Here is a 71,092-nt window from a genome sequence, read left to right on the forward strand (position 1 = left end):
CCGAGGGCAGGGGTCGGCTGGTATGGAGAGGTCGGCGAGGCTGTGTCCGGCTGAGGGCGCCGCCTCTCGTCTGTTCCCCCTCTCGATGCCTCGCTCAATTTCTCAACCAAGAAACTCTCTCAAACCATCGTGTATCTAGCAGCAATTTTTTGTTGAGCGGCGAAACAAAAGCTGAATTTTTCGATGTGAATTGGGGGTAATTATGCCAACGAAAATTTAAACAAGGAATACTGTAGCACCCAGCTTCCCTAACTGAGGGTCACCCTCGGTTGTGTTTCCGTTGGAAAACAGTGGTTTTTGCTCGGGCCCGTGCTCAAACTCGAGCTGCTCGCCTTTTGTTGCTTTCCTATCAAACGCAGGAAAAGGCCTAGCTAAGCAAGCAATAAGGCCTTAACTAGGCTTTCAAACACAGCCTTTAAGTGTTATCTTCATTATAAATGCATGAAAAAATGGCCATTTTGAGTTTAATTGTGTTATTCATATTTCCATCTGCTATAATCAATAACAAATCTATACTATATTAAAAAGGGGGTTTTCAATTTTAAATTGATTTCAAATCAATTTCAAAATTGAGTGGCAATTTTGTAGTTAGAATAAAATTAAAAGTTTATTTATAAGTTGTACGTCTTTTTTTTCCTTTAACTTCTTAATTTTCTATTTTATTTATGTTTTAAAATTGTGAAATTCGACTAATCATAAAATATTTGATATGCATATCAAATTAAAGATCATGACAAGAGCTTTAATTGGATATATGTTATGTAAATATTGGATTTAAATTATAAAAAATTATATTAATTTAAAGATTAAAACTTAAAAAAATTCTCACTCCTCTCTCCTCTTTTTTTTGAATAAATTTATTTTTTTTCAATTATCTTTTAACTTATATTGTTTTCTTTTTTTACAATATCAATTTTTATTAATATAAATTATTCCTTATTATTTTTATATTAAACTAAATTATATTTATCTTAAATTGTACTCCCTCCGTCCCTGAAATAAGTTCATCTTTTTTCTTTTTGGGACGTCCTCCAAATAAGTTCATCTTTCTTTCTTTCCATTTTTAGACAACTACCCCACAACTAATAATACTTTATTTATTCTTACTTTTCACCACTCACAATACTAATTATAACATTTTTTGACCTTTTCACCACCCCCAATACTAATTATAACATATTTTCTCCACTATCAATACACTTTACCACTTTTCCTTAAAACTCGTGCCGTCCCCAAAGAGGAACTTATTTTGGGGACAGAGGGAGTAGTATTTTTAATTATATTTAGAATTTTTATATAATAATCAAATTAATATCAATTTTATTTATAATAAAATATAAAAATATTTTTCGTGCGTTGCACGAGTGCAAATGCTAGTGTATATAAAACACCTGTTTGGAACCAAATGATGCTTCATTAACATAGAATCAAAATAGATCAAGTGTATTGTTACATATGAGACTGGAGCAGAAAACATCAAAGTTTGGTTCCATGAATAAAATACACGTCAAAGTTACATTGCTTAAGTTCCCTTAGTTTCTCGTATTGGAGCAAATGTTGTGTTGGAAGACCCTACACTAGATGTTATGCTTTCTGTTCTCTGAGACCTTGTGTTGGGACGAGGTGTTATGAAAGTTGCTCGGACACTCCTTGTTGATATCTACATATGGGCAAATATAATCAGTTAAGACAAATGAATTAAGTATGTAGCAAATGAGAAGAGATTCTATGCATAAAGAGATCATACATTGACATATATATTCCCTCTCCCTTCACCAACTAAGGCCCCAAGTCCCCTTAACTGACCTGTCAGAGGTGTTACCAAGTGGGTCACAATGCAAGGTCATGCAAGAATGAAGCTATGGATAGGGAAGAGGCATATATGGTATTAATACCACATTATGAATGTTATATCAGTCACCACATTTTGATATCTTCTCTTATGATTATGTTATTCTTACAGAGACCAAGAGGAAGGCCAAAGAAGCATCCTCACACTTGTAGTGAGAGACCTACTACGAGTAGAAATTGTCGAACAACGAAGATCATTCCTATGTCGACAGCTAATGCCAATACAGCTCCAACTCCTACTTCCGCTGCATCCACTAGTCCAAGCTCCACCTTGCACTCAATGACTCATGAGAGAGGGGACTTGGGGCCTTTGTTGCTGAAGGGACAGGGAATATATATGTCAATGTATGACCTCTTTATGCATAGAATCTCTTCTTATTTGCTACATACTTAATTCATTTGTCTTAACTGATTATATTTGCCCATATGTAGATATCAACAAGAAGTGTTCGAGCAACTTTCATACCACCTCGTCTCAACACAAGGTCTCAGAGAACAGAAAGCATAGCATCTGGTGTAGGGTCTTCCAACACAACATTTGCTCCAACACGAGAAACTGAGGGAACTTAAGCAATGTAACTTTGATGTGTATTTTATTCATGGAACCAAACTTTGATGTTTTTTGCTCCAATCTTATATGTAACAATACACTTGACCTATTTTGATTCTATGTTAATGAAGCATCATTTGGTTCCAAACAGGTGTTTTATATACATTTGTTATTGATTATTATTAAAATGCGATTTTATTAAAAAGGAAAAGAAAAAACCTAAGAAAACCCTTGAAAGCACAAGCAAGCAAACTAAGGGCCGGGCCTCATTAAAACCTTTTCACGGAAAACCCAAAGGGAAAAACCATGGAAAGGAAAAAGAGTACCCGTCTAGAGAGCAAAAGCAACAAAGAGGGAAAGAGCGGAAGAGAGAGTTTCCGGAACTCCGGCCTAACCATCGTCCCCAAACAATCCCGGCTCTCTCCCACCAAAAACAACAGGAAAGAGGCAAAGGACCGGTTAGACGCCGTCGCCACAAAGCCACGCAGAAAGAGCTACACGGCCGGTTAGACGCCGTCGCCGTTAGCACTATCAAACCAAAGAAACGAGAGTGGGCTGCACGGCCGGTTATATGTCGTCGCCGTGAGCCCACCGCAGAACCAAACCCAAAAAGCACCCAAAAAAGATAGCAACTCGGCCGGTTATATGCCGTCGCCGAAGTTACCCCACAAACCAGAACAAACGAAATAGTTCCGGCCGGTGAAACGCCGTCGCCGGGAACTAAGCAATCGTGTAAAGCATCTCTGGAGTAAGTTGCCAAGAACATCGCGCATGCTGCCATGAAATCACAGCAAAAACCAAAGCACCCAGTCCACCAAGCGTTCCAAGAGAAACTATCGAGCACAGCAGTAACAGTGCACGATTGAGCAGCACCACCAAGAATGCCCGCCAGATGCTCGATGAAACTCCAACTTTGAACAACCATGCCCCACATCGCACTGGCAGTAGAATCATCAAAAACCGTGAGCGTCGTAGGCTGCCAGAGAGAAGGCAACTTCCCCCAATCCCTCAAAATCCTCCAACTCAACGTAACAGCCGTTAAAGCTGACCAAGACGCGAACTCGTCGTCCATCCAACTTCTATTGCGCGGCCGCACATCAGGTGTTCGAAGGAAAGCCATTATTTAACAATCCTTATATGGCTATGCGTAGCCATATCTAACGTCACCGCCTGCTTAATCTCGTCAATGGGGTGAGGCCACCAACCTTCCGTACGCCCCCCATTTGCCATAATATCCGCTGGTTTATTCCCCTCACGGAAAATATGAGAGACAATAAGATGAAACTCATCCAAAATATTAAGAACAGCTTTCCAGGAAGCCACAAATCTCCAAGGGACCTCTTTCCAGGAAAACATTTGTTATTGATTATAGCAAATGGAAATATGAATAACACAATTAAACTCAAAATGGCCATTTTTTCTGCATTTATAATGAAGATAACACTTATGATCCAACACATGATACCGAATCTATTACAAAAGTCATAGATAATGCATCAACTATCAACTATCTATCTAAGTATGAATCCAAATACTAGCACCAAAAGGACTTAAATGACCACAAGCTACACTCGAATTTGTCTCTTATTTGCCTTGTTTGCAGTCTCCAAGATCAAGAGTTCAACTCTAAGATCATGATTCTACTTCAAGAACTCCTCATTTGACTTAAAAATCTTGTAGTACTCGCCTATCCAAAAATTGAGCTTCTCCACACACTTCTTCGGGAAAATTGAATATTTAAAAATAAATTTAAATTAATAGGTTTGGGACGAGTGAGGTGTGATTTGGTTGCAAAAATACAAGAAATCAAAGTATTTTGGTCATTTTTTATAAAGAAATTCGAAAGAAAATTGATCATGACCACTCATTGATTCATCTCGTATCTAACTTATAGAATTCATTTATAAGTTAGTTTACTAGATTGAAAATTTATGACATTCAAAATGTATAAATCCAATACCACATTAAATACAAATTTATGATATATGTATAGGATGTATCCAATGCGTTGGGACGTGTCCCACTGATGTATTAGAAATGATACATCGGGATGGATGTAAAGCTAAACAAATCGCTTCTATCCTAAGGATCAAAGACTGTGTTGGTGTGAATTTGTGTGTCCAGCAGATTTTTTTAGGGCTACGGGTTTCAGATTAGATCTTCTATATCACAATTTAGTGTGTACTATCATGTTTCACTCTTTATTTATTATAAATTTTAATTAATTTTTCTTCGGTATTAATTTATTATGTTTAAATAAAATAAAAAGATAATTAACAATGAATTATTTGAATTATTATGGAGTATTTTGATTAATTATATCAAAGTTAGAATATATATAATTTTTTTGAATTTAAATTTTTAGTGATAAATATTAATTAGAAATTATTATATAATACTCCCTCCGTCCACGAAAGAATTTCTTATCTTTTTTTTTTGGGACGTCCACAAAAAAACTTCCTACCTATTTTTGGACTATACCCCACTACTTATAATTTCTTACTTTTCACTTTTCAAAACTCTCAATATTAATTATAACACATTTTCACCGCTCTCAATACACTGAACTACCTTTTATTCACTCTCAATACACTCAACAATACTTTTTTCTTAAAACCCATGTCACTTCGTCCTAGGAAGTTCTTTCCTGTACGGATGGAGTATTTTTTATTTTTATAACAAATAATTATTAAATTAAAAAATTAAAAATAAGATATGATGATACACTCTAAATTATGGAGCGAAGGATCAGTGGCTTTCGGTTACATTAAATCCGTACACTAATTAACATTGATTTGCCGAATTCTCAAATTGACCAAAATCCAATTAAATATTTCGGTAAAGTGCTTAAATAATTATTGATCGATATTTTTCCAATAATCAGCTTCACACGAGGTTATTAAAATTTTCTAATTTTTTTCTCTATTCCTTTTTCTTAGAGCACCTTATAAATACAGAGCATTATTGGCATCGATTTCATCTAACCTTGTTCCGGTTTTTTATTTTTGAAAAAACTAATAATTAAATTTAAAAAATGAAACACGATGAATTTAAACTTTATATTTATAAGCTCAGTTATTAATCACTCTATCCCTAAATTAATACACACGCAAATTTCTTGTTCTTTGTTGTTATGTTGTAATCATATTACATAAATTAGTGAGTATCTATTAGATATAGTTACTACTCTCTCCGACTTGGCATGTATTCTTTTTCAAAAAAATTCACTTAACTTAATTTATTTTTCTTTTAGATAATATCCTTACACTATATTAAATACCAGCTCACTCAGTTTACACTACAATCTTTATCTCCTAAATAACGTGACAAAAAGAAATAGGTCAAGTCGGTTGGGACAAAAGAGTATTCCCTCGGTCCCAATTATAATGGCGCAATAAAAATGAGCACGGAGATTAAGAATAAGATGTTAAGAGTGTAAAGTGGATAAGAACCACTTATTTTATACGTGAAGAGTATGTAGATATCACATAGTATTTTTAAAAAATGTCATTATAAATAACACAAATTAAAAAGGAAAATGTGACATTATAAGAGAGACGGATGGAGTATTATTTATTAGTAGCATGAGTAACAACCGTGGCAGTGAAGGAATTTTACGGATATAGCATGAGTGGACAGGACAGTCGTAGCGCTACAACGGATATGGCATAAGCTACTCTGTATCACCAAAACAAAACCATTCTTCACTTAGAAACCAGTTATGGCGACTACACCTAATCTCAACGGCGCCCTCCCCGCCGTTATAAAGCTTGGCGGCGTCGAAAAGCCACGGCCAAGCGGGAACGATCTCCGGGCAACAAGGAGAGTCGCCATTGGGCTGGCCTCGATTACACTCGTAGCAAATGCCGCCACCGGAGCCTCAGTCGCCCAAGACAACGGGTTTTGGATCGAGGGCCCCATACCAGTGCCATACGCCAACAACAGTATGCATATATTATACATATATATATATACACTTTTTTTAAAGTTTGCATGTGTTGCTGCTGCTTGAGTATTAATTCTTGGTGAAGAAATCGACAATGAAGAGACGGGGACGCGGTCGTTCCTGAAGAAAGGAATCTACATTGCCAACATAGGGACGAAGGGGAGGATGCAGAGGTTGAGACGATACGCGTTCGATCTGCTAGCAATGGCGGACTTGATAGCGCAGGAAGACGCCTGGAACTACGTCAGGCGCTATCTGCGCCTCAAGTCCACCTTCATGTACTTCGACTTCGATCGAGTCATCTCGGCCGCGCCGCTTGATGACAAGGAGCCGCTCATGGACCTTGCAAATCGCTTGTTTGACAGCTTCGAAAAGGTAAATTACTTACCATCTATTTTATTGGAAAAGAAAAGCAATGGAGTTGGGGAGTAATTGTTATTTTTGACAGCTACTAGAAGCAGTGAGAAAGCAAGATGTTCCTCAGATATACTCACGTTATCAAGCAACCACACCACTTCTGCAAGAGGTTATGGCTCGAATGGCCTAAAAATCATGCTGCTCACCTGCTCTACTTCCAAATGTTTTCATCATTGTATCCAAAAAAAAAAAAGAGAGAGTGAGGCATGTTCAGAGAGAATTTGAATTTGTAACGATTTTATCTATTATCAATACAAACATAATGTCAGCTTACACAATACATGGGCTCAAGGTATCAAATCAATCAAGTTACAAGATTGCTTAGGTTAGAAGGGCATCTTAATGTTTCAATGTAAAATACACTTTCTAAATATCAGCCAATGCTCAGACGAGAATCTGAATAAGACTTTAGGCTCGTTTGGCGCCTTGGTACACCTATTTCACAAGCATTAACCTTTCTAGCAAACCGCAGTGAACAAACTGATTCACCTACGGATGAAGGATCCGGTGACACGTTGACGAACATCAACGTCTTGGAGTCTCCACCTAAACAAGGCTGCAAGTAGAAGAAAACAAGAGGGCTTGATTTCGAGATCACTTATGTTGCAAACCCAATGAAAGCAGATGTGCAAGCAGCATGTGGTTCCAAGATAAGTTGCTTCTATTGCTAGAGAGCATTTCCCATTGAGAAGAAAGGCTAAAAAGCTGACACTTACATATATTTCTCTAAGAAATAAGAATATCACAATAAAACAAGCAAAAAAGGTCAACATTTCTCTAATGCCAGTGGAGATGCCACATGAATTCTTCATTAATCTAAATGTAAAATAAAAAAGCACAAGGGTGAATGCTCGATTTCAATCCTTTTTGGAACCTAAATATATTGATAAATGCTATCATAAATCATAAGACACATATAAGCAGTGTTTGGTTGAACAATCACCTGGAGAAGATAGGTTAATTTGGAGTTCCTATAAGGGACATGCTCCTCCTTCTTGGCCAAGGCAAATATAACATCACTTAGCGCCGACAAGCTCTTGTTGATGGCCTGAGTAAGGATTGTAAACAAGTCAAGAAATACTAGATTTGATTTAAGAAGAATACAGATTATTGTAATTCTGATACCAGAGTTTCTTTCAACCGATCTCCAGTAGCGCCACTCTTAGATAACCGCTCGCTACCAGCAAGGTCAATTAAATTAAGAACGCCTTGTACTTGTTGATCGGTACTCTAATAACACAAAATACAATATTAAGTTGTATAAATGATAAGTTTGGGATTGGTGACCAGAGTTAAATGGCAACACCTCATTAAAACCCCTAATTTGCAGGGTGAAGACAAAATGGCTCCTTGAAGATTGTTCATTCATTTGAGTCTTCCCTACGGACCTAAAATCAAAGTTTAATAAATAGAAACAACAAGCTTTTAGGCAAATTCTTAGTGGGTAAAGCAAAAGAACTACAAGAAATTGTTGTTTAAAGTGCTTGAAACACTGCAACAATTACATCCAAAAAGAGCTCATACTTAGGCAAAAGAAGAGGATTGAGGGTACATGTATATTATTACCTACTCTGCACTGCTCGGTCTAAGAGGTAAGAAACCTCCTTGCTACTACGAACGTCCACAATTGTCAGATCAGAAACATAAGTGTTTCCATTTGCATCATGTTTAATATTGTATTGCTTCCCATTTTCTGGTCGAGATGTATCAGAGCTGGATTTGTTTGGCACCAACAGATCACGAATTGTTTCATTATATATTTCAAGCATAAAAACCTGAAAAGATGATTATAGTATGGTAAATAAGTTGAAGGGGGAAAAAATATTTTAAGTAAACAAAAGATAATGCAACAGTCACCTGCATTTCATATTTCCATCCTTGGGCTTGAAGAATTTGTCTCGTCTCAAATACCTGCTCTAATGTTCTTGGAATCAAACCTCTTTGATCAGGTGACTCTGGCTTGCCCATCATAGTATATGTCTTGCCGGAACCAGTTTGCCCATAAGCAAAAATACAAACCTGACATAAACAAACTAGTAATGATATAATTTGTCAACTAACACGATAATGCAGTGTGTGTGCTCATTTTCCATTTTTCCTTTTTTATTTTTTTTCTTCTGAATCTCCTATTCTCTGTAATCACAAGAAACAACTTGTTACTGTTTTATGAAAATATGAACTATTCATCAAATCTCAAAGAAAATAGGTCATCACTAAAAAAAGTTTTTATAAAAATCTTTCTTTGTGAACGAGCCAGAAAATCAATAAGATCTCTATAGACAATTTATCACCTTATAACCATCCAGTGCACTCTGTACTAGCTGTGCTATTTCCACAAAAACTTCTTCTTGGGACGCATCGGGCATAAATGCTTTGTCAAAAGTGAAAGAATGCTTTTGCCCTGAGAAACATCATTAATTAGGGTCAAAAAATGGAACAAGTGAACATAAATCCACAGAACATGTGAATTTCTAACTCCATCAAGTAAGCTCACCATTTTGATTAATATCAATGCCTCGACCCATTGATTCTGTGGATGTTGGGAAAGAGATTACTTTTGTGTCGGTTCCAATCCCGTCATCAGACAAAAAGGGCCTCACTCTACAAAAGACACGTATATTGCCTTTCAACTCCTGTATTGACAAACAGATCTCAATAACAATTTTAATAGAAAAACTCTAGTACATAAATTAAGATAGACAATAATCTATTATGAAAAATTTCTAGAAAACTGATAAAATGTAGATACTATTAGTACCAAGATAGTGTTGTGCAGTTTTTTACGAAGCGTTTCTCCTTCTGTAATTTTCAATTCTGCATCAGTCAGTTTTTCTTGTAACTCACGAATAATTGTCTTTTGTTCCTCAAATTCAGATTTTGTCTCTGTTGCTGACATGTCTGACAACTGACATAATGGTAAACAAAGATAAGAATAAAAGTTGTGAGTCCAGACTAATAAAACACATTCCAAACAAACAACCTTCAGCTTCTTCTCTGAAAATGCCAGCTGCTCCTGCAGTCGTCTGATTTGCTCAGTTTGACACAAGCAAGTTGACTGACAAAAAAGAAAAAGCGTAGCTATTAGAGAATGCTTCCAGATTCTTAATTCTTGACAGGCGACAGGATAAACAAACCTCTAGCTCATTCATTTTGCTAGTGAAGCTATCTAACTCAGCAATCGACTTTCCAGCACATTCTTTGTATTTCATTACTTCAGTTGATAAAGCCTGAACTTGAAACAACTGCCGATCACGATCATCTCTTATTTGCAGCAAATCGCCTCTCAAGCTTGTAACTTCACTAGCCAGTGCCTCTTTTTGTTTTACAGCCTCATTTTGCGATTCCTTTTAAGATCAAACATATATAAGAATAAATAATTATTTGATGAAAATGTATCAGCATAGCAAATAGCATTGTCTTTAGCAAGAAACATGAAGTAAATCAACCCAACTGCTCAATATATCACATTAAAGATAGTGTAATACATTAAAATAACACATATAGCTCAAGTGAAAAGTTGAACTAAATAAATTAATCGATATTGTTGCTAGAACATGAAAATCATGGAATGTTTTAAGGTTAGCTTGATCGAGTTGACCAATTAACACATCAAATTTCTCATGCTATGAAATAATAAATACCATTCACAAACTAGACAACATGCATGTTACTAACTATGGGAAAAGTATCACAGTCTCCTTTTAATTCTTCTAGAATGAATTTAGCATAGGTCACAATTGAAACAAAAAACTCACCCTTGAGGTTGCAAGTTGCTCTTGCAGAGAACTGTAGTGGCCTCTCAATGTACTAAGGTTTTCCACAACTGCTGCCTTCTCTTTCTCAACATGTTTCAGTGTCTCATTAGTTTCATGAAGTTCAGATTGCAGCCTACTGTTATAATGTTGTAAGCTTGTGTTGTACTCCTGTAACCTCTTGTACATATCATTGAGTGACTGAATCTGCACAAGACATTTAACACCCAGAAGAACACATTAGGATGAGAAATTTGAAAACAGTCCTTAGCAATATGCTTTAAGGTATCCTCTACAGACCTTCTGGATGTTACTAGCATTGTCTTCTTGAGTTCGCTTGAGTTCTTCTAGAAGGGAAGCTTGCACTTTCTCTGCGGCAAGTTTGGACTCTCTTTCTCGTGCTAAAGAATCCAGTGCTTCCTGTATTTAACAATTAGTTCTTTGTGGTGCTTTGGATAATAGCAATCCAAAACCGTGTTTAATGTCCCATGACAGTCTCATACCGATTTATCTAGCTCCACTTTAGTATGCTTTTCTTGCAGAGTGTCTAGGTCTTTCCGCAACTCTATGACGATTGAATTCAATACATTTTCCTTCTCTTTCATCAGCAGTTCTAACAGTGGTCACAAATTTAAAGTTAAAAGATAAATCACGTTAAATACTTTTTTACTAGAAAAAACATATTCAGCAAAGACCAAGAATAGCCAATTAAGAAAGAATCACCCTTACCCACATCACTGCATTTCTTTTCTGCGAGTTCCAACAATGTCTTGAGTTTTTCCTGCTCTGTGACATGATTGCCTTCTCGCTGTTGGAACCACCTAATACACTGCTTGAGCCTTTTAATGCAGTCATCCATTTGTTCTTTCTTTTCCTGAAAAAAGCAGAAGCCTCCCGAATTAACAGTAAATCAACAGACTGAAGCTCATTTACATTCACATTGACAGTGATTAACCGCCAGGTCATACCCAAACTGTGACACAACTAACCAATTAAAAGAAAAATCCCATTCAAAATACCTTGAAATTGTAGTTAAATTTATTTTTACTTCCGGGTTTCTCACTGAGCAAGGCCTCTACATCCTCTTTCGTGAACTCAATAACTCCACAATCAGAGCTGCTTGGCGGCCTACTGTTTGGAGGTGGATCCTGCCCCCCATTAACTACTGAAAATGCTTGCCGGGTTTGTGGTCTGGCCACACTGCTGGATGACATTTTAGTACCTCCAATCCTTCGTCTCTTATCCACCAAAACCTCATCGCCACTGAACTTACCCTGCATAAAACAAGGAGCACCCCCAATTCAAAAATAATTTTTTACAAAAAGGTAGTAATTTGTAGAACACACCTTCGAAACAACCGATAAAACATTTGTGTCCTAACTCCCTCCTTAAAAAGGAAAAAGTAATTCAATCAAAACTATCCCAACACATTATCGAATCAAACATACCAGCGGCATTTACTGACAATTACCGAAATTTCACAAGAAATAATTTAAAACCCTAATCGTGCACCAATACCGAACAACAGGCAAACATTGAAACAATAAACGAAACCCAGAGTGACTAAAAGCAGAAATGTATTTGCAAGGGAAACGGCACTCACATGTGAAAGACCAGGAGGAGGCTTGTTCTGGTTCTTGGAAGCCATACGCAGCTCTCTCTCTCTGTCTCTCCGAGGAATTTGACGGCAGAAGTTGAAGGAGAAAAGATCCGGATTGGGAAGAGCGTATGTACAAACGAGAAAGTGAGGGCCAGATTTTGAAATTTTTTCAAAATTTTGTCTGGCGGTAGTTTCCACAGAGATCCGTTGTAAATTGAACTTAAAAACAAGATGGGAAAACTAATGACTTATTTTTCATATTCTTTCTAATCTTAATTTTAGCCCAAAATACAAATAGATCATGTTATAACCATGAGATGGAGGGAGTATTGGTACTTGTGCACTATATGAAAAATATTTTTATATTTTCGCATATATAAAATTGATATCAAGTCTATTATATTTATAAATATAATTTTAATTTAATATGTTTGAGAAAAATATTGAAAAAAATAAAAATAAAGAAGAGTTCACAATAATAAAAGTTGATAATACGAAAAGAAAAATAAAATAAGAAAACAAAGAAGTTAAAAAAATGGAAATTAGATTTTCAAAAAAAGATGATAGATTAGAGAGAATTTTGTTAAGTTTTAATTTTTAAATAAATATAACATTTACATCTTAAATCTAATATTTACATAAAATATATCAACTTAAAGCTCTTGACGTGATTTTTAATTTTATATACATATCAAGTATTTTATAATTAGCAGAATTTCACAATTTTATAAAAGAAATAAACAAAAAATAAGAAGATAAATGAAAGAAAATAAAAATATATATATAGTTTACAAATAAACCTTCAATTTATTATAATCGCAAAATTGATTTATAAAAAGTCTTAGTTGCTATTAAGAAAATATTTTTTTTATTTATATTCAAATAAAATCTTATTTACGAATAAAAAAGTCAAATCTTATTTGATTTTATGGAAAAGTCTTATTTGTATTCAAGCAAAGTTTCATTTACAGATAAAATGTTTTAAAATTCTATTTTCTCTAAATAAAAGTTTTACTTGATTTTGTGAAAAGTCTTATTTACATTTAAACATCGTTTTATTTACAAATAAATTGTCTCAAAGTATTATTTATTCTAAATAAAAGTCTTTTTGATTTTATGAAAGTTTTATTTACGTTTAAACAAAAGAGGCAGTCTTGTGTGCTCCATGGAGCACCGTGCTCCATGACACTAACACTAACACTATCTTGAAATGACACCAACACTATTTTGTTTTACAAATGACATTATCATGTTATATAAATAACACTGCTTGAAATGACACTAACATTATAAATAACACTGCTTGAAATGACACTAACACTATTTTATTTTACAAATGACAATATCATGTTATATAAATAACACTGTCGCGAATAACACTATCATATTAGTGTCATTTAATGCAAGTTTTAGTGTCATGGAGCACACAAGAATTTGCGTAAACAAAATCTTATCTTTTGTTAAGAAATATTTGATTTTATGAAAAGTAAGTATAATAATAGCGCCGATAATGGGCTCAAAATCGTTATTCCCTCCAACTCACTTATATTCAAGAAATTAAGACTCGTAGAGATAATAAGAATAGGTAGAGAGATCATATAGAAAGATATGAGATATAGAGAAAGATGTGTCCCTTGAATATAACTATATTAGTGAGTAGCAAGGAAAGAAAAAAGAAAGTTCATCGAAGTCCTCATTCCTGATTCAATGTCTAAATGTCCAACTAGTCGACCTCAATATAAGCAACAATCATCTAAGAGAAACAGCTCCAACTGCTATCAGCTAGCAAAAAAAGTTCAAGAAGACTTATTAGAAATATATTTGATTGGTGTAAGTCTTAACGTAACACATAAGTTGCAATCATCTAAAAGGGCTTACATGATTTGCAGATATAATAAAAAAAATTCAAGAAAATCACATCTTTTACTACACAAGCTATCTTTGGGTGTCTACTTATATCAAATTCAACAACACCAGAAAAAACAAAGTGAGATTTTTTATTTTTGTTGGAGAAATTGGGGAACTTTTTCTTTTCAAATGTCATCTAACAATAAACAAAAACAACGCATTACAATAAAGAACACCAACCAAGCAAAGAGATGGGGAAAGAGAAGTTGATAACACTCATTTTTCTGTGATTTTGAATGTTCATATGATGTCAATTTTATAGGGAATTGAGTGTTTGATGATTGTCTTATGCTTAAATTGCTTTTATCTTGTGAAATATGATATTTGCTCATACTTTGATGAAACCTATAGAAATATTGAAGGTGAATTTGGAAGAATGGTTTGAAAGGAAGTTGCAGATAATCTCGATATAAGTTTGTTGGCGCAAATGGATCGCAAATCGAAATTTTAACGAGAAAGATATGGCCGAAACAAGAAGTCGTGTACAACAGCGGAATGGTGGCGACCCCCACGGCGATCATGTGGCGACCGCCAACTAAAGAAGGATTTTTGGCTTGAAGGCAACGACCCAGGCATTGAGCGCCGCTGTGGTCGCCGAACTTGCTATTTTCTTCGTGTTTTTGCGGATTTTTGTGTTTTTATCAGTATTTTCGAGTTATGTACTATGTCTTTTTCATGTGCCTATATATAGGTCCTTTTGTTGACCTATTAGACACCTCTCTTCTCCAACTTTTTATATTTTTTCGGTTTTTAGACTTAGAATTTTATTACTTTCATAGATTAGATTTATTTTCTGCAAGACTTTAAGATTCAAACTGTTTATTCAGATTCATTCTGAGGTTTATCTATTTCATTTATTTCAGTCTTCTCTATTGCTTTCTTTTAATTATGTTTTTTATTTATTTATGTCTGGCTAGTTTCGTTTCTGATTCTAGGGTTTGTGATGAAGCAAAAATTAAACACACTCAATAAATAAAAATGATAAAAAAAAGACTCAGATTTACGTGGTTCGATCATAAGATCTACATCCACAGGGTTTTGGAGTTTTTCACTATATTTGGAGAGCAATTACATTTACAAGTTGTGAGAATTGAGTAGAATGACTAACTTGTGTGTAAAAAAAATGAAAGAGCCCTATTTATATGCTATTAAGTGAACTTAGCCCATTTGACCTCTAAGGCCAATTTATCTAAATAATTGGGCTTAAGCCCTTACAATAGTCTTCGGCTTGGAGCTGAGTCGTTAAAATTGGGAGCCAAGACTGGTTTGCCGGAGCTAAGTTCTCTTCATTTTAAAAGAATAATCAAAGCCTGATACCCCATCAGATTAGCCCTGTATTTGTCAACATTGCACAAAATATCGAAAATAACAATAATAATAATAATAATAGCAGTAATAATATTTAAAATAGGATTATATTAAAAAAGAAAAGAGAAAAAACAGCAAAACCTAAACCCTTGAAAGCACAGAAAAGCATACTAAGGGCCGAGCCTCGTTAAAACCTCAGCAAGAGGAAAAAGAGTACCCGTCTATAAAGAAAAAAGTGTTAGAAGCTGAGTTGGGAGAATCTCAGAAACTCCGGCCGGACCATCGCTCCTAGATAATCCCGGCTTCCCAACACAAGAAAGAATGAGAAGAGAAGAAAACGCAAGGGAAAAAACAGAACCCCAAACAAGCAACACCGATGTCGGTCATAGAAGGAACCCCGGCCTGTAAGACGCCGTCGTCGAGGCCCTCCTCCAGCCATCGTTCAACAAAGGAAGAGAGGCCAATCAGCCGGTGATACGCCGTCGCTGAAGGCCCATCCTCCCCAAAATAATAACCTCTTACGGCCGCTCCACAATAAACAACTACCTGGATGATGCCGTCTTCAAGGTTTCCCAAGCCCCGCAGCAGCCACAAAAACCAGATGACGCGAGGTGTGAGAGTCCCAGCTGGTAAGAAGCTGTCGCCGAGCTCCATCACCCCATCATCGGAACCAAACACACACCAGACGTACCAAAAACAGACCATCAAAGAAGCCCAACATCCCGATGCCTAACTCCATCCAGCGAGCCACGATCAACAACCCCAAAACCGCCCACCAGCTGTTTGAATAAAGCTCGCAGTAAGAAACAAACAGCTCAACAAACCTCTGGCAGCCACAGTACGCACCAAGGAACAGGAAACAACCCACGATCATCACTGACCACATTCCTCACCATCACCCTGATGAGCAAGCTCCTGGCAAAAACCCGCCCACCAACTGCTCGAAGAAACCCCGCAACAAAAAACAAGAAGCTCGATAAAAGCCCACCGGACAAACCGAAGCAGCAGCGCGAGTAAGAAGGCGACTCCAGCCGCAGCAAATAAAGGCTTCTCCTAATCCTTGCTTGATAAAACTCCCTCACAAATGTTTGATGGAAAGCCAAACTTTGATGCTTCTCTCTTACATGAAGGAGAAAACAGTAGATAGAGCTCAACAAACTCCTTTCCAGATCTTTCTTGAGAGCCGCATCTGGAACAAAATAAACCTCCCGCGGAGTAAGAAAGCTAACTCTCGGGGCAACCACCGGAGTACTCTGTGAAATCTAATTTCCAGCACACCGGAAAATTGTAAAAAACTTCAAAGAACATTCCAAGATCCACCACCATAAAAACCAAACAAACATTAATTCTTTATACGTAAATGGCTATGCGTATGCCTGTCAATACGAACAGCTTTTTGAATTTCAGCAATTTCATGTGGCCACCATCCCTCCTCTCTTTGATGGTTTGCCATTATGTCCGCCGCCGCGTTACCTTCATGATAAATATGAGAGATTTGTAAACGGAAAGTAGTAAGGATGTTAAGGATAGAATGCCAAGAAGCTGCAAATCTCCAAGGAACATCTTTCGAACGCGTGTTAAGAATATGAACTACATAGGTCGAGTCCGACTCTATCCAAAGGTGGTGCCATCCGCGCAAATTGGCAATTTGAATAGCGGTTATGACAGCCAGGAGTTCCGCCTCATAAGGATAACCAACGCCTCCTTTCACGTGGAAACAGCCTCTGACCCAACTCCAATTGTCTCTAAAAACCTCGACAGCAGCAATTCGACCCGGAGCCCCCATTGCCGAACCGTTGGTATTAACTTTCATCCAAGGAGCCACAAGAGGCCACCAATGCACGGAAATAAATTTCGGGGGAGGGGCGATCCTAGGAGAGACGCCAATCTTCCTTAACATAGTATAATCAGACCACGAATTACTCATGTGACCAATATTACGGCAGTTCATGTCCATCTCCCTGAAACAAACTTTTACCATCTGGAGAACGCGCCTATAATCAAAAATTTTGTCATCATAAACACAACTGTTACGTTGTCCCCAAATGGCCCAAAGAGCTGTAATGACACCAGCTTTCCAGAGACAATTAAGTTGTGAGCTAAGTTTTAGATTCCAAGTTGCCACCATAAAGTTATGTATATCAATCTCATGGGCAGCTTGCTCAAAGCTGAACCAGCTGAGCAACTCTTGCCAGACCATTTTCACCGCCGAGCAAGACCAAAAAATATGAGAAATATTTTCGGCCGCATTAAAACAAAACGGACAGTGATTCGACATTTGAATACCTTGTCGAATCAAGCGGTCGTGAGTAGGCAGCCTATTATGAATGATTCTCCAGGAAAGAAGAGACCTCCTTACCGGAATATAAGAATCCCACAACCATTTTCCCCAGAAGACACGCGGAAATTTATGACATTCTTTGGCAATTAGAAATGAGATGATTGTTGATCCAATAGAGCAAGCGTTCGACAACCTACCGACAGACAATGAATTCATAGAGCCTGACCACGGTGATTATGTGGATGCCGTGGAGCCGTCGCCGGAATGGTCTGCAACTTGAGATGCCATGGCTCAAGCAATGTGGCAACAATATGTTGCACTTCATTGATGTAACTGAGGAGGCATGGATACTCCACCATTATTGGGACTTCTTGTTTGTGTGTGCAATATTGGATTTTAATGTTTCATGTAATTGAATTTAGATTTACTTCTCGCAAAATCTAATTTCATATGTATGTGTGTGTTACCTGACTTCTGAGCAACTATATTGCGTCTAGTTCCTTCTAAATTTGCTTATGATTGAGTTGATGAAAATTTTGTTGGATTTTGTGTAGTATGTTGCATATTGATTTGTCGTCTTCGTCTTATAATGAATAGGTTTTATAGATTCTCCACCATGTTATGTCTATGGCGCTCCACTGTGTGGCATTCGTAATCATGGGAGAATGGTATTGCGTTGCGCGGGGAGGAACGCGCTGAATGCCGGAAGATATTATTACAAATGCCCACTCTTCCTTACACATGAGGGATCATTCTACTAGTGTGATGAGTTTCACCATGAAGGACATGCTACAACCTTCTCGTACAGGCCCCAAATGAATCCAGAGCCTCCGCACAAGCACACAACTCAATCAGCTGCGTCATCAACTCCTCAAACCAGCGGATCTGAATATCTTGACGCGCAAGTTCCTGTTACTGGAAGAGCAACACCAAAAAATGACCAACAAATCAATTTTATGTTTATGGCTACAATGTTTATATTGCTTGGCTTTATCATGGGGAAACTTGTATAAAATTTTCTCAATTTATTACTGATGTTTTTAGGATTTCTGAATCTTGACAATCTAATTGACAACTTTATTATTATTGTCATTTTGGTAATTATATTATGCCTGTTACGTTTTTATTACCAAATCTATTTTTGAAAAATCTGCATTAACTTATGTATAAAAAAACTAAAGAACTGTTGGTGGGAGGGGTCAGCTGGTAGTTGAAAGAATGGGTACTTAATACATGATCTACCAATTTCATCCAAATATTAATTAGAGAATATCCAATTGTATTGGTGGTCTTCACAATGTCAACTTTCCAATGGTTTCCATTGGCTGAATAGTAATAAATCATGTCTGATAGTTTGAAAACTAAATTAATTTCATGTAATAGAAAGGCTCAACCACCATGCAATTACATTTACTGGTGCACGTCGTTTGATAATTTTTCTCTCTATAAATAAAGGAACAAAGAGTTAACTTCATTACCCAACAAATATTTGATTCTAAATAAACTACAGATTTCAAATCGTTGTGGCAGCATGAAGTTCAACGACATACCGAAACAGGAGAAGTTCTTCTACAACAGTTGCTGGAAAAGTGAGATGGATAGGATGCTACTGGCCAAGATCCTCACGGTCGAAGAAGAATAAAGAAGTATGGGTTGAAAAAGTTATGTTTAATTTGCTATTTCATATGTTCTTATCATTTTACTTTGACACATTGATTTGCCTTAACTTATGTTCTTTGAAATCTCTACAAACTAGGCACGAGAGTTCACAGCCCCACGACAATTCTCATCGCAATGGCGGACATTAATCGAGTGTTTAATAAATCACTCAACTGCAAAGATATCGAAGATAGGCTTGTGGTTCTAGAGGGGTGTTATCACACATTTAGCAAAATTATGATGATGCATGAGACTCGGTGGGATTGGGATCTAAACCGCATATTTACAACTGATGAAGTTTGGGAGAAGATATTCTCGGTGAATTTTTTATATTTCTTGTTATGATCTTGTGATTAATGTTATATTCTATTCATAATTTGTTTGCATTGTTTAACGTATTCAAGGAGAATATTTGGGCTCAAGCTTACTACCACGCCGGAGAGCCGGAGTATTACAAGATGTGCTCCTTGTTTGGCCCTAAGCATATCAAGATCGAACCAACACATGATGTTATCGAGATAAGCTCTACGAAGAATACCATTGTGATCTCCGATGACGATGAAGTTAGCTCTCCAGTGGTCAAAGTTTCCCGTAAGTTATTTGATGATGACGCTGAGTCCAGTTCCAACCCTCCCAAACAGGCTCTAGGAGATGTGTACCTGAATTTGCCCTCTTTGGCGCCGAACATGATGTTCTCACCCCGCGGATCATTCGCACTGAAAGCCAATACCGTGGACTCTGTCCCCGATCCAAACGACGCAAGTTCTTGTGCAAGTTCTAGTCCATTTAAGTAGCTACATCATTTGATTATGCATGGTGTTTTAAGATAGGTTCCTGGGTATCTTTTCAGTTTTTATTTTGCTGGGCTTTACAGAGTCAATGATGCCCTTTTTTTTATGGTCTTGTGCTGCGAATCATCATCGGTTCACCATGTTTTCTGAATATCACTTTATTAAGTGAATTTTAATCTTTATTAACTATCTTTGTTTGCAATTAACAAATCAATGCAAGACATTATAACATAATCAAGTGATTGTATGCATAGCCATGAAATAGATAAAGCAAATGCATTCATAACCTTCAAAGAAAGGAGTCTGCAACAAAGATAACATCTCACGAGTGAGAAACCAACAACAAAGGACTAACGCCCTCAAAATCAGAGTCAACTAGGCGAAACATATAAAAATACCAAGCTTGCTGCATAATAGATAATATAAGTTCGAAGCACGCGAACACCAAAAGAAAACCAAATCCTAATTAGATTTGCTTATAACTGCCCTCGAGCAAACGCATGGCATAAGCTCGGCGTGCTTCTGCCGGGAGACCATGGAAAATTTCGAGCCTCTCAACCTTGTAGGCTAGGAGCTCACAAACGTCGAACTTTTCAAGCAACATCAGCCCCGGAATGTCACTTAATTGCTCGAACACTTCCTGCCTAGCCTTTCCCATATCGAACTCGTAGCCAATCCGGTTGGCCAAGTTTGCCAGCCTCATATCAGTAGTGCGATTAATCTCGCGGAGCACCTCACATACACCGCTCATGTCCCCGTGTTTCTTACGTTTTCTGCCACCAACGATACCTTTTTTACATCGCTCATCCTTACTGCTCTGCCCCACACTCTCATCTACCATCTCGGGGTGTGAGATATCATCGAGGCTTACATGGTAGTCAGACATTGGAGTGTGCTGCGACATGTTTTCATGGCGTTGCATCTCGTTCACAGCATCCATAAGGTCTTCCGCGTGCTCCCCAGTCGCTCTATCTTTTCCAAAAACTTCTTTCCAATCCTCCAACAATGGCCACGCTTTATGCCTCATTAGTCTTGCATTCGGATCACGCTGCAAAGTAATATGAATGCACATATGAGTAACATTAATAAACTAAAGCATGGTGGTTAAATGTATGCCCGAAAAATACCTTCACAATTTGTTCCCACATATCATTAGTGCAATCGATCATGTGGTTACCATTGGGGTTGAATCTGATCCCGTTGATTTGTAGCATCGCCGATAGGCTATAGTAGTTCTTTTTCCAAGCACATATCTTAGAGTTGATGTGCGGAACACCCTTCAAGTCGGTCTCGGGAAACACTTGCCTCATAGCATCCTCCAGCTTCGTGAGATACCCAGCCCTGAAACCATTATCTGAATTCCAACCTTCCGCCACCAGTTGCTTAAGCGAGGTTATCAGCGTCTCCTCCTCCTTCACTGTCCAGCTCCGACGTGTTTTGTCGGTCTTATTGACACGGGCACGGGCTGACTCGTTGCTCCCTAATAAATAAGCAGGACCATGAAAATACAAATCGGGAACTAAACTGCAGATTTCTATATACATACATATATATACACAGCAGCAAACAAAGATGATGATGCCTAAATTTTAACATATAAGAATATTCAAATACATCTCAAATAAAATAAACAATAGTTTTGCTCATCCCATGCCAAGAATCGAATGATCAATATTGATAGCAAGAATAAAATGAACAACATAAACCAAACTCAGGAAGCAACATTCATAAATACATGATGAACAATAGACATTATAGTATATCAATATTGCATTATAATCATGTATAACCATTGCAGAAAAGAAAATACATCAGTGGATAAATCAATGACCTGAATGCGTCGAAGCCATCTCGCCTTCTGTTCTTCGCGGTTCGTGATAAACACTTCTCGAAAATAGATTTGATAACAGCATAAGCAAAAGGATGATGAGAGAAATGAAGAGCCCAGATGTTTGGAATATATAAGAATCCCGAAAATTGATTTCCCCCCAAAATCACTGTTACGCGGGAATTTACTAGTGAGGAGCCCCGACGTTTGGCATTTCTAAAGTATGATGAGGGTATTACTGTCATTTTTGTCTATCGCATTCCCCTAACATACGTCTACCAAATTGTGGGCTTTGGTTTTTCGATCTGTGGAGCTAAGCTATCAAATGCACAACCCATTTAGCTTTGCGACCCAATTCAAGTTAGCTTTCATGGAGTTAGTTTAAAATGCCTTAACCCAATTATATAGTCAAACATGCCATGAATGTGTGTGTTTGATTTATAGATATCAATTTGCCCTCGGACTTGTGATTCATGATTTCTGGCGCTTGATTTCTTGTGAATTACCTTATCAATAATTTGCTTGTCTAGTTGTTCAATTTGAGACTTGAATGTAATAATTGTTCAGCCGATTCAGGAATGCATGATATAGTTTTACCTTGAGACTTGAATGTGATAGGTTGCCTATCGGAAGCTATTCTTTGTGAACTATTTGGAGTTAGTTTATTCCTTTGATACTTAAATGTGATAAGGGAGTTATTAATCTATTTTTACAGTTGTTAGTTAGAGAAGATTATTAATATGACTGTGAGATTTTCATGAGGGCTGTATTAAAATTGGTAATTGAATCAATAGGTTGAATGCATGTGTTTAATTAACAATGGTACATTCTCTAAGATCAATATTTTTAGTATTTGATTTATTCTCTTGAGTTTATTTGTTCTGTTTTGAGTCTAGTTTTTATCATCCAAATTTTTGTGTTTGCATGGATATTGCTGGTGAGTGGTGAAGCATGAAACCAAAACCTAATCTAAAAGGCAATAATCGAGATAGGATTTACGTGGTTCGGTCGTTAAGACCTACGTCCACGGGAGATCTTCGAGTTCTTCCACTATATTTCGATATGATTACATTTTACAAGTGTTGCTCCCAAAAAATAATCCTCTCTCAATGCTAATGCTAACCTTCTATTTATAGATGTGAGAGTGAACCCTAAAGGCCTTAGGCCCATGAACTTTAATAATTGGATTTAGGCCCTTTAATGCCTTAATACACCTTAGTCTTGATTTGACCCATCTACGTTGTCCTTCGTTGGTGAAGCGGGTAACTCCGGTTCTAGCAAGGCCAGCTCTGCGCTTTGGCTGCGCTGCTGTTCTACGCTGCTGTGCTGTGCAGCTCTGGTCTGCATTACTCTGGCTGCGCAGCGCTGCTGCGCTGCTCTGGTCTGCGCTGCTCTGGTCTGCGCTGCTCTGCTCTGGCTGCGCAGCTCTGCTGCGTTGCTCCGCTCTGCGCTGGTGGTGTTGCACTCTAGCAAGGCAGCAGCTCTGCACTTTGGTCAAGGTTGATTGACTCTTCGTATTCATTTGTTAGCAAGTCTTTTTAGTTAGACCTGCGTTCATTAGTTCCTGTGATAAAAATAACAATAATAGTAATCAAGTAAGATGTTCTTGTATTGCCAAGCATAGCGTTGATGAGTATTCTAGTCCTCATCAGCTACTCCCCCTAGTCTGGTTGAACTGTGTCTTCTTCGTTGTTCAACCAGTGGTGTGTGATATAGAGTCAGCGCTGTGCTGCTCTCCCGTGCCAATTAAATGTACATGATTCCTTGCACTTGTTAGATAAGGACTTGTCAATCTTTGTAAAAATAGTAAAGACAAAGTATTTCAACGCTGCAAATGAACTAAGATAAAATAGAGTAATTTTTTCTTCGAATTATTTGAATGTCATCAATGATGACTAACTTAAGGCTCAAGTATCCGCAGAGCGGCTGAATTGCCACTTAAGGCTCATCCCCAGTCTAACTTTTGCGGCTTACGATGTTTCTGCGCGGAGCATAGACATTGAGGCCTTCGTCGTGCAATTAATGCCTTGAATTTTGCAATTAATGCCCTCGTCGTGCAATTAATGCCTTGAATTGTGCAATTAATGCCCCTGAGTTTTGCAATTAATGCCCATGTCTAACTTTCGCGGCTTATGATATTTTTGCACGGAGCATAGACAATCAAAGAACCTTGTCTAACTTTCGCGGCTTACAATATTTTTGCGCGGAGCATAGACACTGTGAACTGACAACGACTCAGATATTCTGCGCCGATCGAGATAACTGAGATAACTGTTTTCCCTGTACTTGAAATAGATGCTCTGACTGCGCTGAGATAGTCACACTGGTCGCGCTGATACAATCGCACTGACTGCACTGAGATAGCCATACTGGCTGCGCTGATACAATCACCCTGACTGCACTGAGATAGCCACACTGGCTGCACTGAGATGATCATACTGACTGCGCTGAGATAATTTATGCAATCTTCATTGCGGATGACTTAGATGAAGATGATTGCACACGCTGAGATGACTGAGATAGTCACGCTGATAATTTGAGCACTGATTGTACTGAGATAGTTCCACCAGCCAAGATAACTGAAATAACTAAGATAGCTACGCAGGCTGGCCTGTCCTGACTGCGCTGAGAAGGCTCAGATACATTCTGAGGCTTACAGTTCTGGATCATGGCTAAGTTACCATTTAAGGTTTTAATATCCGCTACACGGCTGAGTTGCCGTTAAGGCTCAAATATCCTGCTAAGTTGCCGTATAGGATTTATTAGGAGTACTCTGAGTATTTTTTTCTTATCAATCCATGTGGATATGATACTTGATTGCTATTTATACTACGATGACACCGTGTTAGTTGCGGTATTTTTGTTGCTAATAAATTGGTGATCAAGAAGCCATTATTGTGATTTTCAAGACCTTTATTTGCACCAAAGGAGTCATCGTCGATGTTCCTGATTTTCTCTTCGGTGAAGGATAAGTCATCTCCTCACATCCATCAGGTCGGTGGTGAAGACGTCGAATTTAGTAAGTTCGCCATAGTGATTTTTTAGAGTTTGGATATTCACCGTAGAAGAAGGATTCACGATCGCGTTTTCTATTTTTGTTCGGAAAAGAATAAATATGTGTTACCTATGGAGCTATTTCACTATGCGGCGACAATGGCAACGCAAACTTAATATGAATAAGAGAAAAATGGGAGGCGACAAAGGTTAAATCAGAAGATGGTAGTTGACTCAGTCGGAAGAAGAGAGGAGGCGACGAAATAAAGATAGAAGGGAAGAGTTGAGAAAAGAATAATACAGTCTTGCGTAAAGAACTAAAAAAATCTGAACAAATGAAAAGACTTGGCCATCAATTTTTATAGAGAAATATGAAAAGACAATGTTGTCCAAATACGTTTAGGCGGGAAAATTTTGATGGACTACTTTTCTTTAGTATAATAAATAGATTTACAAATAAAATAGAAAAAAATTAATAAAATAAAATTTAATTCTTTAAATTATTGCATCTTCAACACAAACATTATCATATATTAGTTATTAATGTCATAACTTTTAGGAAAAATGACTTATCCCAAATAGTATTTTGAACTTTCAACTTGTTATATAACTATTCGTATGTGTGAAGCATAAAGTAGCTAAGAGCATCTACAATGGAGAGTCAAGGTGGGCTCTTAAATGTAGTCCCCACCATTTAAGATCTCACTCTCCACAGTGGGAGAGTCCACCATTGGCTCTCTATAATTAATATTTTCATTTTCCATTTAATTTTTTATTCTTTTTTTTTATTAAAATTTACATTAAATCTAACAACTCAAATTTCATTAAATTTAAAAATTAACCCTACATTGATTGAAAATTAAAATTGCAATACAATTAAATAAAGTCCTAAAATACTTAAAATTTAAAAAACATACAAAAGAAACCTAGAATCTATGGGAGATTGTTACGTTGCTTGATTTCTTCCACCTTGGCCAAGTGAAACGCCAACTCGTCGGGATTCATTTGAGAGGTGTATGTCCCTACTCATTAAGATGCTATCGGCGATGTCACATTGAGTTTGGGAGACCTTGACCATCTCCGCCATGTACCCGAGAGCTTGTGCATTGGCATCGGATGTCTCGGCCTTCTTCTTACCTTTTCCTTTGTCTCTCTTCGCCGCCTTTTGGCCTTGGGGCCTTGTGGAGATACTTTGGTCGCTAGAAGTTGTTGTGTCGTGACCGTCCAAGCCCTTCGAGAGTTTATTGGAGTGGACATCCTCGTCAATGCTCGCGAATCTTCTAGATTCGCGCAGTACCTTCCATGCATATGGATACTTAAACGCCAAACAATACTCGGAAATCCACATTTTTTCTGTTTGCTCGATGATTTGCTCATCACTCATGCCGGATGCCCAATTCTCCCGACATTTTTTGTATATGCCCTCCCACAACTTCACTTCCTTTGCCACACGTTGAAAGTGCGACTTGAGTTGCTTGTTGTCGCGTGGAATGGTATCTTGGGGTTGTTGAGCATTGTATTTCTTCATAATGGCGCACCAATACTGAGCTCCTTTCTGGTCAGTACCCACCACGTAGGGATGGCAATGGGCCGGATTTGGATCGGATCTTGCTTGATCCAGATTCAGATTTTTTGACTTAGGCCCAGATTCGGTCCAGATCCATTGGATCCAAAAAAATGGGATCCAGGTCCAGATCCATAAGATTCACAGGGTCTTAGGTCCAGACCCGAATCCATACTTTTTGTCTTTTAAAATAAATTTATAAATCTTAAATTAATCCCAAATTTTATAATTATTGTCTAGATTTTCAACAATTATTCAAAATAAATGAATTAACCATATTCTATAAAAATATTATCAAAGTTTAATAACAATAAGAATATAATAATTAAGTACTAAATAATAGTGGAACAATGTGTCCTCTATTTTACATAGAAAAAAGAAAATTAATGTTATCAATACAAATAATAATAATGAAAACTGAAATTTAAATTAAAATAAAAGTAAAATATTATCTTTAATTACATTATATATTATTTATGAAAAGAGATATATAGATTAGTCATAGATATAAAATTAGAGTTTAGATAAAAATAAATAACATTATATATATTTTAATATATAAATGGATCCATGGACCGGATCTGGGTCTCAGATTTTTTACTCCAGATCCAGATCCGGAAATTATAGGAATAACCCAAATCCGGTCCAGATCCATTGGGTCCATTTTTCCTAAGGTTCAGATCCTAAAAAAAGGATCTGGATCCGCGGATCTGGACCGGGTCCAGGATCCATTGCCATCCCTGCCACCACGGAGTCGTTTGTGTGCTCGAGATATAAACGACACACGAGTATCGTTTCCGTCAAAGTGTAGTGACCTCGTTGTTTGGGAGGCATAGATGTTATCTCCTCCACCTTGGGGCCAGACGCCGCTGCAAATTGGGCATTCAAATTGATTCATTCAATGCCCTGCGTTTGAAAGGCATTTGATTCTTGAGTGAATGGCGAGAATCCTTGGGCGGATGCATTTGATTCGCCGGGAGATGGATTTTGGGGGTGTTGGTTCCAATATTTTCTCCAATCACCGTCTATGATTTTGTAAGACGGGTAGGAGAAGAAGATGAAGAAAGATAGGAGTAGATGATGTTTGAAAGAACGAAAGTGGAATCAATTTATAAAAGAAAGAAAGGAAAAAAAAATAGCCAGCGGTCGAAAAACCAACAACAAAAAAACAGCTACAAACCAACGGCTCTTTTCAAATTTTTTGTTTTTTTTTTTTTAATTTAAAAAATGGCAGAAAAATGGGGGTGGATTACACGCGCCCTCTCCTTCTCCAAATTGAGCCCGGATTGGAGAGGAGAGGCGGGCTCGTGAGCCAGGGGAGCGGCAATGGGGGAGGGTGCGGAGTTGGGGGGCTCGATGCAATTTCCGAGCCCCCATTGCTGATGCCCTAACATATGAACAAAACATAATACTCCATTTGTTTACGAAAAATTTGTCATAATTTCTTTTTTGATCGGTTCATTAAAGATAAACTTTTCCATTTGTAGTAGTACGGTCCACAAAACTTCATTCACATTTAAAGTGGGGTCCCTTAATTCACTAACAACTTCACTAACATTTTATTAAAACTAATGTGGTCTGCAATGTGATAATTTTTTTTATCCATTGATAATTAAGACTTATGATAATAATATTTAAATTTTCTTTTTCATGACTTTCAATTGATCACTAAAATTAGGGGAATTCCTTAAACACGTGCACAAAATTTAATTCATACTGTTATGATGTAAATATATAACAATTAATTAAAGGCAATTTATCTACAGTAACAAAGACTTAGTAAATAATTTGTCACGTAACAAATTAGCATCATCAATACAATATTAATACAGTAATAAAAATTCACCATCACTAATTAATACTCCTTCCGTCCCAATTTTTACTATCCATATTTTCATTTTAGTCCGTCCCACATTTTAATATCCTTTTCTATTTTCAGTAGAGGTAGGTGAAACTTTTACTTCACTTTAATTATTTTAACACTCACATAAAAGGTGTGACTTTTATTCCACTCAGAACACACCCAATTATTTTATTAAAACTCGTGTCACTCTCAAATGGATACCAAAATATGGGACGAAGGGAAGTACTAATAACTTATAATCCACAAGGGGATTGACATTTTGCTCCAAAAGCTCAAGTGTCTTCTCCCAATCCAAATGATGTTTCTCTTGAAAGTCTATAAATATCTTTGAATCTACATCCATAGGTAAAAACAATTCATCTACTTTTTATCATGAAACCATTGATGAGAACTTTACGTTTAAAGACTATAAAATCACATTACAAATTCAACAGACATATGAAATGCACCATTACATAACCAAAGAAAATACTTTGAATCATAAAATTATTTGATATTCGTAATAAAACAAAGAAAGTGACTACACCGGTATGGCGCTATCAATAGTTGGACATATTACCATCCTAAGGCTAAAATAACACTTCAACATATAAAAAGCAATTTGTTTTGCTAGACTAATTCTTTGAAGAAATAATAGACACCAAACATCACAAGGAAATTGGCATTTTCATGGAGAGAAGAAACGCAAAATTTCACATCAATGAATCAATAGAGAATGAATACACTAATCATTGTAGCTATGAGTATTCGTCGTTATTTCAATAATGGAGCAAGATGCCGATTTTTCATACGAATATACTAAGCTTCTTCGTTTATTCATCTGAGAAGCATGCATATAAGAACAATTAATCTTTTTTGTTTGTGTAATATTGATGGAACAATTAATCTTTTTTATTTGTGTAATATATATTGATATTCTGAGTTATTTTGTTTAAATAATTTAGATTATTTGGATATTTTGCCCCTTTATACTATTATTATATAAATAATGAACATTCATCGACTATAATATCTTATTTATTATAGATTAAAGTCAATATATATATATATATATATATATACATATGTGTATGGAATATATTATTAAGATTTTCTATTGTAGGCGTGTTAGTTGGTATGTTACCAACATATTGTAATCTCTTTCGATTCCTTTGTGGGCCCTTGAGCCAGACACGGTGGTGCCAGAAAAGCCTCTGACGCCTGTCCATTTGGCCGTGGATGTCTTCAACAGAGATGAAGAATGCCAGCTGATTATGTTTGAAGGCTGGTGTTGCAATTTTTTTGTGATGTTGCTGAATATGTTGGTTTAATCTGTTGGTGGTGAATATTGGTATGCTTTGTGTATGATCCTCTGTCTTGATCTGTTTCGTGTATTATCTTATGATGACAACCGAGCTTTCAGTAATAGAGCTTTCAGTATTGGAGAGTAAATATTCTTATGTTCATGCCACCATTAGGTATTCCCTAGTTTGGGATTGAAAATTCTCATAAATTCAGGTTTGATTCGAAAAAGTGTGGAATGCGGCAATCAATAACTTCAAAACTTAATTTGGGATTAAGAATAAATAAATGGAATAAAACGTGTCATTAATACTACCCCTGGGTGTGTTTGATATAAAATTGAGATAAAGAGTGATAAATAAAACTTAGATAAATAATGCCTAGATATATAATACCAAAGGGAGGAGATATTAAATTTCTCAGTGGAACAGTGATATAAGAGTAGAGATGGCAATCTACCCGCGAGTAACGGATATCCGCGAAAACCCGAACCTATTAGGGTGAGTTTGGATACCATTTGATATCCACGGATAGTTTCGTGGTTGCAATTCACTATCCATTTAGTTCGTGGGTATGGGTTTGGATACTTACTATCCATACCCGCGAAACCCGTTTACCCGCGAAAAATACCCGCCAATTACCCGTGAATTACCCGTCAAATATCCACAAAAAATTCCATAAAATATGGGCTTTGAATATATATTTTGAGATTATGGGCTAGCATATTATATCTTAAAATAGGCCCAAACAGAAACTGAACTAAGGCCCAAATTCTAATAGTCTAATTTAAATTTGAATTTTGTTGAGCAATTATAGAATTTTGTTGGATTTTATATTTTAGTTGATGAATTTGAATTTAAACATTGTTCTTTGTGGATTTCAACATATGAATTTGAATTATGTTATTTGTGTTGATTTTTTTTTTTCTATTAAATTTGTTGTAAATTTATATTTAAATTTTGTTTCGTGAGTATCCGGCGGATAGTAGGTGACGGGTCCGGCGAATAGCGGGTGACGGATACCCGCCGGATAGCGGATTCGTGGATACCCGACGGGTAGCGGGTATCCGCGGGTAGCGGATTTGGATACCATTTGATATCCATGGATAGTTTCGTGGTTAAAAACCACTATCCATTTAGTTCGTGTGTATGGGTATGGATAGTCACTATCCGTACCCGTCGTACCCGATTGCCATCCCTATATAAGAGCGGGCCTCTCCCTTAATGCGGACCTTCTTGTTAATCAATATTGTTATCAAACACTTAGATAAAATATGATTATTTATCTATTTTGCTTTATTTAGGGCTATCAAACATTACTTTTACTTCACTCATATCTATTTTTACAACTTTCTTAAAATTCATGCCGAACATCAAATGGGACACTTGGAGTATTTATGAGTTGAGAAGCAGCTCGTAAATTCGTAATCGGTGATGTGGTTCAAATTTGATTAAAGTAATTACTTAAATTACGAGTGACAGATATGTGAAATTTTCTTTCAAAAATTAGATTCATCTATAATTATAGCTTTAATTTCAAAGAAAAAAACCCGAGATGACCAGGAGTCAAAACACAAGTCCTTGTTCCTTCTTACAGCGATGTTGAAGAAAAATGTAAAAATAAAAAGTATGAAATCATTTTAATTGGAGAAAGGAAATGAGAAAAGCTTCAAAAACGACTCTGTAAATCTTTGTCAGCTTCTGTATGCATACTTGGTCTTGCGGTGGCACACTGCTAAAGAAAAATTATTAATTAAACTTTCGTGGAAAAATTTTTCCTGGTCAACTCACGCGCTAGTTTTGCCCATTTGTAATTTCTTTTTCTTTTTCCGACATATTTTTAACGCGGATCGGATGTTACGCAGTGAAAATCACCCCAAGCTAAGAAATTTTCTTATTCGATTCAACATTTTATAATCTTTTGATTGTATCAGGAATCCCATTTCTTGTTTTTATCCTGTCCGCCTCGGTAGATTGTGCAGTTTTTTGCCCTCTTCTTCTAGTGCGATTTAAACTTATTTTCGTGGAGTCTTTGAGCAGTGGCATCGGAATCGCTGGTCGTATTTGGAGAATATTGAGTTGGGTTGGTATAAATGTTGCAAAGGTTTGACCTTTGACCTGTTGTTTGCGGAGTTTGGCAATTAGAAATAGAAAAAGGCTCTCGGCTTTTTCTCTAGTATCTTCGTTGGGAATGCTATGAGAAGAAGGATTGTGTGTTGTTGGGAAGATGAAGAATCAAGAAAGGAAAAGAGTGTTTTGTTTTGTGTGTTTTCTTGTGCTTTCAACTGTGTTAGTGCAAAGCAGGATGGAGGAAGAAGAACCTTTGCTGGCTTATCTAGTAGACTCGGGGCTCATAAATCTTGAGACGGTATATATATAGCTCATGCTCTTCTTTGAGTTTGATTTACTCGCAATAATGGACTTGGTTCTGATAAGTTTGTTGAACTTTAAGATGTTTATATTTATCATATATGTATACGGTTTTAAATTGTTGTGAGAAAAGATATGCTGTGGCTTTAGAGTTCTTTTGTAAAATGTGCATTAGTGTTATGGTACTCATCTGGAAATTATGGACTGTTTGTTATATTAGTTGGTGTTGTAATACTTTACTGTAGTTTAGACCTTCATAATCTCTATAGATATTAATGTATAATCAAGGGGATTTTCAAGGCTTTCTAAATTACCTAAGTCCGGCCTAAAAAAACCAAAAAGAAAACCTAAGTCCTACCTTCTTTATACCTCACTTCTATATTTAGGAACAATTTCCTGGCAGTGGGGTAGTGGCGGATTCAAATGAAATCTTGCTGTTTCTCTGTACAGATTGAAAGTTTTAGTATTTTGAGAAGATTCTTTGAGAAACCTCCAGCTGAAACATAATTAAACAAGACTCTGTTCTTTCTTTGGAGAATTTAGGTGGAGTTGAGTTTGGCAAACAAATTATGCTGACATCATGTGCTGATTTACTTAGAAGCTCCTAATCGCTGTAGCTTTGATGTTAGATGGTGTAGTATCATAGTCTGACCCAGACTTAATGTAACTTTTGCACATCAATTCTTAAACCCTCTGTACGCATAACTGCAAACACTTTGTCAGGTCGTTCTTATTCATCTAAATATTTAGATATTTATGCTTATGATGCCTTATTTATTGCATGATGATTGTTGGTGGAAAACTTTGATTTCCAACTACATAATACTATATACTTCCCTTTCTAGAAGCTTTCACTCTTTGTTATATCTTCTATGCTGAAGTGTTACTTTAGCTTGGAACTTTCATCTTTTTCACAATTTCCTACGGGTTTCTTCAACTTACGGAGAAAGCCTCACTATGATCCTTTATCTAGTTGTTTCCACAAGAATTTTCTTGTCTGTAATGCATATTGCAGATCCAATATGCAATATCTGATGGAATTCATACTGCAGGGAGAATTATTAAGGGAAAATTGTCTGCCTGAGTTGTTACAAGCCCAAAAATCTTTACAAGATCTTGAACTCCGTTATGCAGAGAAGTCGAGTTATAGCAGTGAACTTGTGAATGTTAAATCTTCGAGAACGCAAATACATCAAGCTGTTAATGCCTTATTACCTCAGGTTCATCAAATCCTTATAGATTGTGCAAGAGGGAAAAATCTCATGCTTCATAATGTGGGAGAAGAGAAGAGTTTGGGTTCTGGGTATACCAGGTATTTGAAATTCATGTTCAACCTGCCCTGGTCTTCTACGAGACGCAGGCTAGCTCAGACCTTTGGAGAAGCACCCGCTCCATCGCCAACAAGTTTATCACCTAGTCCAGCACCTTCAATTCCTCTAGCTCCTACTAATAATCCAGCTAGTCCTCCTATATTTCCATTTTTCCATCCAGATGTGAACTCCAATTCACCGCCAACTAGGGGTGAACAAACTTCTGCTGGTGCTTCTAATGAACAGTCGAGCAATCATAAGTCCAACAAGAATACTGTTGTTATTGCTGTTGTGGTAACAGCTTCTGTGACACTTGTCATTGTTGCAGTGCTCTTTATTTTCTGTCGCAGATGCTGTGGGATTTGTCCTGGACGGGGTAAAAATGATGAGAGGCCTCTTCTCAGCTTAAGCATAAGCGACTATTCTATTTGTACGATATTTTTTCCTTATTATATTATTTTAAGTCTCGTCATGCAATTCTCTCATTGTTTATTTATTTATTTTCAACTTTTGCAGCCTCTCCACAGAAGTCATTTGGTCTAGGAACTTCAGTGGATGAACAAAAGCTTGGTAATCAATCATTCAATAGTAAATTAAACCATAACACAGTTGGGGGAAACTACTATGGGGAATCACATTCACTAAGCAATTCGAAATTCGAGATCCCATTGGAAGCCAGGAATGGGGTTGCTACCAACTTAGCTGGAAATACTTTGCACGTACCACCTAGAATGCTGGGTGAACCTGGTTTGCCTCCATTGAGGCCACCTCCTGGAAGGCGATATCCTCCTAAACAACCTCCGGGCAATGGTGCTGCTCCAGCTCCTACACCACTCACCGTCCCACCAATGAAGTCTGCTGTTGGACCACCTCCTCCACCACCTGGACCACCTCCTCCACCTCCGGTAGCCCCTGGTGCAAACGCTGGCCCTCGTCCGCCACCCCCACCTCCTATACCGTCTGGTGCCAAGGTTGGTCCTCGTCCACCTCCACCACCACCTCCAGGTCCAGGTGGGCCTCCACCTCGGCCACCACCTATTGGCTTGAAACCCCCTCGACCTGTAGCTCCTGGACCACATCCTCAATCAGTTTCACCTCAAGAAAGTGAGGCTGGTAGCAGTAAAGCTAAATTGAAGCCTTTCTTCTGGGACAAGGTACTGGCCAACCCCGATCATTCAATGGTTTGGCATCAGATAAAATCCGGCTCCTTCCAGTAAGTGTATTTTCCTCCATCATTATTCACGTTATTGATTATTGCATGTTAGGCCCATCTTATAGATGTTTATTTTTGTGTATGAGTAGGTTCAGTGAAGAGATGATAGAAAATCTATTTGGCTATGCTCCTGCGAATAACAAGAATGAAGCGAAGAAAGAGTCTTCGTCCCAAGATGCTGTACCACAATATATTCAATTGATTGATCCCAAGAAGTCACAGAATCTGGCGATTCTACTTAAAGCTTTAAATGTCACTACAGAAGAAGTTTGTGATGCACTAGAAGAAGGTATTTTTTCCCTTGCCATTTTTATGAAAACTCATGCTAAGAATCAAGTAGAATGCTCTATACTGGTAACTGGACAATTGATCTAACTTGGGTAGTATGTAAATTTCTTAGGAACACGGGTAAAGTTATGCTGTGTTGTCTGACCCAACCTGCTAACGTATAGGATATAATGATACAGAAAAGGAGCGTTTGGTGCCGTGGATGGGATAGATAATGTTGATAGGATAAATTAGGATTGGACTATTTGGATTTATTTATTGTGTTTGGATCGATTGATTGTTGTGTAGGATAAATTGAAGGATTATGACTAAAATGTAGCATAATACCAAGATTGCCTTTCTGATAGAAGGGCCCAAATGCAAAAATTCAAGGGCAAAGAGGACCAAAAATAGTTTCGATGAGGGTATTTTTGGAATTTTACATTATGGATTGAAGGATGATTAATAATCAACCCAAATTTGGGTTGATAAATTACCGTCTAGTTGGATGATTGGTGCACAGGCCGAGTTATCCATCACTGATGGAATCAATCAAACCAAACATGTGATTAAGAGTATAGAGCTTGATTTTACATTTCAGTGCATATATTTGATTTTGGCAGCCATATTATCAGAAGGTTTGATTGCTTTAAAAATCACCAACTTCCGTATCTGCAAAATTTGCTCAACTTTAATTTTTGCAATAATGCCATGAATTTCAGCAATTATGACACTTGATGATTATGCTTATGGAGGAGAGTGTCAGTGTGTCTGATAATATAATCATATCTTGTTGTTTTTTGCTCCATACTAGACGGAGCTGTATAGGGAGGTAGTTATAACTAAAACCAAATACGTGTACATTTCCTTTTAAACCGAAACTACTTGTAATAAAAAAATGTTTATGACTTCTGAAATTGTCCGGCAATCCCGTTATTGACTAATTGTTGAGGTTGTAATTTCAGAAGTCATAAACATTTTTATGTCTTTTAAGCAATTTAAATTTCAGAAAAGACATTTAACATATTTGATTTGATTTTTTGTTTTTGGTCTCCCTAAGACGCTGTGTCTAATTTAGCAACACCTTGGCACTTAATTTAACAAATGGGATCTTCCAGACATTATATAAAAATATAGAACTTGTGCAAAACTTGTAAAAAAATGTCAAAGTTGGAGGTGCTTACGGCAACTCGACAATAATAAACTTTTCTGAAAATGAGAATGCTTTGCTTATGAGATCATGTTTTGTCATCAAAGGATCTTCCAGGCCCTTCTCTACATTTTTTGTCATCATGTTTTGTATTTCGTGAAACTTAAAATGATCACATCATTAAAATCTATCCTGAGTTACCATATGCTTCACTTTAATTGTTATCTTCCCAAACAATGACATGGATTGAATACATATATGCATAGTTGTCATCATCTTTCACCATAGCCAAAAGCTAAGTACTAGAAAATTTCAACTAAGTACCTGAATGCTAAGATTTCTTTTTATGTTTAAAATCATTCCTCAATTTCCTAGAGACAAGAGCAGTGTGATTGTCCATCGTGGGAATTGGATAACATATGATACAACATTGTCAAAATGATTCATGTTTCTTATTCTTACGATCATCAAATGATAGAACTTTCTGAAATTAAATGCTCATGTTCTGCCTCAGCTATTGTTATCGCTCTAATGAGGATGGTAACTTGTGGAAGTAGGTTTTTTTGAGTTGCATTCTTCATGCAGTTTAGTTTCATATTTCTTCAATTGTGATAGAAGCACATGATAGTTGCATTCTTTATGGAAGTAGGCTAGTGATGATTTAAGAGAAAGCTGCTGAAGCATGAACTTAGTTCAGAACTTCAGACCTTGCAAATTGTAGTCATTCAGTTCTCTTGGGGGTGGATCAATAATATTCACTGCCTCGATCCCACAAAAGCATGCGCAATTTGCCATTTTGGTACGTCCCACAGAAACATTCACTTTCCACTTTTAGACACTACCCCACCACAAACCCCTTATTTTTAATGTATTTTTTGACTCCTTCCAAAGTTTATGTGGAAAACCAGATTACCCCAAAGTTGGTGTATTTAGATGCTAATAAGTCAATTAAATATATTCAATGTTATGTATGTATATATATATATATATATATATATATATATATATATATATAAATATCGAATCAAATATCTACAAATATGGAATCGAATAATTTTGAATCGAGCAAAAATATGTGATTCGTTTACAATCCTACTAACAAAACACTCACCTAACATTTCTTAAAACCCGTGCCACCAAAAGTGCCACATTTTTTTGTGGGACGGAGGGGGTATTATATATAGCTAGGTGGCACATGATCATAATGAAGATGCTGTTTCTTGAAGTAGGGAATTCTGTGACTGATTTCAGATCATCAAACATATTGCTAACCTTTTTGCCTGAACAGGTAATGAGCTTCCATCGGAATTTATTCAAAATTTATTAAGAATGGCACCTACAATCGACGAAGAACTGAAACTGAGACTCTTTGTTGGCGAGCTTTCTCTACTGGGTCCTGCAGAGCGGTTTCTGAAAGTGTTGGTTGATATTCCATTTGCATTTAAGAGGCTAGAATGTTTGCTTTTCATGAGCACTCTTCAAGAAGAGATGTCAACGCTAAAAGATTCTTTTGCAGTTTTGGAGGTGAGGAAATAAGTCTTATCTGGATTGCTATGTTTTGCAAAGTATATTGGGAACGCTGACTGAAAACTTGCTTTCCTAATTAAGTGTTCTATATGTGAATATTTTGTCAACATTTTGTTTATCGTATTTTCAAATTAATCTCTCTGAAATCATGTTTGTGTTCAGGCTGCTAGTTCAGAACTGCGGCAGAGCAGATTATTTTTCAAACTCTTGGAGGCCGTTCTTAAAACCGGGAATCGTATGAATGATGGGACATTCCGTGGTGGCGCGCAAGCATTTAAACTCGATACACTTCTCAAGTTAGCAGACGTGAAAGGAACAGATGGAAAAACTACACTGTTGCACTTTGTCGTCCAGGAAATAATCCGATCTGAAGGCATAAGAGCTGCTCGAGCAGCAAAAGAGACGCGGAGCATGTCCAGTGTCATGTCTGATGATTCAGTCGAGGATTCCTCTAGTCAAGCCTCGGATGAGCATTTGAGGAGCCTCGGCCTCCAGGTGGTCTCTGGCCTGAGCAATGAGCTCGAGAATGTCAGGAGGGCCGCACTACTGGATAATGACAACTTAACAGGAACAGTTGCCAAGCTTGGCCACTCCCTTGATAAAGCTCGGAATATTCTGAGATCCGAAATGAAGAATCTACCACCAGAAAATGGCTTCCACCAGACGTTGAGGAGCTTTGTGCAGAATGCTGAGGTTGATGTGACGTGGTCACGCGAAGAAGAGAAGCGGATAATGGCATTAGTGAAGAGTACTGCAGACTACTTCCATGGAAATTCCGGGAAGGACGAGGGTCTGAGATTATTCATCATTGTTCGCGATTTCCTTATAGTTTTAGATAAAGTATGCAAAGAAGTAAAAGCCTCACCACTCAAGTCGAGTAGAACACCTAGGAATGAAGATGCAACGGCTGCTCCTCCTGATCCGAGACAGACTCCTACACCAGATCCTAGACAGCGCCTCTTCCCAGCCATCGCTGGTAGGCGAGTAGATGCTTGGAGTTCAGATGAAGACGAATCGTAGAAATATCGCCATGCGGCTTCGACTATGTTTTGGCCAGGTTGGAGCTTCTTCAGTTGGAAATCTATGATCTTCAACTCTCTTAACTTTTTCATTATTCTTTGTTCCTTTCTCTATTTTGTTTATAGCCCTTTTGATTTGTTATTGACTTTGACTATTCTCAAGTAGGCAGTAAATTATTCTCACAACTTCCTGATTGTTTTTTCTTTTTAGAATCTACTGATTGTTAATGTACTGTATACTAAGTAAATACTATTAGGGTGTACTTTTTATCCCTCTAAATAGTGAGATAATATAATAAGATATAAAATTTTCACTTAAAATTTTTCGGCATTTTAAGGAATAATGTATTTTTCGAAATTTTATACCGCGATGCCTATATTTTTTATTACGCTAAAACAAATAAGATATAAAATAATAAATAAAGTTTATCCATTCTTCGTATCTCAAATCAAACGCACCCTAATATCGAATTGATTGGATTATATTGTAGTAGGGGTTCATTAATAAGTGTGATGATTGTTGGAGTCGCAATATCGAATTGATTGGATTATATTGTAGTAGGGGTTCATTAATAAGTGTGATGATTGTTGGAGTTGCGACGCATAGAACTCGAATATGTTATGAGTTGTTTAACAGGAAACTTTGGCGAGACTTGGATTATACAGCATTATTATTATGTTGTAGAATAACAATAACACAATTGAAATTAATGTAACTCTTTCCTAAAAAAAACAAAAAAAATTAATGTAACTCGCTCGCTTACGATTGAAAAGAACTAGTCGCTCGTCATTGCTCAAATCTTCTCTTTATCTCTTGAAGCTTAACTAAAAAACAGAAAGTTACAATGCTATATATGCATGATTGTGTATTTTGCATGATTGTGTATTTTTATCCTTAATAGTAGAATTTCTCCAATCCCACATTTTCCATGTAATAAGAATCAAGCAAAACTAATTTGAATTATAAAAATAATCAAAAGGCCTTGGAATATCCCAAAGTTTCAATCCATCAGAGTAAACAAGGGATTAACCTTATTATTTATCTATCAAGGCTAATCATCCAAAGTAAACGCCCCCATGTTTATTTTACATAATTGATAAAATATGTGATTGAATATTTTATCTTCAGGGTCTGTTTACTTTGATTGGAAAACGATCCATTTTCACATGTTTATTAAGATAGAAAATTTTCTCCAAGCAAGGTGAAATATTTTCTCGGGGCAGCTCATTTTCTCTTCAATGTTGGATAATACTCCCTCCGTCCTTATAAAAAGTAACCCTTTGTAAATGAAACGAATTTTAATAAAGTAGTTGAATGTGTCGTGAGTTGAGTAAGTGTCTCACTTTATTGTGAGTGGAAAACTTACCAAAAATAGATTGTATACATTTTATGAGGACGGACGAAAATGACAAATTTGATACTCCATCCGTCCCACGAATCTTGACACGTTTGATTTAAGCACGGGAATTAAGGAGTTGTAGATTTGTGTTTTAAGTGTGTAAGTAATAAAGTATAAAAGTGATAAAGTAGGAGAGAGAATGTGATAAAGTAGAAGAGAGAAAGGTAATAAAGTGATAAAGTAGGAGGAGAAATGTAATTAAGAATCCTTATTGTTTAGCTAATTGTTACTACTATATATAGAAACATGTCAAGATTCGTGGGACGGCCCAAAAATGAATATGTGTCAAGATTCGTGGGACGAAAGGAGTACATTTTATGAGGACAGGTGGAGTATAATTTTTGGGTAGTGGTGTGAAAATATTTTCTAACATTTTCTCATGTTTTCATCTTTAGTAAACATATGATAAAAAAAAAATAAAGAAAATGATACTCCCTCCGTCCCATTGCAAATATCTAATTACTTTTGGGGCACGAAGATTAAAAAATATTTAATTAGTAGATAAAGTGAATCGGTGGAGAGAGAGAGAGAGAGAAATAAATTGGGATTTGTAAAAATAGGTATATAGAGAGTGAGTAAGTGGTGGGCCTATTAGTTAATTAGTCTCTTAATTACCCCTTCCGTGCCTCAAACATTATTTTTCCCTTTTTCTATTTTGGGTCGTTCCCAAAACATCTTCCTAACCTACTTTTAGAAATAATTGCATTCATTATTACTCTTATAATCTTCACTTTTTGTGGGATCCATTCTCCACTCATCAAATACACAATTAAATTTTATTAAAACTCGTGTCACCCTCCCTTAGGAAGATGTTTGCGGGACATAGTGACTATTTGCTAAAACATGAATGAGACATCCCATTATAAAACTGAGACATTTGTAATGAAATGGAGGGAGTATATTTTTTCACAATAAGAACTTCTAATTTTAATTATTTGGTAAAAGAATTATTGTGGTAAGATAAAGTAATTGTTTATATAAAGAAATGTAATGTTTCAAAAGTATTACTCCCTCCGTCCATGAAAGAACTTCCTAGGAGGGAGTGGCACGGGTTTTAATAAAATGTTGTATAGTGTATTGAGAGTGGAGAAAAAATTGTAAAGTGTATTGGGAATTGTGAAAAAGTATTAATAATTTATTGTGTTGTTTTAATTAATGTTATTTGAGTGGTGGGAATTGTCTTAAAAGGGGAGTATTTTTTAAGTGGTGGGGTATTGTCCCAAAATAGGAAAAAGTAGGAAGTTCTTTCGTGGACGTCCCGAAATAGAAAAATAGGAAGTTCTTTCGTGGACGGAGGGAGTATATTTTTTCATGACAATTGTTATTTTTAAAAAGTAATTATTGACATAAAGAAATGTAATGTTAAAAAATATGACAAAACTTGTACTTTTATTTTAGTAATATTTAATAGTAGCTTCCAACTGAGCCAAATCCACGCGTAGCGCCTGATCTGATGAAAAAAGAGTGGAGAAAAAGTAAATAATGTGGTTCTCAACGACAGCAGGATCATGAATCACCTCATCAAAGAAGCATATTAAGAGAAGCATGTGCAGCAATCTTCTCGTCAAACAAAGCATCCGTATACCCATACTCCTAGATACAAGTCTGAATATCCATAAGAGAGTGTTGCCCAGACTGGATGGCAAAATCAACATTGTCGAAAACCTTCTTGTTCCATAAGCTAATAGTGCTCCTAAGACTACGAAGTTTTGGGACGAAGGGAGTAGTATATATGTATGTGAAACATTATATTCTCTAGCATTCATAAATCTTTTTGATATCTTTCCAAATGGATGCCCAATTATTTGAATATTGAAATCATGTCTAGATTGTTATAGTCCCTAACGTCAGCTCGACCATCATAATTACAAGGCATTTTCCTCACTCTCGTACTTACATGGTCCTTGAAATAAGAAGAACAAAATGTGGAAGTTTCTTCCACTAAGTACGCATTATTACAAATAGATCCTTCAACTCTAGCTTTATTTCTTATGTTGTTTTTCAACTTTCACCAATATATCTACAAATGAAGTTGGTATGAACGAATAAGTTTTTATAAATCTATTTATTATATGAAATCACAGTTTGTGGGAAAATTGTAATTAAAGAATTAATCAAAGGGTATTTATAAAACTCAACAAATTCCATATCACATATATTTTCTCTCTCCTCTCTCCTCTCTCCTCTCTTTCATCATACACATTCTTCAATTTTCTATTCTCCTCTCTTTCTCTTTCTCTCATATTCTCTTTTTCATATTTTGATGATTTTTTTAAAAAATCAAATTTTATTTATAAAAGATATTCTCTATATATATATATATATATATATATATATATATATATATATATCTTAAATTAAAGATGAATGCAAGATCTTTGATTTGGTATCAAATAATTATTCAACTCTTTTATTAGTATTCTAATTAATAGTATAATTTATTTTCCTACTTATCAATTGAAGCTTTTCTAATAAGATGACATAGATAATGAGCTAACTTAGAAAAAATTAATTTTATGCATGATTAGCTTATGTTTTAAAACTATATATTGTGATGTGAAAACTCTTTTAATTTTTATTGTTTCTTCGTTTCTTTTAATTTGAATGATGTATTTATTCTATAATTTTAAGGAAGAAAATAAAGTTTTCCATCAAATAGATGGAAAATTAAAAATGATACTTTTCAAAATTATAAAATAAAATTAAGGATCTTTACTGAGTAATTGATGTAGATTATTTTATTTTTTAAGAAAAAATAATTTACATTTATTTATATTCTAACTATATTTAATATTTATTTTTTATTTATTTGATACATCATTTAATTTATTTATTTTTGACAAAATAACATGATTAAATAAAGAAATTTAAAGGACGCGCCACAGGAGCTCGAACCCAAGACCTTCGATTTTAGACATTAACCCATAATCGCTTAACCGATACACACATTACATCATTTAATTTTGATGCAAAACTATGTTCGCCGTGCATCGCACGAGCGAATGTACTAGTATATATGAATATATAAGTAGTGAACGAATAAGTTTCATTTGTACCTTTTAAATGAGTACATCCACTGATATTGAACTGGACCTGCAAGGCGAGTTTCATCAACCAAGTATACCGTTAGGTGCTCCATTGAGTCAAAGAAACTCGACGGAAAGATATGCTCGAGTTGGCATAAAGTTATTGGAATACTGTCATTAAGTCTGCACATATCTTCAGGAACTGGAAAGTCAAGTCCTTGAAAAATAAGCTTAAACTTGTTATCGCCTTCCAAACACCTTCTGGGAGAAGTTCATGAAATGTAATAGGTAGGATCCGATGTATGAAAACATGATAGTTATGACTTATTGGTCCCGAGCGAGTGCGTACTGCTGTTTGGGGGGATACACCAGTTACAAATTTTCGTTTACTTTTCAGAGAGTGTGTTTTGAACAAATGAGTTAGCTGATTTGATGTAAATAAGTTTAACACAAGTTAAACTGACTGATATCCAAATAGGCCTATTCTAACTGTCAGTACAGTTAACAATCCTACTGACTGCTCAAAAGTTGTTCAATTGGACTACTAACTGATACATGCGGAATGTGGTGGTTGCTTTACTCACTTTTACAAAATCTCTCTGAGTTAACTTTTCGACTTAATCATATTCAATTTAAGATTAGTATGCTTAAAATTAGTTATGCATGAAAGTGAAATTGCAATGTATGGAGGGCCAGTTTACAGATAATATAAACAGTATAAGCTAGACTGAATGTAAATGCTGAATATAAATACACAATCAATTTAATGTGGTTCGGAGAACACTCCTACATCACGGTCTTGTCACATAGGGGAATCCACTATCTGTTGGGACTCCTTGTTTTAAGCTACAAGTCAGCTTGCCAGCTAGTTCTATTAAGCTGACCGCACGCCTTACACGGTGTGACCTGTTGGCAACTTTAGTATCAGTTGCACTCGATATCTTCTTCTTCAAATTTCAGACTACTCACACATTTTTTATTTTCTTATTTCCTTCTAACTCTAACACCTAGTTTTTACAAGGGGTGAAGGGGTTATAAAGGTAGAGTTTCCAACTAATGAGCACACTGTTACAATAGGAACAATGGTTATGGAGCATGCTCAAATCTAGGCTTAAAATACAAAGTTTGGATCGCGTAGAACTAACGGAATGTTTGTATGAAAGAACTAGAAGAACTTATCTTGTAATTCCATAATCAAGCTTGCAAAATCTTTGAGATTCCCTTCTTCGGAAATACGTTGAGCTATTTGAGAATGAAGAGTTGAATGCTAGATGGCTTGAGTATTCAAATTTTCAGCATTTTCGATAGTAATTTCATTGGGATACAACATTGTATTTATAGATCGAAGCTTGAATATATCTGTTGGAGATAATGTCTTCAAATCTACGGTGGTTGGCTTAAAAAATCTCCCCATTTGATGTTTAATAGTCTAGGGTTGCTTGATATTATTAGGTCTCTTAAGTAATTAAATCTTAAGGCTATTATGCTTTTCAGCTGGCATTGTACCCTTTTCTTAAGCGCTAAAACCTTAGGTTTTCCAACAGCCTTCACAAATAAAGTTTTGGTACTTCTGGAAGCATCATTTCCGTTAACTATTGAGTCATACCCTAACCCAATTTTGATTGATGGATTCCTTTGCGCTAATTGGATTTCATCTAGCTTTTGTGAGGCTTTGTTCATGGAGTCCACTGTTGCTTGTATGTTTTGTTCCTTTGCCTGAGATGCTGAAAGTCTATTAGCAAGCTTAGCGACTTGGCTCATCGGCCGATGGATTTCACTAGTAAGCTGATAATTGTTAGACCTCCGTTGATGGCTAAGGGTGTTTACTTTAAAATAAGCAGGTGACTGTGTTGAGAGAACTCTGAGGTTGAGTTCTCTTTAGGTGTACTTGTTCTTTTGGAAAGCAGTGATCTCTTCAACTATAAGCCTGAACCTCATTTCCATGGATTCATGGTTCTCGCCTTTCTTTATCTTGAAATGATCAAACTTTTGAGAAGCTGACGTAAGCTTGTTCTCCTTATTTTCTCTGAGCCGGCGCTCATTTTTTACTGCAATTTCTATAGTTGCTTGGCAGTTTTACACCAAAATGTTTTTAGCTCATGAGCATCACTAAGTGTACTTTGCATGTCGTTCTTGGCTATGTTGTCCAAGTTCATCATCTTCTTTTCCTCAGCTGTAAACTTAGTGGGGTCTTTCGGTTGATAGACAGTTTGATCATCTCCTATCAATCCTTCGATTCTACGGGTTGTGGATAGAATGATAATGAAGTCTTCAGTTAGGACTTGCCACGTCACGTTGTGTTGAGTCATGAGATGACTCTTCATTTTTAGCTTCCATAGCTCATAGTTCTCAACGATATACAGAGGAAGAGATATGATGGAATGATTGATGATAGAGATGCACTAATGGATGATTTTAAAACTTATGAAAAGATTTTCAAGTAGATCAGTTCAAGAAGACCTAATGTTCAAATGCAGAGGTCTAGAAAACCCCTGCTCTGATACAAATTGTTGATCCCAAGGTAACACGTACTAGTGTATGAGAGAGGGGTGGGGGAATACACTAGTTACGACTTTTAGTTGCTTTAATCAGATTATAGTCTAAAACAAGAGCAACTTATGTTAAATCAGCTTAGGTAATTTAGTTCAACTAACCAAATGTAAAATAATTGTTAGTCCATATAAATGCTTGTCTAACTTATTGATCAATTAGAAATCCTACTGAATGCTCGAAAATTGGCCAGTTTGGACTAATAACTGATGTTGTGCGGAATGTGGTGGTTAAGCTACTAGCATTGTGAAAAATCTTTATGTTTTTGGCTTGAGTCCGCTAATAAAATATATGCTGAAAATTTAGTTTTCACCTAATTAAGTTGAGTTTTCTGAGCTGATTAATGACAAATTAACAATGTTGAAGATAAATACTCATAGGATAGTAAAATTAAATACTCACGTATATTAATTTTCTATAACTATCATAGAACTAATCTACGGTTAGATTAATCAGAGCACTAGAGATATCAAGATCTAAATTTACCTGGCTGTAATTTATTGACATTTGAGAACTTTAGCAGCTACTGCACAGTCCAATTTTAGTCAGACTTTTTCTGATCCCAAGTTGACCCATCAAACGGTCTCTGCTGGATCTGACGCCTTTAATACGACTTCTTCTACTTAAATCTGCTACCGCCTTCTTTTATTCGACCTAAAAATCTTTTGTCTTATTACCTCCTATGACTTGAACGTTAGATTGACAACGATTTAACAAGTCTAATAGTTGGAAGAAAAAGCACAAAAATCCTCTAGAGTGGAGAGGCAAAGTTCGCTACTTATGGACCTTTATTAGTTAAGTGGAGAAAGGAACCCACAAAATGTATTATTTATTGATTGAGTGGAGAAAGGGACCCACAAAGTGTATTATTTATTAGTTGAGTAGAGAAAAAGTGTATTGATTATTGGGACCCACCAATTAAAATATGAATAAAAACTTTCTAAAAATAGATACGCCTTGAGTTGGTGGACGGACCAAAAAGGAAAGTAGGTCTTGAATTAGTGGACGGAGGGAGTAAATATAGTGCAAACTATGTGATGAAATGTTTATTATCATAAATAAGGAAATAAAGTTAATACAAGTATACTAGCAGCTAAAGCATGTTTTTCAATATACATAACCCTAGCACCACGGGCCTATAACTTGAATTACAGGCGAGTCCACAAACATAGGATCCCTTGTTTCAGAGTTATAAGTCAGTTGATCAATAAGTTTCTTTATAATGATCCATGGGTTCTATCGCCTTGTTCGTTATTTGCGATTTACTTCAGTTCACAGGCGACTAGCTCAAAATTATGCTATTCTAATACGATATTATGTGATTCTAATACGTAATTCATGCAATTCTCATCTAATAAAATATCATTCATGCAATTTTCATACAATAAATTAACAATTTAATCCTAAAATCCTAAAACAAGCTTTAAACTAATAAATAACAGTGATAAAAATATATAGAATTTGAATAAAGAACATGTGGAGAAGATTATGCCATAGTTGAATTAATTGAGTAGGAGGTAGTTGTATGGAATAAGTGGTGGGATAGTTATTACTCTCACTTGGGGGTGAGCATTCGGTTTTCGGTTCGATTTTTTACTAAAATTAAATCAAATCGAATCAAATTTACCGAACCGAATTAACCAAAAAATTTAAAATTAAAACTGAACCTAATCGAAAATTCGAAATAAACCGAAAAAATCGAACAAACCCAAAAAAATCGAAAAAAATCAAAAAATTCAAAAAAAAAATCGAACAAAAAAATATACTCTATCCGTTCATGAAATAAATTTTCATTTGATGCTCGACACGAAAGTTGTTGTGAGTGATAAAAATGATAGTGATAATGACATTTACTTTTCTTAATCTTTCATTAGTAAAAAGGCATTGACATTCTATTAAATAATTTTTTTTATTAACTACTTAAATCATTTTTTAACTGAAATCATTTTTTAACCAAATAAATTAAATGTATCTATTGCAACTTAAATCAGTTTCTGTACATTTGCCACATGCTTCTGAAAACAGATTAACCAGACCAATAGCCAAGATAATCTCAACCTCATCCTTCTATTCGGAGCTCCACCTGCAAGTGTGCACAAAAAAATGCATAAATTAACGCAATCCATAACCCCAACTAGGGCTGTAAACGAGCCAAGCTACTCGTGAACTATTCGACGTTCGACTCGATAAAAGCTCGTTTGGTAATTTAATGAACAGCTCGTTTAGCTAAACAAGCCAAACTTGAGCATGACAATGCTCGGTTCGTTAGCTCGTGAACAAGCTCGTGAAGTGATTTATCTTAAAAATATAAGATTATTCATTAAATGTCTTACTATATTTTATACTATATGTAGTCATATTTGGATTAAGTATCTAATTAACATCATTTATTTACAAGAAAATAGTAATTATATTACATTTTTGTGAATAAAATAACTTATATATTTGAAAATTAACTTATGTATTAGGAAAATAACTAAAATTTTAAATAAAAATTTAAATTTAAAAAGCTCGATTAGGCTCGGCATTGTATTCGACTCGATTAAAGCTCGATCGATAATTAATCAAACAGCTCGATTAGCTAAACGAGCCAAGCTTGAACAAGACACTATTCGGCTCGGCTCAACTCGATTACACCCCTAACCCCAACTAACGCAAGCGCGGGAAAAAGAAAAAAAAAAGATAAATTACAGGATATTCACAAAATATAACCTTAATCACACGAACTAAGAAAATGTGAAACCACATGCACCCAGAGAAATAAAGTACCACATAGTCCACCAAGCTCGCACAGTCTCAAACGATTGTCATTTCAATAATTTCGGGGATGTGAAATTGACACCATGCTAGAGACACAGACTGGATTAAGAGAAGGTAGAATCACGACGGCGCAACAACTGTGTGCCAACGACCGCGGTGGAGAGATCAACAACACAAATTTTTACTGCAAAATTTTGGATAAAGATCAAAATTTTACTCTGCAACATTTCTTCTTTCTTTTGCAAAATTTTACTCACAACAGCAGCACACAAAATCAACAACAGATCTGGCGGTTGATCTTGCGCCGCTGCACAAAATTTATACTTTCTTTTGTAAAAAATATCAACATTTCTTCTTTCCTCTGCGAAATTTTACTCACAACAGCAACACAAAATTTCTTCTTTCTTCCCAACCCTATACAAATCCACATTCGTCATCCCGCCACTGCTAGGGTTTGACTCGGATGTGGTGGACAGCTAACAAATTTGGTGCCGCGCCACACCGCTGCTCGGGTTTCACTCGGATGGGGTGGACAATGGACAGATCTGGCGCGGGGTTAAGGGTGCTGGGCGCGATGTTGAAAGCAGGGGCGGTGCGGGCCGATGGCGACAGGGCATAAGAGAAGAGATGAAAGTAGGGGTGAGGCGCGAGGAAAAAATGAGAGAGAGTAAGAAAGTGTGAGGTTGGAAAAAAAAAAGTAGGGTTTAAGTTTAAATAGTTAGTTTAATTAAGTTTTTAATTAAATTCTAATCATGAAAATAAAACAGATCATATTAATTGGGACAGCCTAAAAAAGAATGCATGTCATTCATAATGAGACCAATGAAGTATTTTTTATCCTAATAAATACTCCTTATTTTCAAAAAATTCAGTTTTAATTTAATCTCAACCACTTATTTCGTATAATAATGAAACATTTTTTTTCACTATATAAAAAACATTATAAAAAACATCATCTATTTTATTAAAACATGTGCCCAAACAATAAGTACCATCTATTTTATTAAAACATGTCCCTAACACTAAGTGGAGTGTAGATGAGATCACGAGAGATCCAAATTTTTAAAAAATACTTCCTATGTCCCACTAAAAATAACATGTATTCTATTTTGAACCGTTCCATTATGAGTGGCCTATTTTCATTAATGAAAAAATTTAATCCTTAAAAAATTATAAGTCCCACTACTTTTAACCAATTTACACATTATCTTTAATTTAGAAGTATAAAAGATGTGTATAGATTTCAAAAAAAAAAATAGTACTCCCTCCGTCCCACGAAACATGACACAGTTTCCTTTTTGGTCTGTCCCACGAAGCATGACACGTTTCTAAAAATGGCAAAAAATTTACCCTTTATTCACATTTTCACTTTTTCACCTACCACACTTAATACATAAAATACCAATTTCTTAATTCCCGTGCCGAAAAGAAATGTGTCATGCTTCATGGAACGGAGGGAGTAGTTGTATTTAAGTGAAAATTAGATTCCACATTTATTTGTAAATAGTGACAGAAAAAGTTTGTGAAGTTATTTTCAAATAAAAAAATATCACAATTTTCAGGGACCAAAGAAGTAGTTAGTTTGTTAGATAATAAGGAGTAATACTAGGGCTGGGAATCGGGTCGGGTTCGGGTACCCTACCCGAAAAAATCGGGTACCCGAACCCGAAAATACCCTAAACTCACTACCCGACCCCGACCCCGAATTTGAAATCGGGTACCCTAATACCCGATAGTTTTTACACCATTCCCCTAAATCGAGCCAATTCAAAGCAGATCAAGAAAGCTCAAATGAATTCAGCCGAAATTCCCCAAATGAATTCAGTCGAAATTCCCCATTCCCCAAATGAATTCAGTCGAAATTCCCCATTACCCGATAGTTTTTACGCCATTCCCCAAATGAATTCAGTCGAAATTCATACAAATCATACAAAATCATACATAGAAAATCTGTATTTAAAAAAAAAAAAAAAAAAGAAGATTCGAAGAAGAAGAAGAAGAGAAGGCGTAGCTCGGCGAACCGACGGCGGCGGAACGAAGGGGCTACTGGAGTGCCGACTGGGAGCGACTGGGCGACGGTCGTGGCTGGGAGAGACTGGGAGCGAGCTCCTCACCGGCGACTGACTCTGGTCTGGGCGATGACGGGCGGCGAGGGGCGCCGACTCATCAGAGACGGGAGACCGAGATTGGGAATTTGGGACTTCAATTTCAAATGGGAAAGGGCCGAAAGGGGCGAGGGGCGACGGCGAGTGGGGCGGCCGGCCGGGGCTGGACGTGAGAGCCGAGACCGTGACTAGGGCTGGGAGTTCTTCACAGTTCAGTTTGGGTGGGAATTGGGATTTGGGAGGGATGAATTGAAAACAGGGGGCGGGGCCGCGGGAGGGATTTAGCTAGGGCTGGGCGTTTTTTAGTTTTAGATTTCATATTTTCATATGTAATTTAATTAAAAATAATCGGGTAATTCGGGTATACCCTATACCCGATTATTTTGTCCCCGAACTACCCAATCCCGAAAAAATCGGGTATCGCTCGATTTTTTCGGGTCAGGTATCGGGTACCCGATTATCCGAACCCGAAATTCCCAGCCCTAAGTAATACTTTCTAAAATGAAATTTTTGTAAATATAATATTTTAAAATAAAAGATCATATTTATTATAAAAGGACGAAAATTGCAAAAGATTACAACTAGAATTATTGAACGAGCATTAACTGTACGCTTAAATCAAATAATTTAAAGAATCAAAATCCAAAAGAAATCAATACCCCCGGTGTTTCGAAAATAAAAATTAAATGCATCAGCAAACAACAATAGTGTAGATAGAAAACGAATCCTACAAGATAATATCTGAGCTCAATTTCCGGTGGGGAAATAACAAGCTAAGAAAATGGATTAGCAAATTTAAATTCTTCCATGTCATAAAGCGCTCAAGAATGTAGCTGTTTGTTGATTAATATTAACTAGACAAGAAAACGAGGGCATCCAGTCATTCATTTACAAAGACTGAACGTAACATTAACAAGCTCAGTTCCCTCCCTACCAACTGCACCTAACACAAAACAAACACATTCAACTGTAGAACTAAAAGCGGAATTCCTACGCATCACTCGTCTAATCCTCGTCAGCGGCAGATGGCTTCGACGACCCTGTCTTCTTCGGGAGCAGAAGATTGTGAATGTTGGGCATAACACCGCCATTGGCAATCGTAACATCTCCAAGAAGCTTGCTCAGCTCCTCATCGTTCCTCACAGCGAGCTGAATGTGCCGGGGAACAATTCTAGTCTTCTTGTTATCCCTGGCGGCGTTGCCGGCCAATTCCAGAACCTGAAATCGATGACAAATTAGTCACTGTTTTTTTAGCGACAGTGATTCAAACCCTAAATTTTGGGAGTGCCAGAAATCGGAAAAAATTGTTCACATTGGAAAATCGCAAAAAAAGGAAAATCATGAAATCGAGGAACTAGAAGCCAAATTTTAAACCAAATTAATCAATTTAAGTGCTAAATCACCAGGACAGTAAGTCGGCCAACAATTGAAAAAAAACAAAGTAATTAAGATAAACCAAAATTCACAACCCTAGATTCGAAATTAGTGGGGAAAACGAAAATTGAAGATTATCACCTCAGCGGCAAGGTACTCGAGGACGGCGGCGAGGTAGACTGGAGCACCGGCGCCGACTCGTTCCGCATATTTTCCGGCCTTAAGAAAACGGGCGATACGACCGACGGGAAACTGAAGCCCGGCCTTGCTGCTTCGAGATGTGGCCTTCTTGGCCGCCCCGGAACCTAATGTCTTGCCCCGACCCGCCATTTCAATTTCTGAAAGCTTTGAAGAGAATTACGAGAAAAGAATTTTGCCCGAGCGGAGGCAGAGGAGAAAAGAGAATTGGCAAATTTATGGTGAATTTGCGGTTAGTGAGTAGGTTATATAGCAATGGCGGTGTGCACAGGAGCCAATCATTTTGCATTAAGCGGATCGTCAATTGTGACCGTTGATAAGCATCCAAATGGATGGCAGGATTTGGAGCTGATTGGTGACGAGGATTTTAATCGCCTAATAAGAATATGAATAACTTTTATAGAATTTTATGTGCGCCGAGTATTTGCTTTTCAAATTTTGGATTTTAGCCGCATTCTTGCTTTACTATCCGCAGGATACCCTAAGCCAAGAGCTTCTTTATCGTTGGTACTATTTGAGCATGCATTACAAATAGGGCTGTAAATGAACAGAGCTACTCGCAAGCTATTTGAGATTCGGCTCGAAAAAAGATCGTTCGGAGCTCGATTCGATAGTAAACGAGCTGAGCTCGAGCCTGATTTCGAGCTCGAAATTTTTATCGAGCCGAGCTCGAGCCTGATAGTACTCGGCTCGTTGAGCTCGCGAACATGTTCGGACTCAATTGTTCGCGAACATGTTTGCGAGCCTGTTCACGAACCTTCAGTCGAGCCTTCAATCGAGCTATTGTACGAGCTTTAAACGAATCGAACTCGAGCTCGAGTAACATTAATTAAGAAGTTTTTCCCAAATTTATAAGGAATTCGAGCTCGAATATCACATATACAAACATCTAACGAGCCGAGCTCGAACTCAAGCTCGAATTCGACATTATCGAGCATCACCCGAGCCGAGTTCGAACCGAGCTCGAGCTTGGTAAGTGGATTACGAGCCGAGCTTGATCAACAAGATAAAAGCTCGAATCGAGCTCGAGCCGAGCTCGAACACCCGAATATTTAAACGAGCCGAGCTCGAGCCTGTTTGTATTCGGCTCGGCTCGGCTCGTTTACAGCCCTAATTACAAATACTCTCTCGGTTTCATAAAAATATGAATAATTGGGAGTTATATAAACTTTTGATTTATCGTCTTTCCACTAAAACACTTGTCTTTGAAGAAAAGATGATAAACCCTAGCTCCTCTCTCGCCGCCGCGTGATCCCCCCGACTGCTTCCATGGCTTCCGATTTTCCTCCGATCTCCAACAACTTTGTCAGGCCTTTGCCTGCTTCTTCCGGTAAGAACCAAACTCGGCCCTCGGATGTTCCCTCAAGTTCCACTCTCAAAACCGCTTCTGAGAACAGCAAGAGTCATTCCGAGGCTCTTGTCAACTCGACACTGCATGGAATATCTAGCCCTAGCGCTGAGGCGAAAATGAACAAACTCTCTTTTGCGCGAACGGTCCAGCGTTCAGTTCCCAAACCAGCAGATGTTTTTGCACATGACTTCAACGCTCTTCACCCGGTAAACATTGGCAACAAATCTATTCTTCGGATTCCTGAAGCCTTGTATCAAAGTAAACTCAAGGAGTTTGAGTTCGCTGTTCACGCCAGGCTTTTGCTGAATAAGGGAGACGCCCCCAGATTTGCTTCTGACATTAAACAAGAACTCATGGCTTTATGGAAAGCCTCGGATGCGATCCGTGTGGTGCCACTAGGGAAAGGTTTCTTTTCGATAATTTTCGCGAATGAATCTGAGCTTGCTACGGCAAAATCTAGGGCTACTTGGAAATTGAGCAAAGGTATTATTCGAATCGGGGAATGGGTTCCGGATTTTGACCCATACAAAGAATCATCTGCTCTCTCCCAAGTCTGGCTGAGAATCTATTATCTTCCTCACGAATACTGGCATCCGAAAGTGATAATCGCCATCGCCAGATATGTCGGTCTTCCTATTAAACTTGATGGTTTTGCGTTTTCTGGGCAAGTGGGTCACTTTGCTCGTGTTCTTGTCGACATGGATGTCTCTAAGCCTATTCCCGAAACTCTCACAGTGGATAAGGGGACGCGCTCGTTCGAGGTTGAATTCGTTTATGAAAATTTGCCGCATTTTTGTGGCTTTTGCAAACTTGCAGGTCATAACATTGCTCAATGTCGCCGCAAGAAACAGCAGGACAACAACACTGACATCACGAATCCTACAAGCTCGGATCAACCTTCTCTCAAGACCATTCACAACAAAACTATGGGGAAAGAATGGCAGAAAAATAAAGAGATTCCTATCAGTAATTCTTTCGATGCTTTATCTCAAGAGCCTTCCGGAGATGAGGACGTCAACCAGGAGCCTCTTATTGAGAAGGAGAAGACTTCCATTATCAGCGCTTCGGAACATATTAATCACACTCCCGCTGAGGAGTTTCGTCAGACAGATGGGGCACAGATTTTGCCCCAGCGTAAAGAAGGTTTGTCCGGACCTGATTTGCTTGCAGCTGCGTGCAGACCCGTTCCTGATTCGAACACCGTACCACTTATAATACCCGAAGATGAAATTAATAACAAGAGCACTGAGACGGGTACTTTTGCTGATAAGGAGGTGGCCTTGGGAAACATGACGAAAGTGCAGATTTTAGAAACAACATTAACTCAAAATCAAAAGGCTGATAGTGCTAGTGAAAGGCCAGAACAAGAGACAAACTGTCGAACAGTTGGTGCCATTAATCGTACTACAAATGAGATTATTGAAGCCGTGCCAATCAAACGGGGGTGGGGTAGGCCGCCTAAGCAAACTGTCGAACAGTTGGTGCGCACGGCTACTTCGACTATCAAAGATCGTCTACGACACAATCAGGCCGCTCCTATTGGGGATCAGGTAGGACAACTTCAGGGGACCACGACGGAGTTTAACTCTTTGGTTAAGGAAGCGGTGGATAAAGGCGTCCAAATATCAGAGTTCCTTATCTCTCAAACTTCTTCTGCTGCTGGTAAAAGTATGGACACCGCTTCTTCACGGAAATGAGGTGATATGGTGGATGATGATTATGATCCTCAGGAGGAGGACGAAAATATCCACCTGTCTCAATGAATATTCTCTCTTGGAATATTCGTGGTATGACGGACACGGCACGTAATTTGCTTCACAGTTACTGTCATGTTCATCATCCTATTATTCTGGGCATTATTGAGCCTAAGACTAACTTTCTTCATATTCCGGCCTCCTTCTGGAACTCTATCAATTTGACTCCTTTCCATCAAAATGATTGCGCCCCTCATGCTTCCAACATCTGGATTCTCATCGCCACTGGGGTTACCTGCTCGTTGATTATGTCCACGGAGCAGATGGTTATTTTTGACATCTTGTTTTCTAGCTATTCTTTCAGAGTGGCTATTGTTCACGGGAGTTGTAATTATATCACTCGCAGGATTCTTTGGGATGATATCTCTTCTTGTATGGTACCTCAAATGGTGATTCTTGAGGACTTTAACGCTGTGCTTGGAGCTCATGAGCGGCGTGGACGCCGGTTTCCCATTCGTGTTTCCTGTAGAGATTTTCAAGCTTTCATTGATCGTCATACTCTCATTCAAGCTCTCACCTCTGGGCCTTTTTTTACTTGGACGGACAGGCATAAATTTCCTATGACTACTGAGTCGGTGTTGGACCGCACGCTTTTCTCCGAGGATTTTGCTGCGCAATGGCACTCTGCTGAGAGCCTGGTTTTGCCTCGTCTTGGCTCAGACCATGCTCCTATTTTGCTTAAATGTTCCACTCCTCCTAATACCTCTGGCGCTCGTCCTTTTCGTTTCCTGAACATGTGGAGTTCTCACTCTGATTTTATTCCAATGGTTCAGCGTTCTTGGGCTCCTGTTGTTGATTCGAACTGCCCCATGGTGCGTATGATGCACAAGTTGAAACGTTTGAGGAAGGATCTCAAAATTTGGAATAAATCCACTTTTGGGAACTTCAACACTTCGCTTGAGGAGCTCTATAATAAGCTCTCTTCTCTTCAGGCACATATCGATAATGTTGGCTATTCTGAGGTGCTCTTTGATCAAGAAGTTGAGCTTGAAGCCTCTATCTCGGTCATGCTCTCTCGGCCAGAGGACCTGCTTCGCCAGAAAAGTAGAATTCGATAGCTCCAGGATGGAGATCGAAATACTCAGTTTTATCATAACATGGTGAGAATGAAGCGCGCTAGCCATACTATCAAGCATCTTGAGATTAACGACGTCCTGGTTGAAGATCATACTACTTTGGCGTCTCATGTGGAAAACTTTTATAAATCTCTTTTTGCGGCGGATTCCAATACTGGGGGCGATCTTTCGTGGATTACTAATTATATCACCAATAGCCTCACTTTGGATCAGAAGTCGGCTTTGGTTACTTGTCCGACGGCGACGGAGATCAAAGCGGTGGTCTTTGCTATGGACAAAGATAGCGCTCCCGGCCCGGATGGCTTTGGCGGTACTTTCTATCGTTCCGCTTGGGACATTATTGAGTATGATTTCACTTCCGCCATCAGAAGATTCTTCACTCATCATTATCTCCCTTCGGGTCTCAATTCCAATACTCTGAGCCTTCTTCCCAAGAAAGTTGATGCCAAGGTTATCTCTGATTATCGGCCCATCGTTCTTGGCAATTTCTTTTTCAAAGTTATTGCCAAGATTCTGGCGATCCGGCTGAATGCTGCTGCTGCCACCATCGTTTCCGACAATCAATTTGGCTTTATTTCCGGACGTTCTATTCATGAGTGTATCACTCTTGCCTCGGAAGGGGCGAACTGCATGGAGAGGTCTTTACACGGCAAAAACATGGCTCTTAAAGTCGACATTCATAAGGCCTTTGATACGCTTAGATGGGATTTTCTTCTGTTCGTGCTTCAAGAGTTTGGCTTCCCCAATATTTTCTGCTCTTGGATCAAAACTATTCTCAGCTCGACTCGCATCTCTATTCGGTTTAATGGTGCTCTCTATGGCTATTTCGAATGCGGTCGGGGGGTAAGACAAGGAGATCCTTTGTCTCCCATTCTTTTTGCCTTGGCGGAAGATGTTCTTAGCCGTATTTTTCTGGATGCTGCTAATCGGGGTTTAATCGCCGGCATGCGTTTCTCGAGATCTTTGAGTTTCCCTTCTCATCTTCTTTACGCTGACGATGTGCTCCTGTTCTGTCAGGCCTCCAAGCGTAATTGCATTATGATAGACTCGATTCTTCAGCTCTATGCCACGGTCTCTGGACAATATTGCAACAAGCATAAGTCTACTCTTTACTTCGGGAAAGGGGTGTCTCCTGGGCGAAGGTCTCGGATTCAACTAATTTTGGACTTCAACATTGGCTCCATGCCTTTCACATACTTGGGAGTGCCTATTTTCTCGGGTCGAGCTTCTTCTGCTAAGCTTCGACCTATCTATGATCGGATTCTGGCCCATTTCCCTAGGTGGCAAGGTGGTCAACTCTCTATGGCGGGCAGGCTCTGCTTAGTTTCTTCTGTTATCAACAGTGCTGCGGTACATAGCATGCTCGTTTATAAATGGCCGGCAAAACTTTTGCATGCTCTTGACAGAGCTTGTAGATCGTTCATCTGGACTGGGAGTACTCTGAAGAAATCTTCTTTTTCTGTGAGTTGGAACAGAGTTCGTGCTCTGAAAGAACATGGCGGCATTGGAGTCAAAGCTTTCTCTGACATCAATAATAGTTTCATGTTTCGGCTGGGTTGGTATATTATGAACATGAACAGCTTCGGCTATCGGCTGCTTCGTCAGAAATATCTCACTCAGACCATGGATTGGGCTTCCCAGTGGGCGAGTTCGTCGATTTGGACTGGTGTTAGACGGATGATTCGGGAGATTGTTTCGGATACCTTCTGCACGATTGGCACTGGAGATACGATTTATTTTTGGAAAGATAATTGGCTCGGGTATCGGCTGATCGACAAACTTCATATTCCGGAATTCATGACCCCCTATTTCTCTCAGAAGATTTCAGACTACTACTTTGATAATAAGTGGCACCTCACTTCTAGTTTTGTGCAGTCTTTTCCGCGCATTGCTCTCGACATCATATCTACCCCCATTCCTGGATTGGCGGACGACAAATCCTGGATACACTCGGGTTTCGGGAACATTACTGCTGCTTCGGCCTTTGCTCACATACGACCTCAATTCCCTAAGGTCGACTGGGGCTCCTGGATTTGGGCCCCTTTTATCCCCGCTCGGCGATCTCTCTTTGTCTGGCGCACTATTGTTGGCAAGCTCCTACCTTTGATATGAATTGCCTCCTTGGTATTCAGGGGCCTAACCGCTGCCCTTTATGCTCGGCAGCGGAAGAGACGATGGATCACATTCTGTTGAACTGCTCCTTCTAGGCTTCTATTTGGGCGGATGTCTTTCGTTGGTTTTTGATTGAGCAACCTTTGCCGTTGGACGTGGGCAGCATGATTCGCTTCTCTATCCACCAGAAGAACAGCAAACAAGTTGGCAATTTGTGGAAAGTTGGGGTGGTCTCTCTTCTCTGGAGTCTCTGGTCTCACCGCAACAACGTTATACACAAAAATTTAGCACCTTCGCGCCACTTGATTATCAAGCAGGTCCGGGTTTTTCTTTGTGAAGCTGCCAACAATTTCGTCCTTGGCCCTATGGCCAACTCGGTTTCTGATCTCCTCATCCTTAAGAATCTTTCCATCGCTGGACAACCCAGGAAGCCTATCTCCTATCTTTACGTTGCTTGGCACCTTCCCCCGCCGTCTTGGATTAAAGTTAATACTGATGGTTCGGTTCGTGAAGGGATGATTCATGCGGGGGGTTGCGTTCAATGACGTTCAATGGTTGTTATCATTTTTCAGGCGGCCAGGGGGTTGCGTTCGAAGCAGAGCTTTTAGCTATTATTATTGCGATTGAATCTGTGCATCGTGCCAAATGGGACAGAGTTTGGTTTGAGTCGGATTCTTCTTACGTGGTTCAGCTTCTTCAGTCGCTCTCTGAGACGGTTCCTTGGAGATTCAAGCCTCGGTGGCAGCTTGCTCTCTCCAAACTCCACACTTTCACGTGGCGCATTTCTCACATTTTTTGTGAGGGCAACAGATCGGCGGATTTTTTGGCTTCTCAAGCTAGGGAGGAGGGTTTTTGGCCTCATGCAATTGCTGGTTTAAATGATTTTGTCAAGGAGGATGTTTCTATTCCCTATTTTACTCGTTTCGCTTGATTTTTTGGTTTTTACTCTTTGTTCTGGATCGGTTGTGAGCCGGGAGGCCTAAGGGTAATGGTTCGGCCGGAATCCTTGAGACCTCCTATCTCAGCTCCGTCAACCTTGGTCCTTGACGAGTACTCTTTTTCCTCAGCTGTTTGAGGTTTTAACGAGGCTCGGCCCTTAGTCTGCAGTTTTGTGCTTTCAAGGGTTTTTTGTTTTCCGTTGTTGTTCCTTTTCTTTTTAATAAAATCTTATTTCAGCAGGGAGTGATATAAACTTTTAAAAATATTAATTGAAAATTATTGTGAGTAGAAAATAGATCCCACTTTAAAAAGTATTGTGAGAATAATGAATTAATTAGGGACAAATATTGGTGGACCACAAATATTGGTGGACCATGATGATTTTTTTGTGAATAAGTATGAAAAGGAGGGATAAAAGATAAAAAAGGTAATGTACTAAAATGGAAATGTTCATGTTTTTGTAATACGTCTCAAAATGAAAAAATGTTCATGTTTTTGTGAGATCGAGGGAGTATCTCATTTTTCATAATGAGATCTCATTATAAATGTTTTTTTTTTTATATAAATTAATTATTGAATTCACCACTTACTCTCTATAACTACTTTTACAAATCTCAATATATTTTTTACTTTCTCCACCAACTGACCTTATCTACTAATTACGCTTTCTTTAATTTCTATGCCAAAAAATAATGGGACAGAAGAGTACATTTTATTTTGTGAGGTAGTTATAATTTTTATTTTGGGATGATCGCTGATAATAATGATCTAAATGTAAAATAAAAGATATATTAGAAAAAAGAAAAAAAGATATTCCCTCTGTCCCACTTCACTTGACATAGTTTCTTTTTTCGGACTGTCACATCCGACTTGGCATGTTTCCTTTTTTAGTAATAAATTTGCACTACAATAAATATTGGCCCACATAATTTACTTTATTTTACACTACAATCTTACTCTATTTAATAACCGTGTCGAAAAGAACTAGACCAAGTGAGGTGGAACGGAGAGAGTATAATATATAAGATTATTCTTGTTCTATACAATCTAAGTGTTATGAATCAAAATGATACATGAAAACACTCCATTTATGACATTGTCCCTAATCTCTAATTGATTGCTTCGATTAGTACCCTTCATTTCAAATTAAAGATGAATGCAATAACAATAATAAATTCAATTTTTCTTTCCTCGTTCACTCGCTCCTCGTGCAACGTCGCTAAAGGCCACTGAATCAAATGCCAACAACAATATTTATAGTATTTGTAGTGATCAATTATTGAAAGCTCTAAACATAAATACCATCTCTCACATTTCCACCATATGAGTGGTGATTTTCCTCAATCTTATATGCATACAACAAAATCCCCGACCACAATCTTTCATTTCAGAAAAAGACAAAGTGCGACAACAACAATAAATTCATTATCTTTTACCTTATTCTTTCTATCCTCGTGTGTCGCCGCTAGGGGTGTTGAACAGTGAAATTTCAACAAATTTCCACTAATATTAAACGAATTTCCATCCATTTCAACAAATTTTCACCCATATAAAACAAACTTTCGCCCATCTTAATAACAATTCTGCTTGGCGAAATTTTAACACAAAAAATTGAAAAAAAATAACACCGAAGAAGAAAAGGGCTAACCTCTTCGGCTTTGGATATATTTTCGCGGGAGAATATTTTCCTGTGAAAAATAGAGAGTAGTGATGGCCAAAAGAAAGAGGAAGTGAGGTTGGCAGAAGAAAGAGTGAATAAGTGTGGCGGAAAAATGAAGGAGTGAGGGTGGCATAAGATAGTTGTTGGGCGGAAATTAATAAAACCAACATAAATTAACAAGGTTGGTGGGATGGAGAAACTAATGTTAGGTTGGTAAAGTTGGTGGGAGAGAATCTTTTCTAAATTGAAGATTCAATCACTTTTGTCTAAAAAGAATGACCTATTTTGTACCAACTCACATATGTATGCAAAACAAATTATACTTAAAAATAAAAATGGTTAATGATGCGTAAATTACTAAACTAAAATCGAATTATGGTTTGGGTACCATACTTCAAAGTGTGTCATGTAAATCACTACACTATTAATTTAACCTGATTTAGATATCCCGGCCAATTACCGACGAGGTTAATTTTGGGATTTTACATACGTGTCCATTTTTTAACGCGCTGGCATCCATGTGTCCTCCTAGTGGATTGAATATTCAAACGCCGCCGCTACGATATCTGATTTGGGAAAATCGAGCAGCTTCATCTCGGTGCGTTTCGATCTTCTCGTTGAAGGTGTGTTGCGTCCACGTCAGATTCTGGTGCGTGTAGGGCACGAGCAGCCAATCCTCTAGCGGGAAGGCGGAGTTTTGACGATCCACGTGGCAACGCGCGCTCTCTATTGAGTGACACGCAGGAAGAGAGCGAAATTGTGGAGCACTTGCTCGTTTGTCACGACCGAACTTAATTAAAGATAATTAAACCGGAAAAATCGTGACTAAAGGAGGGAGATTAGAAGCGGGGATAGAAAGGGGTAAATAAATAATGAAGGATCGTACTTAATCGTTGTGAGTGAAGGGGGAACTTGTAATGTAATGGATGTTTAGTCATGTGGCTTAAATAACTAGTAAGTTCGGATAACTCCGACTTAGCCAAATAACATAAGACTTCTGAGTACGCAACGAAATAAGGGTTCTGTTTACATGTATGAAGACATGTAACCCAAGAGTTCGTCAATACATATATCTAAGACAAAAATGATCCCGCTCGTCACTTCATTACCACCGGCCACTGCTCAACTTGCACATTTAGAAATATATGCAAGGCTAAGTACAAAAGTACTCAGTGGGCACGTATGCCTAAGTATAAATATAACCATGCTTCATGATACTGTAAATTTTCATACCATCATAAACAGTACATCAAGGGAGTTTTAGCTAAATAGGCCCAAGCTTACTAAATTTATTTGTGATTCTTAAAGTTCGTCTAATCAGACTAAGTTATCTCGTAATCTATCATATCTAGAACTGCGTGCCGGAGAGGTGGCCACCTCTCAACGGACACCTGACTGGCCAACCCGCTCGATGACTCACGGTCACACTTGTGCACTAGTCCTGGCAGGATAGCTATCAACTGCTCAGGACCCAAATTCGATTACATAATTGCAGATAGATATCATACCAAAATTGAAACATTTATGGTAAGACAATAGTTAAAATAATTCCCAGTTCAAAGATTTTGTAACGAAATAACTTATTTAAATGTCACATTTAGATCATTTGATGTATATATGAAGGTAAACCACCTGATAGGAATTTTCCGTGGTACAGTAGCTCATTGACTGGTTATTAATCACGCTCTTGACCTTTATTGCGAGAACGAAATAAGATATTTGTTCGAGTAACATCCTCAAACGATGTGAATGAGAAATTGACTATGCATGAATGTCTTATGCATGGGCGGCTAATATTTTGAATGATAATCAGAGAAATTCTACTATTAATCCTTGCTATTGGATCATATAAATAAACCAACTAGGTTTCGTCTTATGAGGTCGAATAATTAACTATAAATAATTCGTTTACATCAGGGTGTTCTAACCCGCCAAATAAATAAATATCGCTATATGTAGTCGATAGAAAGGAAATAACTAATTCGACTTATTCCCTATACAACCTCGTAAGAATTAATCGGGCTTAATAAACAGGGAACAAATAATTTTATAAGTTCAAATAATTAAAAGGCTTAACGTAAGACAACCTAATAATTAATTAAGGGTGGCTCAAATTAAAATAATATTATCAGTTCAAATAATTAGTGAGGAGGTCCAAGCAATATAATATTTAAATTTGGGCTCAATTAGTTATAATTACAGCCCAATGAATGAATTAATCAATTGGCTTTAACTAATTAATTTAAATCTGGCCCAAACCAATGAATTAATGTCTGGGCCTAGATTATATAAAAGGGTCCCAATTGAACAAAGAATATGGCCCAAGTGAAATAAATTCGCTGGGCCCAAATAAATAATTCATGCAAGACCCAACAAAAGTAAAATAGCAGAAAAAGAATTGAAACAAGGCCCAAAGGAAATAAAAAATGAGGCCCAATTCCTCCCTCAACAAACTCGGTTTCTCTCTCCCTCTAGTTCAAACACGCTGTTCTCTCCCTCAAATTCCTCTCGAAATTTCGCCGTCCCTGCTCCGGCCGGCGTCGGCTGTAGTGGCGCCTAAGTCCGGTGCCTCCCATTCCCTTTGGTTCACCGAGCACAACCCTCAAACAGACCTCTCTCACTCTCTCGATTTCTGGAATCGCGGAACATGAAGGCGAGCTTCTTCGCCTGAATCCGCCGTCGTCGTCTCTGTAATTCCGGCGAGCGGCACCTCCTCCTTTCAATCACGGTGTCACACTCCTTCAATCGATATCTGAAGAAGACGGAGGGAAAAGCCCCAAATTTCTCCCTTCTTTGAAACGTGCCCTAGCTCTTCCCTGCCTGAATTGCCGTCGCCGCTGGTGGAGGCCGACGAGTCAGCGTCTTCTGCGAATCGGCGAGGCCGGCGTCGCCTCGTTCTCTCCTCCGAGCCGGAGTCCTTCCCTTTCACGAATCGTCGCTGTTGTCCTCTTCGGAGTCGACCACGTCGTTGTTGGGTTCGGTCGGAGGAGGGTACGTCGCCGTTGCTCAGTCTGGAGTCCGGCGAGGCAGCATTCGAACGTCGTCGTCTCGGCTCGACTGAAGTTATGTCCTGACTCCTGAGCAGGGCAGTAGCCCCGCTCCCTCTCAATCAAGCTAAGTTATATCCTTGACTCGTCTCCTTCCCACCATGTCTGAGTATCGATAAGCTTAAGCTTCTATGAGCAAGAAAGAAACAGGGTTTAACACTCTGTCAGTGAGCATGCTATCGCTATCCTTGTTCGTCCATTCATGTGCTATGTGTGAGGTCCTCATGGTTTGTGTTCTAGAGTGCAGTGGCAATATACACATAAGCCTTTCTATTGCTGTACATAACATGGACTGTTTGATGTAGTGGTAAAACATGATTATGCTCGTTGGTATGAATGCGAACTGGATTGGATAACTGAGGTAGTATAAATACCTTGAGAATGTGTTGGTTGGCTGTTGCTGTGGTATTGAGTAAACTGAGATAATCTGAAATAATCCCAATTATTGGTTCCTCTCAATGAATGCGGGAGAAATCATGGACAGATGGAAGAATTAAAGGCAAGGTTTACCTTTTAGTTTGGCAGAGTATTGAATAAATGATCTCTCTCTCTCTCTTCTTCAACTGTTGAGGTGTTAACTGGAATGGAATAGCTTAGACAAATTAATGGTTGTTGTTTCTCCAATAGATGCAGCTGAAATCATGGAAGAAGGTGGAAGCATTAAAGCCAAGCTTACCTTGAGAATTTGGCAGAAATGAATTAGAGGCCCCCTGCTATTCTTGAAGTCCTTAAGTGAAGAATGAAGAGGATGCAACAATTTCTGGCTAGTTTGATTTACAAAGGAGGGGTTGCTGGCAGAGACGTTAAAGGGTGTAGGGGATGGCTAGAATGGCTGATTGAGTTGTTAGGTGTACTTGGGTATGGCTGAACTGATGGGGAAGTGAGAGGGTGGTGAGACCCTGTTGCAGGCAGGTAGGGCAGGGGTTTTTTCCATCTTGCACCTAGGTGCAATGTACCTAGGTGCCCGATGCGCGACACGTGGCGATTCATCCATTTTCATTTTCTTTTTGTTTTTCCTCCCTTTTAACTCAACCAAGGTCCAATTTGGGTCCCACTCAATATTCAAATACGTATAATTCAATTTTTATACTGTATTTATCATTTAATTTTTGTTATGTGAGTATTTCTTAATTTTGGGCTGGCCCCCACTATCCTAAAGCTTCAAAGAGAAGCTTGTCTTGACTATTCACTTTCACGCATCAAAAATTTCTCCCAACACAAACCATCGCGCTCTTTCGCCTTCGCGGTGATCCTGTCTGTGCTCTCGCCGTCATTGGAGTTCAAGGTAGCCGGAATTGTTTTCCGTTCCCTGGTGTAAGCTGTGTGTGTGTGGTCTTTCGCCGTCGCTGTCGCCCAGAGAAAGGTTCGCGCTCTTTGCTCTTTCGCCTTCGCTGTTGCCGGGTCTGTGCTGTCGCGGTGATTCGTGTTGAAGGTAGCCGTAATCCTGTTAGGGTCCCCATAGTAGGCTCCGTTTTTGTGAGTTATTCTTTTACGGTGAGTTCCGACGGTGCCTCACTTTGGGGGTTTAGGAGAAAAATTAATTTATGACCAAATTTTTTTATTGAATGTCATATAAACAAAATGTTGAAGAACGTACAGATTATGCTGAGCTTAGATTGTTGTATTTGAAGCATCCTTTAAGATATTTGACTGCATTTTATCGAAAACTGCTTGTTAAAGGTTTGGAGATGTGAATTGGTGTAGGAATAACTTGTAATTTAATTTCTATTTAGGGGAATTTTGGTGATGATTGGCTACAATTCATGTCTTTTCTTGGCTCAAGTATAAGAATACACTAATTTTACATATTTGTTGCATTTTCTCTGAATCTCAAAATGTAAACCCTTTTTTGATTGCATGTCTGAATTGATCGATGACTGTGTTGGTAGGTTTTGATCATTTGTTTGAGATGACGAAGAAAACTAGAGCGAGAAAGGCTCCTGAGGAACAAGGTTTGAGCTATTTAGTGTTAGTTTTGCTATAAATTGCTTGGGCTGAATTTTTCAGTTGATGTTTGTTGTTTGTATTGGTATGTGCTTGTATGATTGTTGTAGTTTGTGTTTTGGGGAGTATTCTAAGATATTTTGTATGAATTTTAGGGTTTCACTGTTTTATTAATTGTATATCCCAATTAGTCTTTTTTCTATTGAATTGTGAAAGTGATGGTTTTAAAATTGTCACATTTGAGGCTTTTAGATTCCTTGTCGTTTTCTTGAAATGCAGTGGTCCCCTTTTGGCCTTTTTCCTAATAAAGCATCAAATACAAATGGCATTTATTTGTTTGGGTAAGGGAAAATATGTTTGTCGAACCATGTCACATATATGCCGAAATGAAATGTTTTTATAACGAATAGTCTATGGTTTGGTGTATTAACTAGAAAACAAAAGGGAAAGGGGAATAAAAAAGAACAAGAAGCTAGGTAATATATATGTTCTTGAATGAGGAATTTATATCTCACAATTTTGGCGGTTTTCTTCTTGGCAAAGTGTAATCCATCTAAGCCATGTCTAAAACTTCTTGGCCTTGTTGTGCTTTCATTTCACCCTTCTGTACATAATCCGGTTTAAAACTGATCATATCTTATTTCAAGAATTTATGTTTAATTATTGAAATCATAAGTTAAATTTATATTTGTTAAGATTGTAGTAATTAATTAACCAACCTTAGCAACGGTGGTAGGGCTAGAAATATGGATGAAAGTTAGTTTCCTATTAATGTTTCATGCAATCAAGCAGATAAAGCCAATGCTTGATCATATATAATTAATGAATTAATTTCCCTCATTCTTGAGTCAAACCAAATATATGTTGAAATTTTAAATAGTGTGTTGCATTGAATTATCTCTGAAATGAATGACTAGAACTAATTGTATTAATTATATTTTTTTGGGTTTATCTTTTTTGATTGATTTTTGCTATATTCAAGGTTGATGGTAAACCCTTTTTATTACCTTGGTTGAATCTGCTTATCCCATCTGCCAAACATCTGTGTGATTTTTTGACCAAAATGGTGATGATTTTTTTTTTTTTTTTTATCTTTATATGTAGTAGATCTTTACAGATATTAATAAATGAGATGTAATTTGTAGAAGTGTTTGCAAACCAGCCACATCCTCAAATTCTTTGGTTGGGTGTGTTTAATGAACTGTTTTCTTTGGTGTATTGAAAGAGTATTTGTTGGAGTTGGTGCAATTAACTTAAATCAATTGTCATGGGGTAGGTGAACATGTTTCACATGTTTGTTTTGTAAAATCTGTGTAGGTGCTCATGTTTCTCAGCGAAGTTACCCGGGTTTGTATCTACGACGTATAAGCCAGCTTTTAGACTCGAACAACATGGATAGATTTAGGAATTCTTGTTTTGGCCGTTTGTTAGATCTGGATTCTTGGAAATTCCAGGGACAGCTGTTGTATTTGATGTACTCCTCCATCAATGTAGAGTCTTTTGCTATTAGAAGAATATCTTTTAGGCTCTGTGGGCTGGATGTAGAGCTTGGTCCCCTCGAATTTGGGGTAATGACAGGCCTTAGTTTCAAGGGGTGGGAGGAGCCCCCGACAACCTCTGAATTTTATAAACGTCATTTCAAAGGGCAAACAAGAATGTTTTTTAACCAAATCTTGGATGCTTTTGAAAGTCATTGTATTAAAAATAAAGGGGCAGATGTGGATTCCTTATGTTTTGCCTACTTAGTGGTTGTTTTTGGCATTTTATTGATTAGACATAACACTAGTAAAAAGATAGAGCTCCGGTTCATTCACTTAGTTGATGATGTAGACAAATTCACCTCATATCCTTGGGGGTTGGTGGCATATGGATGACTCGTTATCCTTTGTCACAATGCCAAAGCCCGGCTGGATTATCATAGTCAAAGGCAGCTTCGTCCAACATGTGACGCGGCCGGGCTTTGGTATGTCTTGCAAGTTTTTGCTTATGAGCTACATTCAAAGTTTGTGGATGTAAGCTGTGAGGTAGGGGTCAACGTACGTGACCGGAGTCCTCGCTTGCTCCGATGGATCCCCTGAACAAAGACCCTGAAATTGAGCCCTATTTTACCCCTGCTCATGCTTCGGAATTGGTAAGTAACAAATTAATAGAGTTGATTAATTTTTTAAGAATGGTTATTAATTATTGTTTTCATTTGAATGATAGGTACCGATGAATTTCACCCCATCCGAGAGGGTTTGGTGTGAAAACCACGGATTGTACCCCAACTACAGTTGCGAGGTGCCGAGTGATGATTTGCTTGTCACCATCAAATACAAAATCAACAATTCTTCCAAACCAAGATCACCCAAAGAACAACCACATCCAAAAGTGGATAAGTTAGTGCTTGGGAAAAGGAAGATCAGAGCTACACAGCGGGTGCTTGAAAGGCCCGAAGACGAGGAAGCATTTGAGCGGCTGATCGAGTTGGCAGACACCCAAACAACAGAAAAGACTAAGGGGAAAAAGAGTACACCCCGAAAACATGTTCCACCTCATCAAGGACATGAAGTAGGGGCAGGCACTAACAAGAGAGGTTAGACAAAGAAAAATGAAGAGTGTGACACTCCTTCATATCCCACATACGACCAAATGGAAGAGGTAATGTATAAACCCCAAGTTTAATAGATTTTTATGGTTTTCAAAGTTAAATATAAGTTGAATTCTGCCTCTTTTTTGTGTATCTAATGTGTAGTTTCTGGTGATTGCACGATCAATCATTTTCGCTTTTTTGTTTATGATTTTATGGTTTGAACTCCCGCATTGATAACGTTTGCCGATTTATCATTTCCGAGACGGTCGTCCATAGAAGTGAGGGTGGCTTGCATTGATCATGCAATCACCAGAAACTACACATTAGATACACAAAAAAGAGGCAGAATTCAGCCTATATTTAACTTTGAAAACCATAAAAATCTATTAAACTTGGGGTTTATACATTACCTCTTCCATTTGGTTGTATGTGGGATATGAAGGAGTGTCACATTCTTCATTTTTCTTTGTCTGACCTCTCTTGCTAGTGCCTGCCCCTACTTCATGTCCTTGATGAGGTGGAACATGTTTTCGGGGTGTACTCTTTTTCCCCTTAGTCTTTTGTGTTGTTTGGGTGTCTGCCAACTCGATCAGCCGCTCAAATGCTTCCTCGTCTTCGGGCCTTTCAAGCACCCGCTGTGTCGCTCTGGTCTTCCTTTTCCCAAGCACTAACTTATCCACTTTTGGATGTGGTTGTTCCTTGGGTGATCTTGGTTTGGAAGAATTGTTGGCTTTGTATTTGATGGTGACAAGCAAATCAGCACTCGGCACCTCGCAACTGTAGTTGGGGTACAGTCCATGGTTTTCACACCAAACCCTCTCGGATGGGGTGAAATTCATCGGTGCCTATCATTCAAATGAAAACAATAATTAATAACTATTCTTAAAAAATTAATCAACAAATAATCAACTCTATTAATTTGTTGCTTACCAATTCCAAAGCATGAGCAGAGGTAAAATAGGGCTCAATTTCAGGGTCTTTGTACAGGGGATCCATCGGAGCAAGCGAGGACTCTGGTCACGTATGTTGACCCCTACCTCACAGCTTACATCCACAAACTTCGGATGTAGCTCATAAGCAAAAACTTGCAAGACATACCAAAGCCTGGCCGCGTCACATGTTGGATGAAGCTGCCTTTGACTATGATAATCCAGCCGGGCTTTGGCATTGTGACTAAGGATAACGAGGCCTTCATATGCCACCAACCCCCAAGGATAGGAGGTGAATTTGTCTACATCATCAACTAAGTGAATGAACCAGAGCTCTATCTTTTTACTAGTGTTATGTCTAATCAATAAAATGCCAAAAACAACCACTACGTAGGCAAAACGTAAGGAATCCACATCTGCCCCTTTATTTTTAAAACAATGACTTTCAAAAGCATCCAAGATTTGGTTAAAAAACATTCTTGTTTGCCCTTTGAAATGACGTTTAAAAAATTCAGAGGTTGCCGGGGGCTCCTCCCATCCCTTGAAACTAAGGCCTGTCATTACCCCAAATTCGAGGGGACCGAGCTCTGCATCCAGCCCACAGAGCCTAAAAGATATTCTTCTAATAACAAAAGACTCTACATTGATGGAGGAGTACATCAAATACAACAACTGCCCCTGGAATTTCCAAGAATCCAGATCTAACAAACGGCCAAAACAAGAATTCCTAAATCTATCCATGTTGTTCGAGTCTAAAAGCTGACTTATACGTCGTAGATACAAACCCGGGTAACTTCGCTGAGAAACATGAGCACCTACACAGATTTTACAAAACAAACATGTGAAACATGTTCACCTACCCCATGATAATTGATTTCAGTTAATTGCACCAACGCCAACAAATACTCTTTCAATACACCAAAGAAAACAGTTCAGTAAACACACCCAACCAAAGAATTTGAGGATGTGGCAGGTTTGCGAACACTTACATCTCATTTATTAATATCTGAAAAGATCAACTACATATAAAGATAAAAAAATCATCACCATTTTGGTCAAAAAATCACACAACAATTGATTTCAGTTAATTGCACCAACTCCAACAAATACTCTTTCAATACATGTTAGGTTCGGAGGGTCTCGAATAGGTGTATAGGGGGGAGGGAGAATACACATATGGGCTATTTTTCTTACCTCTACAACAGAGGGATCTCAAGATAGAGATCAAAATGAAACTTTACACGCAAACTATGACACCTGTTAATTGAAAAGAGTTTTGACCAAACAGGGTTGACGACTGATACTGAAAACTCTTTAGTAAGGAGTTATCAGTTAAGTTACTGGAACTTAACTGATGCACGTAAGGGCTTCAGTCGAGTTTGCTAAAACAGAGATGATAACACTCTTCCTGACTATCGGAGGATAGATCAGTCAGACTGATATCATACGCAGCGAAAATAACTTTGTTTCGTAATAGCCTCGGTTGAGCACGTTGTTAGTCTTAGGTATATCTTTGCAGTTATTCAGTATTCAGTTTATCAAATGAAACAACACAAGTAAGAATGTAAAACTGAAAGCTGTAAATAACACAGAGACTTTTACGTGGTTCGGAAAACACTTCCTACATCCACGGTCGGTTGATCAGACCAACAATCCACTCCGCAAGTGCTTAACTGGTGCACTGCAAATCGAACCGTGTGCTTGCCGGGTGCACACAACCGTACCACTGAAGAAACCACTTCTTCAGTACCCACACTTCACTCGTGTCGGATTTCTCACTCTTAGCACAACCCGTGCTAAGATCTCTCAGAGTCAGAGTACCTTCCTGAACTCCGAATCACTCAAA

The 71,092-nt window shown here is 37.8% G+C and overlaps 7 protein-coding genes across 7 annotated transcripts; 4 read left to right on the plus strand and 3 right to left on the minus strand.

Moving 5' to 3' along the window:
• Positions 1 to 1,682: 1,682 nt before the first annotated feature.
• On the plus strand, positions 1,683 to 2,510 carry LOC130986971 (uncharacterized). Its single transcript, XM_057910522.1, has 3 exons — positions 1,683 to 1,885; positions 1,964 to 2,196; positions 2,284 to 2,510. The coding sequence occupies exons 1-3, from the start codon at positions 1,862 to 1,864 to the stop codon at positions 2,357 to 2,359; spliced, it is 333 nt and encodes a 110-aa protein (XP_057766505.1). The 5' UTR covers positions 1,683 to 1,861; the 3' UTR covers positions 2,360 to 2,510.
• A 3,433-nt stretch (positions 2,511 to 5,943) lies between these two features.
• LOC130986974 (photosynthetic NDH subunit of lumenal location 3, chloroplastic) lies at positions 5,944 to 7,056 on the plus strand. The gene is made up of 3 exons (XM_057910524.1): positions 5,944 to 6,345; positions 6,433 to 6,722; positions 6,796 to 7,056. The coding sequence occupies exons 1-3, from the start codon at positions 6,123 to 6,125 to the stop codon at positions 6,892 to 6,894; spliced, it is 612 nt and encodes a 203-aa protein (XP_057766507.1). The 5' UTR covers positions 5,944 to 6,122; the 3' UTR covers positions 6,895 to 7,056.
• On the minus strand, positions 6,978 to 12,336 carry LOC130986972 (kinesin-like protein KIN-14N). The gene is made up of 17 exons (XM_057910523.1): positions 12,120 to 12,336; positions 11,536 to 11,790; positions 11,246 to 11,390; positions 11,020 to 11,129; positions 10,817 to 10,936; positions 10,520 to 10,723; positions 9,899 to 10,108; positions 9,745 to 9,819; positions 9,523 to 9,669; positions 9,259 to 9,397; positions 9,056 to 9,165; positions 8,622 to 8,783; positions 8,331 to 8,539; positions 8,071 to 8,152; positions 7,890 to 7,994; positions 7,708 to 7,812; positions 6,978 to 7,320 (listed from the first exon to the last, which is right to left on the minus strand). Exons 1-17 carry the CDS (start codon positions 12,162 to 12,164, stop codon positions 7,138 to 7,140), a joined length of 2,406 nt encoding a protein of 801 aa, XP_057766506.1. The 5' UTR covers positions 12,165 to 12,336; the 3' UTR covers positions 6,978 to 7,137.
• Positions 12,337 to 31,162: 18,826 nt separating this feature from the next.
• Positions 31,163 to 38,635, plus strand: LOC130986975 (formin-like protein 5). Its single transcript, XM_057910525.1, has 6 exons — positions 31,163 to 31,961; positions 33,016 to 33,703; positions 33,790 to 34,486; positions 34,576 to 34,775; positions 37,192 to 37,427; positions 37,593 to 38,635. Exons 1-6 carry the CDS (start codon positions 31,821 to 31,823, stop codon positions 38,448 to 38,450), a joined length of 2,820 nt encoding a protein of 939 aa, XP_057766508.1. The 5' UTR covers positions 31,163 to 31,820; the 3' UTR covers positions 38,451 to 38,635.
• Positions 38,636 to 51,076: 12,441 nt separating this feature from the next.
• On the minus strand, positions 51,077 to 53,281 carry LOC130986976 (probable histone H2A.1). Its single transcript, XM_057910526.1, has 2 exons — positions 51,806 to 53,281; positions 51,077 to 51,508 (listed from the first exon to the last, which is right to left on the minus strand). Exons 1-2 carry the CDS (start codon positions 51,992 to 51,994, stop codon positions 51,296 to 51,298), a joined length of 402 nt encoding a protein of 133 aa, XP_057766509.1. The 5' UTR covers positions 51,995 to 53,281; the 3' UTR covers positions 51,077 to 51,295.
• A 13,537-nt stretch (positions 53,282 to 66,818) lies between these two features.
• On the plus strand, positions 66,819 to 68,344 carry LOC130986979 (uncharacterized). Its single transcript, XM_057910529.1, has 2 exons — positions 66,819 to 67,876; positions 67,951 to 68,344. The coding sequence occupies exons 1-2, from the start codon at positions 67,811 to 67,813 to the stop codon at positions 68,323 to 68,325; spliced, it is 441 nt and encodes a 146-aa protein (XP_057766512.1). The 5' UTR covers positions 66,819 to 67,810; the 3' UTR covers positions 68,326 to 68,344.
• Positions 68,345 to 68,514: 170 nt separating this feature from the next.
• Positions 68,515 to 69,446, minus strand: LOC130986977 (uncharacterized). The gene is made up of 2 exons (XM_057910528.1): positions 68,728 to 69,446; positions 68,515 to 68,633 (listed from the first exon to the last, which is right to left on the minus strand). The coding sequence occupies exons 1-2, from the start codon at positions 69,154 to 69,156 to the stop codon at positions 68,616 to 68,618; spliced, it is 447 nt and encodes a 148-aa protein (XP_057766511.1). The 5' UTR covers positions 69,157 to 69,446; the 3' UTR covers positions 68,515 to 68,615.
• Between the last annotated feature and the right edge of the window lie 1,646 nt (positions 69,447 to 71,092).

Source organism: Salvia miltiorrhiza, chromosome 5, assembly GCF_028751815.1.
Source record: "Salvia miltiorrhiza cultivar Shanhuang (shh) chromosome 5, IMPLAD_Smil_shh, whole genome shotgun sequence".
Taxonomy (NCBI): Eukaryota; Viridiplantae; Streptophyta; class Magnoliopsida; order Lamiales; family Lamiaceae; genus Salvia; species Salvia miltiorrhiza.

Excerpts from the sequence above, each read along its gene's own strand:
- LOC130986971 (XM_057910522.1), top strand. The coding sequence starts at position 1,862 with ATGGATAGGGAAGAGGCATATATG. Across the intron at positions 1,886-1,963 it reads ATAGGGAAGAGGCATATATG|AGACCAAGAGGAAGGCCAAA; the intron begins GTATTAATACCA and ends TTATTCTTACAG. Across the intron at positions 2,197-2,283 it reads CAGGGAATATATATGTCAAT|ATATCAACAAGAAGTGTTCG; the intron begins GTATGACCTCTT and ends GCCCATATGTAG.
- LOC130986974 (XM_057910524.1), top strand. The coding sequence starts at position 6,123 with ATGGCGACTACACCTAATCTCAACGGCGCCCTCCCCGCCGTTATAAAG. Across the intron at positions 6,346-6,432 it reads AGTGCCATACGCCAACAACA|AAATCGACAATGAAGAGACG; the intron begins GTATGCATATAT and ends TTCTTGGTGAAG. Across the intron at positions 6,723-6,795 it reads TGTTTGACAGCTTCGAAAAG|CTACTAGAAGCAGTGAGAAA; the intron begins GTAAATTACTTA and ends TATTTTTGACAG.
- LOC130986972 (XM_057910523.1), bottom strand. The coding sequence starts at position 12,164 with ATGGCTTCCAAGAACCAGAACAAGCCTCCTCCTGGTCTTTCACAT. Across the intron at positions 9,820-9,898 it reads GCAAAATGAATGAGCTAGAG|TCAACTTGCTTGTGTCAAAC; the intron begins GTTTGTTTATCC and ends CTTTTTTGTCAG. Across the intron at positions 8,540-8,621 it reads GATGGAAATATGAAATGCAG|GTTTTTATGCTTGAAATATA; the intron begins GTGACTGTTGCA and ends TCATCTTTTCAG.
- LOC130986975 (XM_057910525.1), top strand. The coding sequence starts at position 31,821 with ATGAAGAATCAAGAAAGGAAAAGAGTGTTTTGTTTTGTGTGTTTTCTT. Across the intron at positions 34,776-37,191 it reads TTGTGATGCACTAGAAGAAG|GTAATGAGCTTCCATCGGAA; the intron begins GTATTTTTTCCC and ends TTGCCTGAACAG. Across the intron at positions 37,428-37,592 it reads ATTCTTTTGCAGTTTTGGAG|GCTGCTAGTTCAGAACTGCG; the intron begins GTGAGGAAATAA and ends GTTTGTGTTCAG.
- LOC130986976 (XM_057910526.1), bottom strand. The coding sequence starts at position 51,994 with ATGGCGGGTCGGGGCAAGACATTAGGTTCCGGGGCGGCCAAGAAGGCC. Across the intron at positions 51,509-51,805 it reads TCGAGTACCTTGCCGCTGAG|GTTCTGGAATTGGCCGGCAA; the intron begins GTGATAATCTTC and ends CATCGATTTCAG.
- LOC130986979 (XM_057910529.1), top strand. The coding sequence starts at position 67,811 with ATGGATCCCCTGAACAAAGACCCTGAAATTGAGCCCTATTTTACCCCT. Across the intron at positions 67,877-67,950 it reads CTGCTCATGCTTCGGAATTG|GTACCGATGAATTTCACCCC; the intron begins GTAAGTAACAAA and ends TTTGAATGATAG.
- LOC130986977 (XM_057910528.1), bottom strand. The coding sequence starts at position 69,156 with ATGAATTTCACCCCATCCGAGAGGGTTTGGTGTGAAAACCATGGACTG.